The sequence below is a fragment of the Capricornis sumatraensis genome, chromosome 13 (assembly GCF_032405125.1).
Source record: "Capricornis sumatraensis isolate serow.1 chromosome 13, serow.2, whole genome shotgun sequence".
In the NCBI taxonomy this organism is placed as follows: Eukaryota; Metazoa; Chordata; class Mammalia; order Artiodactyla; family Bovidae; genus Capricornis; species Capricornis sumatraensis.
Window position 1 is genome coordinate 48,458,188 of NC_091081.1, and position 71,759 is coordinate 48,529,946.

General features: G+C 45.0%; 1 protein-coding gene and 1 pseudogene across 1 annotated transcript; one reads left to right on the plus strand and one right to left on the minus strand.

Annotated features, from left to right (window-relative positions):
• The first annotated feature begins 5,216 nt into the window (after positions 1 to 5,216).
• Positions 5,217 to 44,406, plus strand: GABRR2 (gamma-aminobutyric acid type A receptor subunit rho2). Its single transcript, XM_068985143.1, has 9 exons — positions 5,217 to 5,401; positions 14,137 to 14,243; positions 32,931 to 32,998; positions 34,659 to 34,882; positions 35,940 to 36,022; positions 36,201 to 36,341; positions 38,463 to 38,615; positions 39,697 to 39,893; positions 44,095 to 44,406. The coding sequence occupies exons 1-9, from the start codon at positions 5,217 to 5,219 to the stop codon at positions 44,404 to 44,406; spliced, it is 1,470 nt and encodes a 489-aa protein (XP_068841244.1).
• A 7,872-nt stretch (positions 44,407 to 52,278) lies between these two features.
• Positions 52,279 to 52,369, minus strand: LOC138090026 (U6 spliceosomal RNA; annotated as a pseudogene).
• Positions 52,370 to 71,759: the final 19,390 nt, after the last annotated feature.

The window sequence follows — 71,759 nt, forward strand, 5'->3', positions numbered from 1 at the left end:
TGCCTAGCTTTATAATCACTATAAATTTAATTATTCCAGGAATATGTATAATACTGAAATATTTCTTGTACCATTTTAATAGAAAAGCTCAGGGCCCTTAAAATAGGCTTGAACCCTTAATGTAGGACACAAGACTGTGTGACCAGAGTCCCACCTAACTCTGGCCTAATTTGGCAGCATATAACTTACTGGGGACTTTCCACACCCCTCATCTTGAGCCACTGGGGACAATCCTTGGTCCTGAGAAATAAAAAAATGTTAAAGTTATACATCCACTGCCTCAAACCACATGCAAAATTAATTCAAAATGAATCTTAAGACCTTAAAGTAAGAGCAAAAACTTAGAAGAAAATGTAAATCTTCGTGACCATGTTTTTTTTTTTTTTCTAAAATGCAAGTTTATTGAATAAAGCTGAGAAGAGTAATAAACAGACAAAAAAGATGCATCCACCTAAATTTTAAAAATTCACGTATTTACAAAGTCCGGTAACTGTTAAGTTTCACATGCAGAAGTTAATGCACAGGGAAATGTTGGTAGTAGTGTCTGGATGTCTTGAAATGCTGGAAGCAATGAAGAGACACACAAACACATTACGGTTTAGCTGTAGGTCAATTAAACGAACCTATGTGGTCCCACATAGGGTCCCACATGTGCAAAGTCACACATTCTAGTTCTGGTTCCTCCTTTTAGGCACAAGCAAGTTGCCACATTCTTTGTAATGGTTCACAGTGACCATTAATGGTGTTGATATACAGTAGCAAGTTTATATATCCCTTTGTTTACAGAACCATCCCTCCCATCAGGGAAGTATGCAACATGCATCAAAGAGTAAGAACAGAATTTAAAAGCTGAGGTTCTACTCATAAAAATGTGAGTGGGGGAAATCAAGTAGTGTCTGTGCAACACGCAATATTTTGTACAGAATATTTTTAAGGCCATGGCAGTCTATAAATTAAAACTGGTATCATTAAAAGAACGGTTGACTTCACTTTGAGTGCTCAACACATTTGTAAATGCACTGTCTACATGAGTGCAGTTTCCTAGCTAGAAGATAAAAGCATAAGCAACCAAAGAAAAAGATAAGTTATATTCCATCAAAATGCAAAACCTTTTGTGTTTGAAAGAACATTAATAAAGTGAAAACACAAAATGGAAGAAAATAAATGTAGATCATATGTCTGATAAGAGACTTTTATCAAGAATATCTAAAGAATTCATAACTCAAAAATAAGCAGGTTAAAAAGTGGCAAAGGATTTGAATAGCCATTTGCACAAAGAAGATACTTGAATCATTAATTAGACATTAGGGACATGCACGTCAAAACTAGAGTGAGACACCACTTCACACCCATTATGATGGCTAGAGGTGCGCTGCTGGTGGGAATGTAAAATGGTGCAGCCACTTTGAAAAACCACTTACCAGTTCCTCAAAATTTAAACATGGAGTTATATGACCCAGCAATACACCCAGGTATATGTCCAAGACAAAATACATACACACAACTTGTACATGAAGGTTCATAGCTTTTGAATGTTCAAAAAATGTTTTTTGAATTGTTTTTGTAGGCCATTTTTAAAGTCTTTGTGAAATTTGTTACAATATTGCTCCTGCTTTATGTTTCGGTTTTTTGGTGACAAGGCATGTGGGATCCTGACTCCTTGACGAGGGATCAAACTCTCATCCCCTGCATTGAAAGGTGAAGTCTTAACCACTCAACTGACAGGGAAGTCCTCATAGTATTATTGTTAATAGCCCCAAACTGGAAACTCAAATGTCCATCAATTGACACATGAATAAACAAGACATGTTGTAGCTATACAATGAAATGTTATTTGGCAATAAAAGGGAGTGAAGTTATACTATCGATACCTGCTTCACTATGGGTGAATGATGAAAACATACTAAGTGAAGCCAGACGCAAAAGACTATATATTGCATGATTCCATTTATATGAAATACCCCAAACAGGCAAATCCATGGATAAAAAAAGTAGATTGGTGATTGCCAGGGGCCGGAGCGAATGGAGAATGAAGAGAGACTGCTACTGTGTATGAAGTTTCTTTTGGATGAGGAGATGAAACTGTTCTAAAATTAGATGGTGGTGACAGTTGCACAAAACTAAAAACCCCATTTGGGGTAAATTTATGGTATGTGAATGATATTTCAAAAAAAATTATAAAAAATGTTACACATCTCCAACTGATTTTTATTACTGTAATCACAGGAATTGAACTACTAAAAGTAAAATTTAAAGAAAAAAAATTGGTAAGTAAGTTGCATCTGAAATGCAACAAAACAGATACTTCAAGACCAATAACATCCATGCACGAGTCAGCCCCTAATTGGCCTGTTCCAAATGACAGAAATGAAAAGAGATCTTTGGAACAAAATTTATGGCAAAGAACTTTTCGTAGGTCACATCTCTTCCTCACTAAATCTTTAGCAGAAATGGGACTTTTAAACAGATTCATCACTTTGCTGACAAAGGTCCATATAGTCAAAGCTACGGTTTTCCCAGTAGTCATGTATGGATTTGAGAGTTGGACCATAAAGAAGGCTGAGTGCCAAAGAATTGATGCTTTAGAACTGTGGTGTTGGAGAAGACTCTTGAGAGTCCCTCCAACTGCAAGGAGATCCAACCAGTTAATCTAAAGGAGATCAACCCTAAATATTCATTGGAAGGACTGGTGCTGAAGCTGAAGCTCCAGTCCCATGCTAAAGTACTCCCACACCCACATTTCTGGTTAATTCGTTGCGATTTCGCTTCCTGCCACATCTCACAGCTGAAACTACAGTGCTCCGGCTGCCAGATCCAGGAGCCTGCTTCGTGCTCTTACTCCTTCCCAGCACTGACTGGTACCTGGCCCACTCCTGAAACTCCTTTGGTTTCCGTAGCCAACCTCTCTGCTGGTTCTTCTGCACCTGTGTTCTGGCTGCCCACCCAGCGTGAGTGTAGACTCTCCAGGATTCTGTGCTGGAGCTCTGACCTCTTCTGTTCCCTGACAAGATCTCCCCTTTCCTGTGGTTAAACTGCCGCCACGACACTGATGGTGCCACACCTATTTCTTCAATCCAGACCCTCTTCCTGAGCGCCAGGCTCCTACTCCAGCTGCCTACTGGGCATCCAGAGGTCCCATGACATCTCATACTCCACAAGGTAAGATTTATCTCCCCCCTCCAAACTTGTCCACCTCTCAGGAACATCAGATAATGTCAAAGCTATGATTTTCCCAGTACTCATATATGGATGTGAGAGTTGGACTGTGAAGAAGGCTGAGCACCAAAGAATTGATGTTTTTGAACTGTGGTGTTGGAAAAGACTCTTGAGAGTCCCTTGGATTACAAGGAGATCCAACCAGTCTATCCTAAAAGAAATCAGTCTTGAATATTCATTGGAAGGACTGATGCGGAAGCTGAAACTCCAATACTTTGGCCACCTGATGTGAAGAACTGACTCACTAGAAAAGACCCTGATGCTAGGAAAGATCGAGGGCAGGAGGAGAAGGGGACGACAGAGGATGAGATGGTTGGATGGCATCACTGACTCGATGGACATGAGTTTGAGTGAGCTCTGGGAGTTGGTGGTGGACAGGGAAGCCTGGCGTGCTACAGTCCATGGGGTCGCAAAGAGTCAGACACGACTGGGTGACTGAACTGAACTGAACTGAACTCACCAGTGCTCAGATGTGTCCGACTCTTTGCGACCTCATTGACTATAACCTGCCAGGCTCCTCTGTCCCTGGGATTCTCCAGGGAAGAATACTGGATGTGGGTTGCCATGCCCTCATCCAGAGGATCTTCCTGACCCAGGGATCGAACCTGTGCCTCTTGCATCTCCTGCATTGGTAGGCAGATTCTTTACCACCTGGGATCCTAGTGCCACCTGGGAAGCCTTATGACCCACCAGACCTGCCTCTACTCTAGAGTCCTGGCTTTCATTGAATTCTTTCACCTCCTACTCTGAACAGTCACCATTGCCCTTTGGTGATGACTTGACTATCTCATTCTTTGTCTTCCCTGTTCCCCTCCCTTAGGGCAGGACCTCATCCTCTTTTATTATGACAATTTCTCTGACCCAACTGATACCAGTTAGAAGTTCCTGAAAAAATAAAGTGGAACATGTCATACCACTTCGCTTAAAGAGATCAAAAGAACTGCTTTTGATTCTTTCCTAAGAAAACCCTATTGCTGTTTCACTTTTAGCTATTGTTCCTTCTGACCTCCATCCCCACCTATAAGGATGTCTCTGCACACTTGTCTACATTCCCAGGATGCAGCAAGCAAGACATAAGTAGTTTTTGGTTGTTTTCTTTTTTTGCTCCATGTGGAATCTTAGTTCCCTGACCAGGGATCCAACTTGCTCCGCTGCAATAGAAAGCTTGGAGTCTTAATCACCTGGGAAGTCCCCAGGAAGTAGTTCTTAAACATTTTCTTTGGTTGAGTAGATGAAACAACCATGTGTATCTTTGCACTTCTAATGTTCGTAATTCCATATTCCGGATAGGGATCAAGCCTCACTGATGGTGACATTATACCTTTTAGGATGAAAGATCAGCATTAGTTTAGTGTTCCTGCTAGGAAGATGAACTTACATAATCACCAATTCTCCTTTGGTTTATGCTTTCTTTAAAAATCAAAATGCATTTTATGCTTTGATAAGAATGAAGAAAAAAAAAAGGATATGTATTTGGGGAAAAAAAACAAGCACCCTTGTCCACAGGCAAAGCCCAGGCTCTTAGCTCAAGGAATAAAGCAAGCCTATGGAAACAGGTCAATCTCGTGTTTGCTCAGCATTTCCTGGGCACAGTCAGGCGCTCATCTCTGTGTCCACAAGTCCTTCCTGCAAATCCACTCAGAATCCAACCTGCTCCCTGGTGCATGTGACAGACTGGTTTTATGTCACCAGCGAGATGGATTAATGATCTCAGCAAAAAGCTGGCATGTTCAAGAGATTTAATTTCTTTTTTTTATGTAACAGTTTTAACCAAAGCTCTACTAGGACACAGCGGAAGCTGAGTTTCACAGGAGAACCAACTTACTAATAGCCAATCACTAAGTAGCAGGGAGGGCAAAGCCTTGCTGTTGGTGTCACGACAGCCCAAAGGGGTGGGAAGTGGGTTGGCACAAGCCTCAGTATCAATATTAGATTGGGAAACTCAGCCAGGCCAGCCATGCCCTCCTCGCAGCACCGGCTCAAGGCAGCAGACCGACTCAATGGTTAAGCCTGGGGGTATCTGCCCTGCTGCAGGTCCCTGGAAGGCAGCTTGCAGCATCACAGACATTCACAGGATGCCTTATTTTCCAAGACTCATTTTGTTCTTGTTTTGCTTGATGGTTCTTGTGGAGAGCAGAAAGCCCAAGAGGAGGAGAGGGACAGGGCCGCTGGAAACCAAGCCAAGGTAAAGCCGTGGGCAGGATGGGGGGAAGGTGGCTGGGGGTGGCAGCTGCACTCTGTGGGACAGCTTCTGGGAGGGCTGGGGGTTAGATCGTCCGTCCTACTGGAATCTCTTCCAGTCAGAGGGAGATGAGCACAGCCTCTCACTGGGCACAAATACACTATCGTGTCACCAGTAGTGAGTGACCAGGCTGGGCCTTTCATTCGGATGTTTGTGTTCCTTCAAAGCCTTCTGATTTAAGGCAGGTAGCTGAAGACTTAGTGGGTAAAGCATCTTTGTACTTCTCAGATTGTGCTGCTTTGATTCTCGGGATTACATCCTGTAGGGACCATAAATGGCTTGCTAAGCAATTACCTCAACAATTTTTTTTGAGGGGAACGGTATATAGGAATTTAGTTTGAATTCTGAAGAAAACATGTAACTGGGAGTTATTTTCTTTAAATTATTTGATTGGTAACAATTTTATAATGGTTTCGAGTATCATTTCACTGTTTTGAATCTTAGGAAAGGGGTTTGAAATTGGCTAGCTTAACAGAAATACTTGTGTGGACAACAGAGAAGGCAATTTTGTGATGTAAGGGAAACATTTCCAAGAAAAACTGGTTAGGCCCAGAATGTGCACTCATTATCACAAATCAAGTTCCTTACTGTGTGTTTTGAACTGATATACCAAGCACAATACTCTAGGTCTGTTCAGCACAAAGGAAAGATCAAGCAGCCAAGATATCCACACCACGTGTGAGATGTTACACACCTGTTTTCCATCCTACTAGGCACTGCGTGAACTAGTGATTATGAATACAAGCTAATAACTTGAGGTACATTTTCTAAGCCAGTGGTCTCCTTTTTAAAAAAATTTTTTTTCGTCACATCAGCTTTCAGGATCTTAGTTTCCCAACCAGGGGTTGAACCTGGGCCCTTGGCAGTGAGATCACAGAGTCCTAAACACTGGACTACTAGGGCACTCCCTAGTTTCCCTTCCTAATCATGTACCACTATCAGTGACAATTTTTTCAAACTGTACCTCCAGTGCGTGTGTGTGTGTGTGTATGTGTGTATGTATGTATATATGTGCACAAATTGCATACATGTACTATTATAAATATGTGTATTAAATTAAAGCTTGATAGGTTTGTTTTTAAATAAAAATTAATTGTAAATAAGAGTTACAGTCTCTACTTCCTGCAACCCAGTGGACTATCTTGAGCCCTCCACGTGTGCCCCTACGTTAGAGACCGCTGCTCTGGGAGACGTGAAGACTCTGTGGAGTCTAATACCACTCAGTCAGAAAGCACCCAGATACAGACTGACCAGGATGATGGCAAAGAAGCAGCACTCTCGAGGGCTCATCCTGGTTACATGTAATCTCAGGATCCTAGGCTGTTGAACTGGCAGGAACCTCAGAGGTCACTGGATCCAGCAGTTCCCCTGAGTTCTAATTCTGTACATGTGAATAGGTGTTGTATGAAAAAGAGGCTCCAGGGTCAAAGAAGCTTGGGAAATCCTGGTTTAGACCATTTTAAACAGGTACTTTTACTATGTAAATAGACATTGTGTATTTGAAGAGGGGGATAAATTACACAGAGGTTATAAAAAAAAACAAACACTTTTTTTGGACTATCTTGGGGGTTTCATATTTCACAGAGAACACATGGGGAAACACTGCCTCATTTTACAGAGGCCAAGACGTCAGCCTGAGTAACTCATGCAGTTGTTAGTGGCTTGTCGGGACCAGATCCTAGGACCCTGACTTACTCAGGTTGGAAGGAAAGTTTTATCTGAACCTGTCTATTCTCTCCAGTGGTGCTGGGTTCAGCATGAGCCCCTCTGGGACCCTCAGGGATTCCACTCTGCAACCTGGGCAATTACAGCATCTCTGTCCCTCCTCAGAAGACCCACAGTCTCATTCCCAGACACCTGCTTGAGCTTGTGGACAGACTGAATTTGTTTAAAAATTTTTTTTAAACTGTAGTATAGTTGATTTTCAGTATTATATTAGTTTCAGGTATAGAGCAAAGTGATTCAAAAGTTTTATAGCTTATACTCCATTTATAGATACTATAAAATATTGGCTATATTCTCTGTGCTGTACAATATATCCTTATTTACTTTATACATAGTAGTTTGTACCTCTTATGCCCCTACCCCTCTCTCACCCCTTCCCCTTCCCTCTCCCCACTCCTAATCACTAATTTGTTCTCTAAATCTGAGTCTATTTTTTTTGTTATATTCACTAGTTTGTTTTATTTTTTAGATTTTGCATATAAGTGATATCATACAGTATTTGTCTTTCTCTTATTAATGTTTCACTTAGCATAATATCCTCCTTTATTCCAACTTCTCCCTGCCCTTTTGCAATTCCTGTTGTTGCAAATGGCAAAATTTCATTCTTCTTTTTATGACTGAGTACTGTTCCATTGTAATATATACCACGTCTTCTTAACTCATTTGTTACGGACACTGAGGTTGCTTCCACATCTTGGCCATTGTAAACAATGCTGCTATGAACATTGGGGTGCATGTATCTTTTCAAATTAGTGTTTTTGGTTTCTTCCACCCAGAGTGGAACTGCTGGATCATATGGTAATTCTAGTTTTAATTTTTTGAGGAAACTTCATACTGTTTATTGATGAATTAAATCTGACCCTTAGGAATGAGAACTTGAAATCTATCCCATAAGGTGGTCATGTGGGTGAAAAGATGAACATACATCATTCAAAGAATATAAAATAATTATTGAGCAGAAACCAGAAGAAACAATAGAGAAAAGTCATATCAGGAAACATGGTTCCAGGCCTTTCTGCAATCCACCAGGGTGTGTGCACACTCAGACAATCACAGAGCTACGTCTGTGTGTGAAAAATTTCAGCCAAATATTTGACAAGAAAGTACTTTCATTATTGACACAAGAGTTAAGCTATACTGATAAATAGGAATGAAATGACCTGACACTTTCTCCTTATAGTCTTAGAGCATTTCATCTCTGTGGAATAGCTCCTCTTAGATGTCCTGTTCACACAGACACACAGACACACACAGATATACCCCACACCACATACCGCACACTTGGTCTCACATACAGTCATACATTCACATGTAACACATATGGTCACACTCACATATACAGCCACACAGGGACCTCTTTTAACCTGTCAGCCTTCCCTGTGTCACTCTAGCCAACATACCCTCACAAAACAATTATTCTGTCCAGCTGCAGCTTTTTCAAAACCTCTTCCAGTTTTCTGACCCTTTGTGTCCCTTTTTACTGACTCACTGCCAAGTGAGCCTGTTTGCTCTTGGCTCTCTGTTTTGTTCTGTTCTTCTGGCCTCTTAGCCTCCCAGCTTTATTCCAACTTCTTCCCATCCTGCTGCCTCAGGTGGCCCCCCAACCACATGACTGCTTCCCTGCCAAGAGAGGCCCTTCTCTCTTGAGATCTGAAAATACAACAAGACCTGGGAGTTTGGGCTGTCCTGATCACACTGTCTGGCCTCTCCTGGTCCCAAAGCACGGGGCCCCTTTCATCTTTCCTCCCCACTTGCTGCCCCCTTGCTTCTGCCTGCACTTGACCACCCTTCTCTCTGCATCATGGCTCCAAGGCTGGACCCAGGAACCCTTCTCTCTCTCTCCCCAGTGACCCTCCCTCTCCCCAGAGGTCTGTGGGGTTGGGAAGTCAGGGAAAACCAGATTGGAGACCTGCTTCTGCTGCTTGCTGTCTGTGTGGCCATGTTTCCTGATCTTTCTGAACCTCATTTCTCCAAATAGAATGATGGGGTGACTGCAGCTTGGGGCCTGTGAAAGGAGGGGTGACTCAAGGGGGTGTGGTCGTTATGATTGCTGTTAGTATTGCAGCAAATAACCCTCAAAACGATGGCACTCGCCCTGCTTCTCAAGGTGCAGTGAACACATTTTTCTGCTCTCCCCCTTTCACTGGATTTGAGGTTCTGTGAAGATTCCCAGCCTCGCAGCTGGGGCCCAACATACTGCCCCTGGAGTCTGAGGTGGGAGGGCTCGGGCATTCGAAATCGGGTGGGCACCCATTGTGAAGGATGGATGCAGGGCATCCTGCTCACACAAACAGCCCAAGCCTCGGGGTATCAGTGGCCCGAGTTATCAAATGACTGGACCTTTAAGAAAAATTCCAGGTCCTCTGAATGGCACTGGGATGTCAATCTCCCTCTCCCCAGCATGTTGGCATGTGAGGACTTCCGCTGCCCTAATCCTCCCCTCCAAACAGAGAAACTGTGCTGACCCGGAGGGATTTGCTCCCTGCAAGGCAGGGAGGGCAGCGAGCCGGCTGCCCTTACAATTTAATGTCCGTGATGGGCTAAGCCCTCAGGCTGAGCTCTGCCTCCCACCATCCTGGGATGTCTTTGCTGAGGCTTCTGAACAGCTCCCCAGGGGCTGCCACGCAGGGAACCATGCCTGGTCCTGCTCAGCTTCTTGGGGAAGAGACCCAAGAGGGCGGCAGGTCCTTGAAATGACCTCTCTGTGACCACACAAGCTTCTAGGGAACTGACTGAGGTCCTACCTTCCAACTAAAGGACAGGAAGAGACCACTGGCCTCTCCTCAGAGCTTGCAGCTGCAGCTGCCTTGTCCAAAAGCAAATCTGATCAAGACTTCTTGCTCCAGCACCCTTCCATGTTTTCCCTCAGCCTTTGGTTAGAGATAAAATTCTTCACAGCATCTTCAAGGCTCTCCCTGGCTGAGCTCTGCAACCTCAGTCTGTCCATTTCATCCTCACCCCTCCTACCCTTTCTCCAGTTTCATACAATGGTCCACCCATCCTTCAGCTGGGTTACCTTGCGCTTAGAAGTTCTCAAACTGTGGACATGTTGAGTTGAAAAGCCTATAGGATACCCAGCTGGGAATAACCAGTTAGTAGGATACAAAGGTCCAGGGCAAGGGACATAGATCTCGGAATCATCAGTAAGTGAATGCCAGTTAAAGCCATTGCCAGAGAGAGTGTTGAAAGGGAGAGAAGGTGGCTGAGACAGGGCCCTGAGGAAACTGGCATGAAACGAAGGGGCTGAGGAGGGAGAAAAACTGCAGTGGAGGTGGGAGGAGGACCAAGCGCCCTGTCCCGGAAGACGAGGTTTCCAGCAGAGGCTGGCCCTCCCCGACCTTCGGCAAGGGCACCTGCAGGGCCTCGGCTCAGGCACGAGTGGGGAAGAAGCACTTGGGACTGAGGAAGTGGCTGCAGCTCTTTGGGAAAGTGATTTACTTATTGGGAGGAGGGAGAGATGATTTTTTAAACAAAGAAATGTTCAAATGAGAGTATAACTACCACCACAGCGCCACCTTCACTTTCCAGTGAATTTTGCATGAGGAGGTTGTGGGGTCTGGACAGATCTTCTTCTTTGTTTTGGTTCAAGGTGAGAGAGACTAGAATTCAGTTTGAATGCTGATGAGAATTAGCAGGGAGAAGGGGAGAAGGGGAGGAAGTTGGGCCAGGGTGTTTGAGGGCAGAGTTCAAAGGGCTCCAGGAGAAGGAGGGTCAGGCACCTCTGCTGAGACCCCAGGGACCTCCAGAACCTACAAGGCCAAAGGAAGTGAAAACACTGCTACTGCTCCTGCTTTCTGAGTTGCCGCCACCCTGTTTGCACTTTCTACCTGGTGTCTCGCAGGCGTTTGGAAATCAAGATGGCTCCTAAGAATCTGATGCACCATCATCTCCACAAACATGCCACTCCCCCAGTTTTTATCTTAGTGAATGTTTGCACCATTCACCCAGGTGCTCGTCATAAACCTGGGCCATCCTTGCCTCTCTGTTTCCCCCATCCCCATCCCCAAGCCATCAGCAAGGTCTTTCTGCCTCCCTGAAATCTGATCACTTCTCTACACCCTCACCACTCCCTGCCCTAACCCAGGTAGCATGTTCTCTCAGCAAAAGCCTTCTGATGGTTTCCTGCTGCTTCTCTGCCCTTCCACCATCTCTTCTACCTGAGTGATCGTCTCAGGTATTAATCCAGACCTTGTGACTCCCCTGCTCAGAATTCCCGTGAGCTTCCCCTCTCAGTGTCATACGTCTGAGGGCCTCAGACCTAGCCCCTGGCCTTGTCTCCCACCTCCTTTCTTACTGCTTTCCTCCTCCTCAGACCCACTGGTCTTCTTACTGTTCCACACACAAGACTCACCTCAGGACATTTGCGCTTGCTGGTCCCTCTCTCAGGATGCACTTCTTCAGCCCCTCTCACAGCTCACCTTCCCTCCAGGGCTCACAAGGCTTCCTTGACCACCCTCTACCCTGACCCATCTCTCTCTTCTTCCTTACTCTGGCTTATTATATCTTTATGGCACTTACTTTCTGAAGTCATATTCTTTCTCTCTCCATTTGTTTACCATCTATTTATCAGCTCTGTAAGGGGAATGAGTGTCTGTCCTCCCATGACTTGAGTGAGGAGTCTTTGGACAGAGTAAATGCTCCATAGGAATGTGCTGAGAAAATAAATTTTAGTCCAGGAATCAAAGAATCGTGCAACGAGAGAGCAGGATGGCTGTCCATATTGTCCAGACAAAGACATTTTCCTCTGCCTTGCTAGGTTCTTCTGGTTGGTGTAGGTAAAATTGACATGAGAGAACTTAACAGGAGAAGATCAAACAAAGGTTCAATAATCTGTATCCATGGGAGAGACACAGGAAAAATGAGTAATTCTCCCAAATGGCCAAGCCCTCACATTAAATACCATCTTTAGCTAAAGACAAAGGAGGATGTTGGAGGTAGTGGTTTAGGACTTCAGTCAGGAGGAAGGTAATTCACATGAAGATGGAAAAAGAAATGTTTGGTAAAGCAATGGTGTGCCAGGCTGTGCAGACAGTGGGACATGGTGGATGCTGATCTCCAGGCCCTGCAGAGTTTCTCCACCACCCCTACCCTCTATTCTTTGCAGACATCTCTGGTGACAGCTCTATTCCAGGAACAGACCCTCTGTGCAAATTCTTTTAGGCATGCTGCATGCTAAGTCACTTCAATTGTGACTTGGCGACCCCATCAACTGCAGCCCGCCAGGCTCTTCTGTCCATGGGATATTCTAGACAAGAATACTGGAGTGGGTTGCCATTTCCTTGATCTCCCATCAAATAATACCATCTGGGCAGAGCTGAGAGAATGAAATTTAAGGATTTCATAGGAAGATGTCTCAAAGAACAGGATCCCGAGACAGGGAATGTGTCACTCTCCTCTTACAGAATTTAAACAGGAAATATGCTTGTTTCTCTAAAAAGTCAATGAAGTGTGATAAGAACACAGAGAGTAAATAGGGGTGTATATAAATGAATAATAGACATTCAAAAAAAAGTCTCTCCCTTGATTTCTAAAATCTTTCAATAATCTAACACATTACAGATAGTATTATAGTAACACTGATTTCTTATAAGATTATTTCCTTCCATCAAGAATTAAATCTCAGGGAGTTTCCTGGTGGCCTAGTGGTGAGGATTCTGGGTTTTCACTGCTGGGGCCCACTTTCCATCCCTATTGGGGAACTTTAAGATCCTATAAGCATCACAGTATGGCCAAAAAAAAAAAAAAAAAGAATTAAAACTCACATTCCATCAGACCCAAATGTTCAAATAACGGGCTTGCTTGCACTCCTTCCTTCCTCTCCATTTTATTCTCCCTCTCTCATCATGCTTCCTGTTTAATGATCATCCTGTAAGTAGAATATTGCTTTGGAATATTTGGAACTTGACTGCTTTAGGGTTATGTGTGGTTGTGGTGGGAAAAAAGATATGGAAAGAATGAGTGTGAGTGAGGAGAGAATCACTCCTTCGTCCTCTGGGTTAAAGGAAGGACAGCAAAGTGGGGTCTGCCATCCTGGGCTCCAGCCCCCCTCCCTCACCACCTGGCTGGATGGTTCGAGCAGTTCTGTGCCCAGCTGTGGCCTCCATGACCGCTGGCTGTGAACGGTCTGTTCTCCCGAGGGTTGAGGCTCTCTCCGCTTTTGTAGACAGCTGCCAACTGGACGGACATGAGGAATATCAGGTCTGGCTAGGATCAAACTAGCCTGTTAAAACTTTATTTGTCTCAGAATTTTACTTATCACAAAACCAATATTATAACAACATTGAAGAAATTTTTGTAAGTTAATTAATTTATTTAATTAATTCTTGGCTGCACTGGGTCTTGGCCGCTGCAAGCATGCTTTCTCTAATTGCAGCAAGCAGGTAGATCTCTCCCTTAAGCCTCATTGCGGTGGCTTCTCTTGTTGTTGAGCACTGCCTCTGGGACGTGGGCTTTCATAGTTGTGGCACATGGGCTTAGTTGCTCTGCAGCATGTGGGATCTTCCCGGATCAGGATATGTTCCTGCATTAGTAGGCAGATTCTTAACCACTGGACCACCAGGGAAATTCCTAAAGAAATATTTCAAAAGAAAAAAAAAAACCCACCATAAACCGTTCAACCGAAGCATTGGTCATCTAATCATGACTTTTGGCGAGACAATTAGGAGCTTGCCAAGGTAGAATGGGGTCCTGTCTGCGGGGGATCTGTTTTAGAAGCCTCTGGAAGGGCCAGGTCCTCAGGTCAGCCTGTTGGTGAGGGCCTGGGGTGCTGGGGGCAAGCAGGGATAGGGGAGCAAGGATCGTTTATCTCTCAACCTCCCTTCAGGGGAGAAAGAGACAGTAAGATGGGGGAAAAGTGTCTTAACAGGTAGGTCCTGCAGAAAGTAATCTCCCCAAATCATTTTACACAATGCCTTGGTGGGAGGATGGAAAAAGTTTCTTGCCTGTCTTTGCAGTCACCTGTATAAGAAGAACCCTGATATGACCAAAATCCGACATGGAAAACCTCAGCCGCTTCTCAGAGTGGATGACCACGATTTCACCATGAGGCCTGCCTTTGGAGGTAAGATGTGACCACGATTTCACCATGAGGCCTGCCTTTGGAGGTAAGATGTGTGCCCCCTACCTTCAGCCCTTTGGGGCCTGATCCCAGGACAGCCCTCTGCTGCTGTTCCATCAGGTTCCCTCAGGCACAGCCCTCCTCCCCGGGGGCCTTGAGTTTCCCAGTCATGGTCAGCAAAGCCCAACTCAGTAATTATCCCCTGGAGCAAAGCGATGGAAGGAAGTGAGTGTTGAGAAGAGGCGTTGGGACGATGAAGCTGTTTACATTCTTAAAGGCCTAGCCCTGCTGCTGCCAACTTGCCTTTCTTAAAAGAATAAGAGCAGGTGGGAAGTTTTGCACAGAAAATGACTCTGTTCTCTGCCGCCCCTTGCCTGGCTGGGGATTTGGGTTTCTGAGGGGGGCCACCTGCTTGACCATGCAGCAACCATTTAACCCCTTGCAGGAACTTCCCTGGTGGTCCAGTGGTTAAGACTCCACACTCCCAGGGCAGAGGGAGTGGGCTCAGTCCCTGGTTGGGAAGCTAAGATCCCGTATGCTGCATAATGTGGCAAAAAAAAAAAAACAAAAAAGATGTTAAAAAAAGAAAACCCAAAAAACAATTTAACCCCTTGCAAAGGCCCCTTGCAGACTTGACCCCAAAAGAGTTTCCCTGCTCTTGGGGGTACAGCAGGGGTGGCATGGATGGTGGCTGCCCTTCTCAGGACCTGGAGAAAAATGCAACAGGGAGAGAGGAGCCTGGACAGGGGCGAGCCATCTGCACCGACAAGGCAGGGGGAAGGATGGGACTCACAGGTTGCATGAGACACAGGCTCAGGCACCCCTTGTGCAGATGGGGAAACTGAGGCCCAGAGCATGGCAGCTGACGCACCCTGGCCAGAGAGACCCTGGCAGGCTTGTCTCTACTCCCCTTTAGCTTGCTCTTGAACTTCTCTCAGGTGCCAGCGTCCTCCTGGACCAGCAGGAAGGAGCAGGAGTGACTTGTGAGCAAGCCACCGACCCTCTGCTTGTGGTTTGTGAAGTGGGGGGAGTAATCCCTCCATCTGTGGGGGCTGTCAGGATTAAACAAGATGATGTATGTAAAGCCCCCGGCACCTACAGGTTCACAGCCCCTTAGAAAAAGCCAGCTGTCAGGCCTCCCTCTTGTGTGACTGTGAGGGGATTAGGATGTTAATCTATCCCAGGGGCCTTTGCATTTTCAAAGCCTCTCACTCAGTTCCCTGAGCTCTGACACCTGCCAAGCAGGAAGATAAAGCAGGCGACAAATGACAGTCCCTGCCTCTTCTTCCTGCTGGGACAGAAAGCTGCTCAGCCAGGCATTCAGCTGCCCTCGACGGCTTTCTCTGGGTAATGCCACCAGAGAATTTCATGAACTTCAGTAACATTTTCCTGAGTAAGTAGCTCTAAAATTAGCTGGATGTGCTCCAGGAGGTCCAAGCGAGATGATATCCTATAAGCAGAAATCTCCTCTTTGTTTTTCTTCTAGAGCAGGGGTCCCCAGCCTCTAGGATCTAATGCCTGATGATCTGAGGTGGAGCTGATGGCATAATAATAGAAATGAAGTGCACAATAAATGTAATGTACTTGAATCATCCAGAAACCTCCCCTGTCCGTGGAAAAATTATCTTCCATGAAACCAGTATCTGATGCCAAGGGGGCTGGGGACCGCTGTTCTGGAGGATGAGCTAAGATGCAGAGGGTCAGCAGGTGACTGGGACAAGGTTGCCAAACAATAGCATTAACGCCAACGAACGATTCTTGGTGACTTCTGTGCCTGGCACCATTCTAATCAGGGCACTTACAGACATCATCTTACTTCAGTCCTTGCAACTCCATGAAGTAGACCATAATTATGAAGTAGATATTGTTATGCCCAGATGAGGAACGTGAGGTATGGAGAGGTGAGCTGACTGGCCCACGTCACACAGCTGCTGACCCACCCTCCTGAGTGGGTCTCTTTCTTGCCTCCTTTGACCTATGTGTCCTCCAGTGCTAGGCAATTAAGCAGAGTAGGTATAGGGTTTAGAGCTCACAAACAATACTCCTAGGGGGCCTCTACAAAGATTTTATTTTAAAATCAGAAGGAAAAAATAAAATTTTAGGTAGAATAAAATATTAATATATAGTACTAATATAGTCATCTTTATACCAATACTTTTTAAAATGTTTTATCTGGTGGAAGGGTCCATGAAGGCAAGAGTCCAGGGTCCTCAAAAGTCATAGTGTAGCCTTTCGGCAGAACACAGTTCTGTGGGGCAGCTGCGTGTGTCTGGGTGTGAGTGACCTTCTGAATAACGCCTTGTAACTTTCTCATGGAGGCTGTCGTTGCTGGCAGGAGCCTGAGCTATCAACTGGTCAGGACCTTCAGTTTGCAGAAGAGCCTGGGCTCCAGAGGGTTAAGTGATGAGCACAGAACAACTAGGGGCAAAACTTGGGTTTCTTCTGTGATGTCAGATGCAAAAGTGAAAGCCTCATAAAACCACCCTCCTCCTCTGGGAGAAAGCCAGGAGCTAGCTCTCAGGACCAGCGAGTGAAATCCTGCCACATTCTCAGAAAACTCAGCTCTGAGGAGAATCATCCAACAGGCTGCAGCCCCAGTCAGGGTGCTCCTTCCTCAAGCCACGTTCGGGCAGCAAATTTGGCTTCCTGTATTCTGGTCCCTGCAAGTGCTGGGCCCATCAGCTGGACTCCCCCAGAGTATGAAGGATCAGGACAGACCCCTGCCCTGCCCAAGTAAGCCTCTGAGGCTGGGAAAGGCCCTGGTTTCACGGAGAGCTGCTGGAGAAAGAGGTGTCACCTCCAGCAGGTGCGATAAGACCCTTACACATCAGCTGTCACCATCTCAGTCACCAAGGCAAAGGGTGGGAGCTGCTCCTCCTTGCTCCCAACCCCCTCCGCCAGGGCAGCTGGTCCTTGGGCCTCCTTTTCTTCCCTGCAGGGCTATCCCGGATGTCTAGACGGTACTTGGATGAAGTAGGACTAGGGGAACTCACGGTGAGGCACACATATATGATCTCAGAAATAGCTTTGCAGCTGGAGGGGTCCTGACCAAGCAGTCTGGGTGGGGTCACCACAGGAGAGGGCTTCCCACTGCCCAAGGTTCCAATGATTGTCACAATCCACGGTCCCTGGAGGCTCTGTGGATGGTTTAGAGCCCAGAAGCTGTCTCTGCCTGTGCTCTGGAGGGACTCCACCCAGCCCCTCACTCCTGGGCAGGAGTGTGGCTGCTGGTGGGTGTTACTCTGAGGAAGGAGGCTGACAGACAGCACATAGGTGACTCTGTGCAAGTAATAGTAAGCCTGCCTTCTTTGGGAGCAGCCCTGTGCCAGGCCCCCAGTCCAAAGCAAAGCCTGGGCCCAAATTGCCCTAATGCAGGTCCAGCCTAACACACCTCCCACTTAGCACTTAGCCCCACTTACTCAGCAGGCCACACCCACAGGGTACCCTTCAACAATTATGGGGTAGGTATTTCCATCCCTGCCTTCTCTTTCTAACTTGTGTCTCGAATAGGGGCTTCCTTGTGGACTGATATTTAAAAATACCTGATAGAGAGGAATTTGCCTAAGGCTAGATACCCCTTGGATGACCTTTTCAGTCTGGAAAAAGAAAAGATTAAAAATCTAGCAGCTTCCTAATAATCCCAGGGATCAGTTGAAACAAAAATATCTTGTCTAAGCTCCCAGCTGCCTGGTTCGGTAGTGTGTCCTGGTTAGGAGAACCCGCAGAAAAAGTGATATGCTCTTTTGTAAATTACATTTTAATTTTTAAAAAATCAAGTGTAAAACACCCAGAACATATAACTTACCATCTCAGCCATCTGAAGCATATAGTTCAGGGGCCAAAGCACATTCACGTTGTTGTCCAGCTATCACCAGCATCCATGTTTAGAGCTTTTTCATCTTCCCAAACCGAAGCTCCATTAAACAATAACTGTCTACTCCCTGCTTCCCCCTGTCCCTGAGGACCACCATTCTACTTTCAGCCTCTGAATCTGACTGCTCTAGGCACCTCGTGTAAGTAGAATTATACAGTGCTTGTCTTTTTGTGACTGGCTGATTCACTCAGTGTTGTCTTCAAGGCTCATCCATGTTGTAATGTGTGACAGGATTCCTTTCTTTTTTAAGGCCAAACATAGTCCATCTTATGAATATATCACATCTTGCTTACCCATGTATCTGTCATCGGACATTTGGATTACTCCTTTCTTTTGGGTATTAGGAAAAAAGCTTCCATGAACATGTGTGTACAACATCTGTTCAAGGCCCTGTTTTCAATTTGGGGGTTAATATACCCAGAAGTGGAATTGCTGAAACCCATGGTAGTTCTATGTTTAATTTTTGGAGGGACTCTCATACTTTTTTCACATCAGCAGCTTCTCACACATCACACATTCTCACACAGCAACTACATCATTTCACCTGTTCACCAGCACAATGCTGATTCTTTAAAAAAATTTTTTTGCCAAGTGGCGTGTGAGAACTCAGTTCTCTGATCAGGGATTAAACACACACGCCTTGCAGTGGATGTGTGGTCTTAAGCACTGGACCAGCACAGAAGTCCCACATGGTGCTGGTTTTCAATTCAAACTGTAGAAGTGGGGGCCTTCCCAGGTGGCGCTAGTGGTAACGAGGTCTGCCTCGCAATGCAGGAGGCTAAAGAGACGTGGGTTTCATCCCTGAGTTAATTCTTTTGAACTAAACCCAAGGAGTTTGTCAGGATGGTGGGCAAGTAGCCACAAAGTAGGTTAGGTCCTCCAACCAAAATACTTTCATTTTCATTCTTAAGACAAATATGGTGTTTTTTGGAGCTGATTTGTATGAAGCAGGGTCGGTGGCACTTGGGGGCCCAGCAGTAAGCAGTGCAGCCGCAGTCCTTGGAGTGTTAATGCTCTGGTCGGGGAGACCAGTGTTAATGAAGTCTTCACATCAAGTCGTGAAATTACAGAGAACTGCTGGAAGGACAGAGAAGCCGTAGGGTGGGTGCAACAGGGCTGGTTTTGGGCACCAGGGGAGGGCTGCCTCCAGGAGTTCGGGAGGAGGAAGGCCAAGGAGCCACCCTTGTTGGACAAGACATGGGTTCAGTCACTTCGCTTGGCATTCCTGGCATGCCAGAATGTCATCCCAAGAAGTGACATCCCAAGAGGCTGTCTACAGGTGAAACAGAAATGACTCATGCAGTCACGTATTACAGAAGCAATGGAGGGCATCTCTGCTGATGGAGGGGGAGTTAAGTGGTCAGTTCTGTCCAGAGAATCAGATGCCTTCATTCAAGAGGTGATGCTCGTAATGAGGAAAAATGCGCGGGGTCTGAGCCCAGTGGGTGGAGAAAGGAAGAAGGGGCCAAGGTGAAGGGTGCTCATGGATAACAGGAGCATGGCAGTGGAATGCAAGCAGCGTGTGTGTGTGTGTGTGTGTGTGTGTGTGTGTGTGTAGGCGGTGCACCTGGGTGTCCATAGGCACGTGCCAGGTGCTGCTGTGGGTGGAAATAGGGCCGTTCAGAGCTGGGCCATTCTCCCTGTCCCATCTTGGGCCAGCCAGAGCTTCCAGAAGCCTGGGTCCAAGGTTGGGGTTGGCCTTCTGGGTTGACATGAAGGTGTATTGGTCAAAGCAGTAGGACAGGATATATAGCATTTAGCAGTTTCTTAGCTTGACTTGTAACCTTTAGGTATTCAAGCATGTGGCATCTGGATCTCTGATAATGCTCCTGCCTAGGGGGTGGTTTTGTACATGTGGATGCTGCCCTTAGTGGTCAGCTGCCCACACGGAGTAGGGTGGAGTCTTGATCTGGAGGGGCCGTGTCTGGGCAGGCTGAGATTGAGTGAGTCTGGAAAGAAGGAGTCAGGGGGCCCAGCCTGTGATCAGGGGCAGGTCGGGGCAATGGCTGGGCCTGTAGTACAACCTACTTCCTCCATATCATTTCTAGAGCACAGGAGAACTCTTTCCTGTGCTATACCCAAACAACAAAGGGCTGAATGTAGCAGACATTGGTTCCCACGCTTCCTTGAGATAATTGCAAATCTCATGCTTCTGGCCTTCATTTAGTGAACCTGCCAATGTTCTGTAGCTCTTTCTCCAGCTCTTCAGGCAGTGGGCTCTGGGGCCCTTGCTGATTTTGTTCCCCTCCCTCCTGCCCTTTCTCCCCCTCCTGATCAATCAAGTTGAATCATGCATCATTACAGTGTCTCTCAGATCTGCCCATCCCTCCCCACTCCACCCCCTCACACCACGTTGCTCAGCCCCTTGTTGCAGAGTGGAAAAATCTTAGACGTTACAATGGTTGTGGCCCTCCAAAGCTCCACCTCCCTGAAAAAATCTTATTCTTTGGCATTTAAGTGTAAATGAATTCATAAACTGAAATCAATTAAATTTTCTCTTTAGTGGATGATAATGATAAGAAGGCTGGACGCCCTGCTGACACCCACACCATGGCCCTCACACTACCCCTTGTCACCAAATTCACCTCCTGGAAACATCTGTTCCTGGCGCTGCTCCCTCGGAAACTTCAGGGAGTGCCATCTTCTACGGGATGAAGTACGGCCCCTGCCTCTCCCCTCTGAGTCCCAAGAACTTCCAGGGTCTGGCCAACTGCCTCCCCGGCTCACCTCCCCTGGTGGAAGTGAGCTACCTCACGAACTACCTCACCTCTCACCTCTCCTGTCTTAGAAGGCTCTCTGTTCCTCACATCCCTGCAGAGTCTGCTACGAGCATCACTCCACGGTGGCCCCCGGGCCATCCTGCTGCATCCGATGGCCCATCCCTGCCCAGAGCCCCAGGTTGATGCCTTTCCTCTAACATGAAAGATCTCTTGGCTATTTGGAACTGTATTGAAACTGCCCAACTCAGATTGGGACCTGAACCCACTGTCTTTAAATTGAAATCACACCCCTGTTCTCAAGGCTGACTGAATCTCAGGTCCTCAATATCTCGTTGCAGAAAGAATTCAGTGAGAGACAAAGTGATGGGTAAGAAGTGGATTTGTTTAGACACACATGCAGAATATGATCCATCTCGAAAGGAGACAGTGATAATGGCAGGAACACAGTTCACAGAGCATAGGCCATCTCAGAAGGTGACAGTCCCCAAAATATGGGGTGAGTAGATTTTATGGGCAGGGTAATTTCATAGGCTAATGAGTGGGAGGACAGGATTATTCCAACTGTTTTGGAAAAGGTGTGGAAATTTCCAGGAATTGGGCCACCACCCACTTTTTGGCCTTTTATGGTCAGCCTTGGAACTATCATAGCGCTGGTGGGAGTGTCATTTAGCTAATGTATTACAGTGAGTATATGGTGCAGCTCAAGGCCCACTAGAAGTCAAATCTTCTGCCACGTTGGACCTAGTTGGTTCTAACCAATTTTTGTCGGGTCTTCAACAGTTATGTCATTCTTTTAAAGATTGTGCCCTGCCCTCTTCCCTCCTGTTTCAATAAGACCTTTTACTTCTTTGAAATCATCACACAGACTCATTCTTTCACTCACTTATTGATTAATTAATTTTTTCACAGCATTGTGGTTAAGAACATGGGCTGTAGAATTCAGGTGTCTGGCTATTCACTCCTATGTAACCAGCTACCCTGGCTGTGACCTTTAGGTCATAGGCTATTCTGCTCACAAATCAGGTTGTGTTCAGCGGGTCAGTTCTCAAGGGAATGCAGTCAGATGGTGGCAGCGGGTGGCACTGTCCAGGAGGAAAGTCTCTTCTACCCTTCTAGGTTCTTCTGGCTGGTCTAAGAATTAAGTTGACGTGAGATTGATTCACCAGAGAAAGTCAAACAAGTTTAGTAAACTCTACTGTGGGAACAGGCCCTCTGTGTAAATTATATAAGGCAGTTTGTGTGTGTGTGTGTGTGTGTTAGTCACTCAGTCATGTCCAGCTCTTTGCAACCCCATGCACTGTAACCTGCCAGGCTCCTCTGTCCATGGAATTCTCCAGGCAAGGATGCTGAAGTGGGTAACCAGTTCCTTCTCCAGGGGATCTTCCCAACCCAGGGATCAAATCTGAGTCTCCTCCATTACAGGTGGATTCTTTACCATCTGAGCCACCAGGAAAGCCAAGGCAGTTAGGTGGAAAGTCAAAATTTCTTCCTGAGTCTTTCCGGCTTCGATTGTTTTCAGCTCAAAATAATGCATATGCCAAAGAGACATTGTGGGCTGGCAAGTTTTGCTCCTCTGCAGGGTCATCTCAAAAGTGTCTTCCTTCTCATGTCTGGTGCCCAGGGTGGAAAGATGTCAAAGCTAGGCCTGGGACAGGACTGTCTGTGGATACCAGTTGCATGTCCTACAATTTAATTTGGTTCTAACACTACCTAGGGCTTCCTTGGTGGCTCAAGAGGTAAAGAAGCTCCCTGCCATGCAGGAGACTTGCAGGAGAAGCAAGTTCACTTCCTGGCTTGGGAAGATCCCCTGGAGAAGGGCATGGTAACCCATCCAGTATTCTTGCTTGGTAAATTTCATGGACGGTGGAGCCTGGTGGGCTGCAGTCCATGGGGTTGCAAAAGAGTCACATACAACTGAATGACTAAACAACAATGACAACAACAAGGGTTAGCACAGACTCCACAGGTTAAGGGCTCTGTCCCACAGACATCAATCATCAGACCCACTTCAGACATCAATCAGAAGAACTCGGTCCCCAGTTATCTATACTTCTCTCCGACGTGGCCGCAAAACTGGAGTTCCCACAACCCCCTGCTAATTTGCCAGAATCGCTTGTAGAGTCAAGGAACACATTATTTATTATCTCCAGTTTATTATAAAGATCGTTATAAAAGATACAGAGGGACAGAGGATGAGGCAGGGCATAGGGTGAGAACTGGAAGGGTCCTGAGCTCAGGAGCCTCTGTCCCGTGCAGTTGGGGTGTACCATCTTCCCTGAAGTGTTCACCAGGAATCTCACTGAATCTGACTGTTTAGGGGTTTTATGGAGGTTCCATTGTGTGTAGACATGATTGATGTTCTTATTGCCCACTGCTGGTTAACTCAAGCTCCAGGCCCTCCCTTCCCCAGAAGTTGGGGAGTTGGGCTGAAAGTTCCAACCATCTAATCACCTGGTTGTTTCCTTAATAACCAGCCCCCATCCTGAAACTGAGAGCTAACCGAGAGTCACCGCTCTAGCTGAAACTCAGGTGTGGTTTGTTATGAACAACAAAAGAACACCCCTTTTACCCCTATCACTTAGGAAGCTACAAGAGTTTCAGGAGCTCTGTGCCAGGAACTGGGGCTGAAAACCAAATAAATATTTCTTAATATATCATAATATCCCAGCTGCTGTCACTTCGCAAGGTTACTTCCTAGTTATATCTCCAGGTGGAGTGTCTCCAATGTGATGCCTTCCTAGGGACTTTCCAGGGTAATTCAGACACATGATCTTCATCTGGTATACTCTCGCTCCACCCCTATTTAAGGAGCCCTCTGTGTGGGTCACCCAGACTGTGAACGGAGACCCTCTTGAATGCTTTACTCTGTGGCCTTCTTCCTAGGAGGGGTTCAAGTCCTGGATTTCCAAGCCACAGGACTCTGGCCACCAAGGCCCCCAAATGTCACTCAGCTGGTCGAGTTGAGGCCCATGGAGCCAGCTCAAAGCAAGGGTCTGCCTCTTTTTGGAGCTGTGGCCTCTTCCCCTGAATGCTTCTTGGACCTCCCCGGCCACTTCCCCAGAGGGTGGTGTGGTCTATGCTTCACTGTTATGGCGAGCAGGTTGGAGAGCCAAAGCTGGGCAGGAAGTCGGCCTTCTGGGGCTCCAGCATCCTTCTTCCCTCAGAGGAGACCCCTCTGACTCCTTGGCAGTGTCCTTGGCCCTCACCTTCTGGAGCACAAACCCTGGCTTACACCCACACCCCGTTCCTGTTACCAAACTGAACTTGAGTCCACTCACAGTGAAGCTAGTTTACTGATGCTGGTTGTTGTGAAAGGCAGCTTGCACTCCAAAGACCTGCCTTCCCCACTTGCTTTGGAAGGGTGTTTAAAGGCAGGCATTTGGAGTAAGGGTTGCAGCTTGTGCAACTTTCTTCTGTTTGGTAGTTAGTGAGGTAACATGAAAATGCTTTGGAAATCTTAAAGTCAGCCTTCTGGTTCCAACCAGTCTGCATGCATCACCATCCTCCACTTGGGTAGAGGCCTTAGTTTCTGTAGAACAACTCAAACATATGGGTCAGATAATTATATATATCCTGTGAAGAGGAACTAGGACTCTCTTTTTTTTAAAAGATCAGTTCAGTTCAATTGCTCAGTCATGTCCGACTCTTTGTGATCCATGGACTGCAGCACGCCGGGCCTCCCTGTGCATCACCAACCCTCGGAGCTTGCTCAAACTCAAGTCCACTGAGTCGGTGATGCCATACAACCATCTCATCCTCTGTCATCCCTTTTTCTTCCTGCCCACAATCTTTGACAGCATCAGAGTCTTTTCAAATGAGTCAGTTCTTCGCATCAGGTGACCAAAGTATTGTAGTTTCAGCTTCAGCATCACTCCTTCCAATGAATAGTCAGGACTGATTTCCTTTAGGATACACTGGTTGGATCTCCTTGCAGTCCAAGGGACTCTCAAGAGTCTTCTCCAACACCACAGTTCAAAAATATCATGCGTCTTTTAATTTCATGGTTGCAGTCACAATCTGCAGTGATTTTGGAGCCCAAAAAGAGAAAGTCTGCCACTGTTTCCACTGTTTCTCCATCTATTTGCCATGAAGTGATGGGACCAGATGCCATGATCTTAGTTTTCTGAATGTTGTGTTTTAAGCCAACTTTTTCACTCTCCTCTTTCACTTTCTCAAGAGGCTCTTTAGTTCTTTGCTTTCTGCCATAAGGGTGGTATCATCTGCATATCTCAGGTTATTGATATTTCTCCCAGCAGTCTTGATTCCAGCTTGTGCTTCATCCAGCCCAGCATTTTGCATGATGTACTCTGCATAGAAGTTAAATAAGCAGGGTGACAATATACAGCCTTGATGTACTCCTTTCCTGATTTGGAACCAGTCTGTTGTTCCATGTCTGGTTCTAAGTGTTGCTTCTTGACCTGCATATAGATTTCTCAGTATGCAGGTAAGGTATTCTGGTATTCCCATCTCTTTAAGAATTTTCCACAGTTTGTTGTGATCCACACAGATATTTAAATATATAAATAAAGGTATAAATAAAGATATTTATCTTTATTTTGGCTGTGCTGCACAGCTCAAGGACACCCAGTTTCCTGACCAGGGGTCAGACCCAGGTCCTAACAATTAAAACGCTGGGGCCTAACCGCTGGACCACCAGGGAAGTCCCAGGGCTCTGCTTTATTGATGAACTATTGTTTAAACTATCATTACTTTTCTTGCTTAACTTCTTTTCCTTCATTTCTGAATTCTTTCATTTCCCTAATTGGTAATTTCTTGAGTCTCCTCTTTAGAACTCTAAGAAGCCCTCGGAGAATAAAGTCTTTTTCTACAAAAATAGAAACTGGGCACATAGTGGGGCTATTATACCCAAGAAGATCCTGTTCAGCTTCAGTTTTTACTTCTCTTTGACATTCTTCTGTACTGAAGGGAACAAAGGCGGAACAAGAAAGGGAACAAAGTTTTGGATAGAGAGGGTAATCATAAATTCAGCAGGGGGACTCAGTTTCATCCTTCCCCTAAAATTAACCTTCTTTTCCTAGCCTCTTCCTCAGAAAGCCTTTTTTCTACAATCCCCTCTGGGCATTCTCACTCCTCTGCTCCCTGACCTCACCTGCGCCCGGTGACCGATGAAGTCACTATGCACCTGAAGGCTGTTAAATTTAAGAACTTGGTTTGATATCCAGTGGAGACTCCTTCCAGACTTTAACAACCAAAGTGTCAGAGTTTGGTCAGAGATCGGAACCAGGATGGACAAAGAGTCGTCAGTTTTTATTTTTTTAAGCTTGGCTACGCTGGGTCATTACTGTGGCACGTGGGCTCTCTGGTTGTAGTGCTTGCGCTCCAGAGGTTATGGGTCTAGTTGCACTGTGGCATATGGGGTCTTAGTTCCCTGACCAGGGATGGAACCTATATCCTCTGCATTGGAAGATGGATTCTTAACCACTGGATGCCAGGAAAGTACCAAGAGTCATCAGCTTTAAGAGGCGAGTTGGCTGTGGGAGGGACTGAGTGTCTACAGAGAAGAGAAGGGGCCAGGCAAGAGCTGTGTCAGAGAGATGGAAAAGGAAGGGGGTTTCTACTAAGCAGAGTGATCATGGGAGAGAGGTCAGGGAGCCAAGCAAGGCTTAGGAAAAAAGACTCCTCAGCTCAGCAAGTGCAATGGGGGAAGGAAGGCATGGTTGAGCAGGAAGTGGAGACAGCTGGTGGAAATAGCACAGTGGAAGAGTGGAAAACAAGAGGAAAATGGTGACCAGGACGTGGGACACTATAAAACCTCACTCCTGGAGTTTCATTAAAGGTCAGTTGTCCAGTGTCCTCAAACGTGACTATGGATCAGCATCATTCCAGGACTTGTGGTGTCTCTGGGGCAGGAGACTCAGGGTGGGAGCCAAGAATTGCATCGCTAAGTGCCTGGTGATGCTGATGCTGGTTTGTGGAAGGGAGAGCCTTGATCTAGTCCAGCCTCCACTCCCCCACCCCACGTGGATGGTTAATGCCTGCCATATGGCACTGCTGTACAGGGGCAGTGCTCACCATGAAAAAAGTCAGGTCTGTTTTCAAACCAAAATGCTTGATTATATTCACCAACATGAGAAAGAGTTTCAACTTAACTCAGTCTTCAAATTAACTCAGACTTTCTAAGAAGCTCTCAAGGAACGGGAAGGGCCATGGAGGAGAAAGTCAAGCCATGCAATCTGCATTGATGAAATTTTCATCAAGTGTATTCATCCATGTTGTTGAATGTTAATGTAATATTTCATTCTAAGAATATACCATAATGTATTTTTCCTATTCTGTAGATAGGTCATGAGGTTTACATAGCTTCCATTTTGCTGGATAATGTCTTCTAAGGTGATTGTACCAATTTGCACCCACCACTGGCAATGTAGGAGGTTCCTCCTGTCACTCTATATCCTTATCAACACTTAGTGTAGTTGCTCTTTCATATGAGCCTGATCTGTTGGGTGACAGTATCATTATTTCATTGTGGTTCTAAGGGAAATATTAACGCAACTGTGTACTTTCTCATATCTATTGGTTGTTCTTTTGTTAAATGCCTATTCAAATCTCTTGCGCCTTTTTGTACCGGATTATATGATTTTTTCTTAATGAACTCTTAGGAGTTATTTTTATATTCTATATATGAGCCCTTTGCCAGTCACATGTACTGTGAATATCTTCCACTCAGTAGCTTATTTTTACTTTCTCCATGGTGTCTTTAATAAATAAGAGTTCTTGATTTTTTTTGATCAGAATTTTTCATTGACCTACAACATGTATACAGAAAAGTACACAAATCATAACTGTTCAGCTTAGTAAATTATCAAAAAGTGAACACATTCTTGCAACCAGCACCTTGACCAAGAAACAGAATTTGCAGAACTCCAGAAGTCTCCTTCTCTCCACCGTAGCCAACCATTGTCCTAGCTTCTAACACCAAAGGATTCGTTTTGCCATGAGTTTTCTTAAGGGTAGTGCTTTTTATGTCTGGATAAAGAAGATCATTACTATCCTGCTATTTGTGGTTTTGCCTCTTATCTTTGAATCCACAGTCCACTTGGAGTTGTTCTGCACATTGCACGATTTTCATATATATGTTGTCTCAGCATTAGTTACCCACTCCAGTGTTCTTGCCTGGAGAATCCCAGAGATGGGGGAGCCTGGTGGGCTGCTGTCTATGGGGTCGCAGAGTCAGACATGACTGAAGCAACTTAGCAGCAGCAGCAGCAGCATTAGTTATTGAAAATACTATTCCCTCTCCAATGATCTGCTGCTGCTGCTAAGTCACTTCAGTCGTGTTTGACTCTGTGTAACCCCATAGACGGCAGCCCACCAGGCTCCCCCGTCCCTGGGATTCTCCAGGCAAGAACACTGGAGTGGGTTGCCATTTCCTTCTCCAGTGCATGAAAGTGAAAAGTGAAAGTGAAGTCGCCCTGTCGTGTCCGACTCTTAGCGACCTCCCGGACTGTAGCCTACCAGGTTCCTCCGTCAATGGGATTTCCCAGGAAAGAGTACTGGAGTGGGGTGTCATTGCCTTCTCCAATGGATGAAAGTGAAAGTGAAGTTGCTCGGTCGTGTCTGACGCCTCGCGACCCATGGACTGCAGCCCACCAGGCTCCTCTATCCATGGGATTTTCCAGGCAAGAGTACTGCAGTGGGGTGCCATTGCCTTCTCTGCCAATGATCTGCAGTGGTATCTAAAGTCAAGTGTCTGTAAGTGTGTGTGTGTTTCTGGAGTCTCCACTCTGTTCCATTTATTCATTTGTCCATTTTTATACTGGTACTTCACCTTTTCTTTTTAAAAAATTTTTGACCGTACCACATGGCACATGGGCTCTTAGTTCCCCCATCAGGGATCAAACCTGAAGGCCCTGCATTGCAAGACCAGAATCCTAACCACCAGAGTCCTAGTACTTCACTTCTGAATTACCGTATTTTTCTAGCAAATCCTGATATCTGGTAGAACAAATCCTCCCACCCTTTTTTCCTTCAAGAAGAACTCTTATTGGAACTTTGAATTTCCTAATAATCTCTTTGTCAAGTTCCACAAGAAAACCAAATGGGATTTTGATTATAATTGCATTGAGTCTATAGTTTAATATGGAGTAATTAATATCTTTGGGCTTCCCTGGTGGCTCAGACAGTAAAGAATCTGCCTGCAGTGTGGGAGATCCAGGTTTTATCTGTGGGTTGGGAAGATTCCCTAGAGAAGGGAATGGCAACCCACTCCAGTATTCTTGCCTAGAAAATTCCATGGACAGAGGAGCTTGCTGGGCTGCTGTCCATGGGATCTCAAAGAGTCAGACATAGCTGAGCAACTAACACACACAGTTCAGTTCAGTTCAGTCGCTCAGTTGTGTCTGACTCTTTGCAAGCCCATGAATCGCAGCACACCAGGCCTCCCTGTCCATCACCAACTCCCAGAGTCTACCCAAACTCATGTCCATTGAGTCGGTGATGCCATCCAACCATCTCATCCTCTGTTGTCCCCTTCTCCTCCTGCCCTCAATCTTTCCCAACATCAGGGACTCATTTCAAATGAGTCAGCTCTTTGCATCAGGTGCCTAAAGTATTGGAGTTTCAGCTTCAGCATCAGTCCTTCCAATGAATATTCAGGGCTGATTTCCTTTAGGATGGACTGGTTGGATCTCCTTGCAGTCCAAGGGACTCTCAAGGGTCTTCTCCAACACCACAGTTCAAAAGCATCAATTCTTTGGCGCTCAGCTTTCTTTATAGTCCAACTCTCACATCCATACATGGCCACTGGAAAAACCATAGCCTTGACTAGATGGACCTTTGTTGGCAAAGTAAACACACAAACACACAATTAATATCTTTATAATATTGAATCTTCCAAATCAGGAAAATTATTTTTCCTTTACTTAGGTCTTCTTTCATTTCTCTCAGTACTTCATAGCTTTCTTTATAGAAGACATTCGGATATTTTGTTAAATTTATTTCTATGTACCTATTCCTAAATATTTTTAAAAAATATTTATTTATTCGGCTGTGCCAGATTTTAGTTGCAGCATGTGCATCTTCAATCTTCTTAAACCTGAAAAACCCACATCAGTGTTCTGGAGCCAAGACATGAATGCCTAGTTGACTTCACTAGACTATTTTCTTTCTAACTCTTATAGGGCTTCAGTTCAGTTCAGTTCAGTCACTCAGTCATGTCCGACTCTTTGCGACCCCATGAATCAAAGCACGCCAGGCCTCCCTGTCCATCACCAACTCCCAGAGTTCACTTAGACTCATGTCTATAGAATCAGTGATGCCATCCAGCCATCTCATCCTCTGTTGTCCCCTTCTCCTCCTGCCCTCAATCCCTCCCAGCATCAGAGTCTTTTCCAATGAGTCAACTCTTCGCATGAGGTGGCCAAAGTACTGGAGTTTCAGCTTCAGCATCATTCCTTCCAAAGAAATCCCAGGGCTGATCTCCTTCAGAATGGACTGGTTGGATTTCCTTGCAGTCCAAGGGACTCTCAAGAGTCTTCTCCAACACCACAGTTCAAAAGCATCAATTCTTCAGTGCTCAGCCTTCTTCACAGTCCAACTCTCACATCCATACATGACCACAGGAAAGAACCATAGCCTTGACTAGACGGACCTTAGTCGGCAAAGTAATGTCTCTGCTTTTTAATATGGTATCTAGGTTGGTCATAACTTTTCTGCCAAGGAGTAAGCGTTTTTTAATTTCATGGCTGCAGTCACCATCTGCAGTGATTTTGGAGCCCCAAAAAATAAAGTCTGACACTGTTTCCACTGTTTCCCCATCTATTTCCCATGAAGTGATGAGCTTAGTCCTACTAAAAACATAAAATTGTTCACGGAAGAAGGAGAAAGGCCAGTAATTTGGAAGATTTTCTCAAAAATCAGGTTGGGAAGGGTGACAAAATGGAGCACTCAGGAGAACTTGGGGATGGAGTGTTAGCCTTGGGCTGCTGGGCCGATCAATGGCCAAGATGACCTTCACTGCCCTGGGACCAAGGGAGGCAGAGTTGTTGGTCCCATTCAAGCTTGGGGGTGCGAGTCCCTGAACACAGCTCTGGAGCCTCCTGAATACACAGATAGTTTCCAACGGCCCAGGATCCTTGACACCTGCCCTGCCCTCCCGTATGGGCAACACCTCATAGCTTTGAATTCACCCTCCCAGGCTTTATCAACTTTCTCTCCAAAGAACGACTGGAGCTACAGAGGGCAAGGCAGGCCCTGGGGACAGAGAGACACAGTAGCAGGCACCAAGCAAGCTGACGTATTTTATCTGGAAATTGTCCAGCCACTGGTCAAACACTGTACTCATTATCTGAAAACCAGGGCACAGGGAAGTGGGTCCAAAGAGGGTGATGGCTCTACTATTTCTGCTGTTTGGCTTTTGGGACGACCGGGCATTACAGGCTATGTGGTGCTCTATAGAAAGGGGACACGGGAAAGGGGATAAGGGCTCAAGGGAGGGTGAAGAGCTCTGGCCCTGGGCTGTTTTAATGTCTCAGGGGTAAAGGAGATCCAGAGGACAAGGAATTAAACAGCCCTGCTTCCCACGGTGATACTGGGAGCACACGGCCCGGTACAGGGGTCTAGGTGCTGGGAGGGGGGACCCTGGGCAGGCTGCCGGCAGACCCTTCCTCATGTTGCAATTCCCTCAGGAGAGAAAGGCCAGCAGTCAGCCCTGAGGAGGGGGCCTCTCCCTCACACTGGCCATTCCACTCTACCTGGAGCCTGGAATAAGAAACGACTGGCTGTCAGAGCAGTGATCTTTCATGGGGCCTGACCTGAGCCATCAGTTGAAAGCACAGGAAAATAAAAAGGTCAGCTTAAGACCCAATTAATCTGGGAGGGGAAAAGCAAAAATAAAAAGTGGGAATTCCCTGGCAGTCCAGTGGTTAGAACTCAGTGCTTTCACTGCTGTGGGCCGGGGTTCAATTCCTGGCTGGGAAACTAGGATTCCACAAGCCATGTGGTATGACAGACCCAAAAAAAGCGGTGTGTATGTGTTCATTGTGCTCATGCTTAAGAGCACAGAAAATAGCCATGAAATCCCACCAGTAATAACTAAAATTCTATCTGCTCATTCTATCTGCTCAGTCAAAACCCCCAAATCTCTTATGGTAAGATTGCAAGTATTAACAAACCTACCGGGAGAGGTTTGGGGACATCGGTGAGCCCATCCAATGTCCTGACCCACCAGATCCTGTTAGGATCTCTGATCCTCCTTCCCTGCTCTCAGCTAAAGTCCCTGGCCCTCCCAGTCCTCATTCCCTGAGACCCAAACTCCCACCGCCACCCTAAGTTTCTCCCAGCTCAGACCACTGTGGGTCGGCATGCCCCAGTCCTGCAACCACTGGTCAGGGCCCAGAGGCCCCAGGGGCATCAGGCTGGCCTCCAGACAATGCCTTCCCTCTCAGAAGGCCCTGTCCAGATGCTACCTGATGCTCTCAAAGACATCTTTTACCTGTGAGCGGAACAGCATTCATTAATATGCCTGACAGATACAGGTGTTTGGTTTTTCCCATTTAAGAGGTTTTTAAAATACTAAATAGTTTAAATATTAAGATTAAATTTAAATAAATATTAAAATCTAAAAAAATCATTTCACAGAAGCATAACATACATAATCCAGCTCATCCACTCATACAAGCATAGATTAAACACCCACCCTGGCCTTCCAGGTGGCGCTAGTGGTAAAGAATCTGCCTGCCAATGCAGGAGACCTAAGAGATGCAGTTTCGATCCCTGGATCAGGAAGATCTCCTGGAGGAGAGCATGGCAACCCACTCCAGTATTCTTGCCTGGAGAATCCCACAGACAGAGAAGCCTGGTCAGCTGCAGTCCATGGAGTCACAAAGAGTCGGACACGACTGAAGAGACTTAGCACACACACATGTGACCCAGGAAAGACAGTTAAGGTAGACACAGTCCCAGCCTTCATGGAGAAAGCTTAGGCACCCAACACATCAGGAGGTAGTAAGAAAACTCTCATGGAATTTGAATCACCACCTCACTGCTGCTCTACTCGGGGTCCCCATGGAAGGCAGCTGGAGCTGTATACCCACCCAGTGGAAGGCGACTTAACCAGCTGTCTTTGCCCCTCTGCAGGCCCTGCCATCCCAGTGGGCGTGGACGTGCAGGTGGAGAGCCTGGACAGCATCTCCGAGGTGGACATGGTACGCGGGGCCCTTGGTGGGCAGCTCTGGTGCGGGATGCCAGGGCTGCTGTCCTGCAGCAGCCTGCGGTGGGTGGGGCCACGCTGGTACTGGCTGTGCCTGGGGGCGGGGCCACAGCTGGAGGGGATAAAACTGGCACTTGGAGGTTGACCCAGGTGCAGGGAAATCTACAGCCGGGGTTCTCTAGCTTCATGGGTCTAAATAACTTGAGAGGGTGCTCTGTCGCTCAGTCGTGTCTGATTCTTTGTGGCCCTCTGGACTGTAGCCCATCAGACTCATGGAATTCTCCAGGCAGGAATACTGGAGTGGGTTGCCATTTCCTTCTCCTGGGGATCTTCCCGACCCAGGGATTGAACCCCAGACTCTTGCCTCTCCTACACTGGCAGGCAGGTTCTTGCCCAACTTGCGCTGTCTGGGAAGCCCCGGCCTGGGAGGGGATGTTGATTAAATGCAGATCCTAGGCCCTGCGCCAGACTTGCAGATTCAGTCTCTGGGAGTGAGAGCCAGCACTTTTTGTTCTGAAGACACCCCTCAAGTAATGTGAGTGGTCAGACGAGCCACACTCGGAGGAGCACAGGAGGTGGGCACGTTCACCTGGAAGTCCTGCAGGTCTCTGATCACCAGTGCCCGCCTCTCACTCTACGGTGCTGTCCAGCAGGATTGGGGGGGTCACCAGAGCCTCTTTGAAGAAGTCTCATTTCAGCTGAGACCTGATAGCTGTGGAGAGGGCACAGCAAGAGCTTATCCGAGGTCTCTGAGGCAGAAGAAACCGGGAGTTTGCAAATAGAAAGACAAAAGAGGGAAGTGAAAGATTAAAGAAATGGGCTGGTTGGTGCTCACCTCTACGGGACCGGCCTGCAGGACAGGCAGGAGGGGTCTGGGTGTAGCTGATAGAGCAGAAATGGGCATCCACTCTGAGCCCAACATCACAGGCATCTTTCCAGCCTTCCTCCACCTACTCCCAGAAGACTCATCTGCGTTTATATCTTAGCTCTGACTGCAGCGTAAGGGCTTCACTCTTAGTTTAAGACACAACCACAGAGACACTTGGTAACAGAATAAGGTTTCAGGCTGAAGTTATACTGCTGCCTATCTCTTCATCCATTCATTCCCTTCATTTTTCCCATCCTGTAAATATTTATTGAGCATCCACTTCTCTGCTCTTCCAGGCACTAAACTAGGGTCTGGAGATTCAGTGGTAGGCAGGACACAATTCTGCCTTCAAAGATCTTACAAGTCTAAGAAATCCTCCTAAATGGGACACTTGACTGTCCAGGTTTCTGGAAGTGTCTACTGAGTTGAGCTGAATGGTTAGCCAATAGGTAAGGAGCCGTGTGTGCACAGATATTGGTGAGTGTGCAGGGCTTTGGGGAAATCCTGCCTTGCTGGCTCCATGCCAGCCAGAGGGCATCACAGCTGCCATTTTTCCTTTGCAAGGCCTGAAGGAGGAGCTGTGCAGTCTCCTGGGCTCCAGTCTCACAAGGCATGAGGAGGAGTCATTCTCTTTCCTGTGGCAGTGGTGGCTGTGGTCTGGTAGGACAGCAGACTGTCACCCAGACCCTGGAGGCTGAGCCTGAGGCATCCATCATGGCGGTGGAAGGGACGGTCAGGAAGGGAGTTTTGTAAGGCATCTCTGTCTGGTCTTACCCCTGCTCCATAGGACTTCACCATGACCTTGTACCTGCGGCATTACTGGAAGGATGAGCGGCTGGCTTTCCCCAGCGCCAGCAACAAGAGCATGACCTTCGACGGCCGGCTGGTGAAGAAGATCTGGGTCCCCGATGTGTTCTTTGTTCACTCCAAAAGGTCATTCATCCATGACACCACCACAGACAACATCATGCTGAGAGTGTTCCCTGATGGGCAGGTGCTGTATAGCATGAGGTAACTGTCCCCGGGGTCATGGTCTCTGTCTAGAGTCATTCTAATATGTGTGGACAACGCCAGGGAAAGTGGTGGCTTTACCACTGTATTGTCAGAGCTAAACTGTGCTTTTCATGATAGGTGAGGAAACGGTATTTGTGGAATGAATTAGCTATTCAATTTCGAGTTAAAAAACCACCACAAAGGAAAAAACAACCCTCTGTTAAAAAAAATGTGTGGTCTGTCCATTTGGCCCTGGAGAGTTTGCCCCGTGGTTGGGTCTATGGAATACATGGGAAGGTCTGAACCTTCTGATAACAGAACTCTCTAAAGATGAAATGGCCACCATAGTAGGTGGTAACTTCCCCATCACTGGGGATCTTAAGCTTGGGTTAGGAAACTAATTGAGCCTGAATGAATTGAAGGAGACAATGACCTTCTTTACACCCTCCACCTCTGACAGCCTATGATTCTATCAAACATATTATCAATGTTTATTAATAATAAACATTAGAAAAATAGCAATAGCTACTGCTTAATAGGTGCTACCGTAGAATGTCTTCTGGGCTGACTTGAGTGATTACAGTCTTATCTCCCACCTTCCTGGCCTGCCTGTACAGTTTGCCAGAATCTGATGCTAATAACCTTGAGTGGGGGCTACGGAGGCATAACCTCCAGGCATCTCTGGGGAAGGTGGCTCTCTGGATAAGAACAATGCCCGGGGGAGGTGCCAGTGTGGGTCATTCACAACCAACACCCTCAGGAGCTGGCATCTGGGCAGAGCAAATACCACCATATACAGAAGACAAAACTCTAAAAGTTAACTTAGAGGGACTCAGTGGTTAAGACTCAGTGCCTCCAAAGCAGGGGACACAGGTTCAATCCCTGGCTGGGGAAATAAGGTCCAGTGTGCCACATGGTGCTCCAGAAAAAAAAAAAAAAGTTAATTTAGAGACCTGGGTTTCCAAGCTTCTGGAAGGAGGCAGCTGCTCCTGGCCACGTCTATGTCCTCCTTACTATGGGTAGACAAGCGAGTCAGTAGGTCACTGAATGAGCCGAATGTTTGTTTGGATTCTAGGATTACGGTCACTGCCATGTGCAACATGGATTTCAGCCACTTTCCCCTGGATTCTCAGACCTGTTCTTTGGAGCTGGAAAGCTGTAAGTATCTGTATTCATAATGACAGACCTTTGCCTTCTTCCCTCCCTGTGCCATTTTAGTAACTCTGAGACTGAGTACCGCCTGCCAGAGATAAGACCTATTTACTCCCAGGCCCTGTTGCTCCACCTTGCCTCAGAAGACAAGGAGTCAAATTAATTTCTTTTCCTCTCCCCAAAGATGCATATACAGATGAAGATCTGATGCTATATTGGAAGAATGGGGATGAATCCCTGAAAACGGACGAAAAGATCTCCCTATCTCAGTTTCTGATTCAGAAATTCCACACCACTTCCAGACTGGCCTTCTACAGCAGCACAGGTAGCTAACTTCCGCCACAGTTGGGCTCACATGTGGAAGAAAATGCACTAGAATTCTTCTTTGGCCCCCTTCCGATGAAAAGGACTTTTAAATTATTTTAATAATGCATAGTGCAACAAAACAAAAATGACACTTAAATGCAGAGGATTTAAAAGTTGCTGTCCTCTGAAATCCCATGGCTGGAGGCACTCACTCTGAACAATTCAGCAAGTATCCTTGCAGACATCCTGATTAATTATGTCATTTTACAAAATTATGTCATTTTACAAAATTGTTGTTGTTGTTTAGTCACTAAGTAATATCTGACTCTTTTGAGACCCCATGGACTGTAGCCTGCCTGCCTTCTCTGCCCTTGGGATTTCCCAGGCAAGGCTACTGGAGTGGGTTGACATTTCCTTCTCCAGACCATCGTTCCAACCCAGGGGTAGAACTGGTGTCTCCTTCTTGGCAGGCGGATTCTCTACCACTGAGCCACCTGGAAAGCCCTTAGAAAAATTACAAAAGTGTAATTTTACAAAAGTCAGGTTTTACACACGATTCTATAAACTGATTCATCTGACTTAACGATATAGATGGATAGCTTTCCAGGGAAATGTATTTACAACCTATATTGAGAGATATAGATTCATTTCTCATGTGTAGTGTGACCTCTTCTTGGACCCTGGGTCCATATTTGAAGTTTTGAGAGTGTCCATTTGTGAGCTCTTCTCTGATCTCACTATCAACCCTTGTAAATAGCTGCCTAACAAAGTACCACAAACTGGATGCTTGAAACAATAGGAATGTGTTCACTCCCAGTGCTGAGGCTGGAAGCTCTGCTGGAGGCTCTGGAGGCTCTGCTCCTCCTGAAGGCTCTGGGAAGGAATCCTTCCCTGCCTCCTATCAGCTCCTGGTGGTTGTAGCATTACTTCAACGGCAGCCTTTATTGTTATGTGGTTCCCTGTGTCTCTGGTGTGTCCGTGGTATGTCTGACTCTTTGCAACCCCGTGGACTGTAGCCCACCAGGCCTCTCTACCCATGGAATTCTCCAGGCAAGAATACTGGCATGGGTAGCCATTCCCTTCTCTAGGAGATCTTCCCAACCTGGGGACTGAACCAGGCCTCCTGCATTGCAGGCAGAGCGTTACCATCTGACTCACCAGGGAAGCCCGTGTTTTTGTGCATCTATGTTCAAACTCCCCTCTTCTCTAAGGACCCCTGCCATTGGGTTATGGGCCACCCTAACTCAAAGAGACCTCACCTGACACTGAAGACCTGATTTCTCAGTAAGGTCACATTCACAGGTGGTGGGAGTTAGGACTTCAATGTACCTTTATACAATATACAGCTCTGCAGTAGCCACAGGTCCATAGAGGACTTCTCACTTCCTTACCCGTCCTGTCCCAGTGCTGAGAAGCTCGGGCACAGGTGTGGGAAGATTTTGTGCTACGGTCTGCTCCTGCATGGCCACTATCTCCCCATTTACCTGCCCCCAGCCCCACCCTTCTGTCCACAACATACAACAGTGGAGAAGAGTGAGCCCCAGCCAAGGGTGTCAGGACAGGCCGTGCCAGCTTCCCTTTATGTCCATGGTGCTCACCTTCATCCCTCTCTTCTCTTCTGCTCTGATGTGTATTTGGCACACAATCTTCTTTTCCCATCTCTTCTTGGCAAGTTTAAATAAACTCTTTTCTAAAACCTTTTTTTTGAAACAAATTATTTATTTTTTGGCTGCACCAAGCAGCATGAGGGATCAACCAGGGGTAGAACTTGTGCCCCTTGCAATGGAAGTGTGCAGTCTTAACCACTGGGCTGCCAGGGAAGCCCCCAAAGCCATTTTAAAGAATTTCTCTTTCATTATGTGCTGCTGTTTTGAGCGTTTTATATGAATTAACTACTGTCTACCCAATGAATCTATGGTGTAGATAATATTGATATTCTCCCCAGTTTATAGACCAGAAAACTGAGCCTCAGAGGGATTAGAGTTTAGAAAGGAAGCTTATTGTACTAAGGCAACCAATCATGAACTTTTAACTTTCTGCTGAAGATGAATATGATGATGGGGAAAGAAGGGCTCCCAGGAAAGGAGTTTGTTTTTGCCTCTGTGATGGGATCTCACTGGCTTCTTCCTGTGTCCCGCAGGCTGGTACAACCGTCTGTACATCAACTTCACGTTGCGTCGCCACATCTTCTTCTTCTTGCTCCAAACCTACTTTCCTGCCACCCTGATGGTCATGCTGTCCTGGGTGTCCTTCTGGATTGACCGCAGAGCCGTGCCCGCCAGAGTCTCACTGGGTAAAAGCACTTGATAAGGTGTGGCAGGGTGGGTTTTTGTTTTTTGTTTTTTTCAACCAGTCACTATGTAGAGAAGTAAAAATCACCATTTAGGGTTCTTAAGTGATGATCTGTCCGAGTCAGAGGAGCGAACTTTCCTCCTACTTCTTGCTTTCCAGTTCCACGCTGCCCTCAGTTTCCCAGACCATGTGGTGAAAACCTGAGGGAGCTCAAACCACACCACCTCTGCTCAAATCATTTCAGAAAGAGAGTACTTTCAGAAAGTCCACTTTCTGGATGTGGACTTCCACCACTGGCAGCGTCAGAGCTCAGTACTTTGATAAATGAGGCAATTCGACAAATGCCCAAACTTACTCTGTAAATACAAAAACTTAGTTTGTTGGCTTTGTTTAGACAGAGTTTGGGAGCAGGGCCCATGTTTCATGATTTCTTGGAAGGAGGAGGGCTGCATTCCCTGGAGTTGTGGCTTAGCCTTGGAAGCCCCTAAGTGTCAGAGTCAACACTTGCACCTCATCATTGTCAGTTAGGACAAAATCAGGTAGGGCCCTGAGACATGAGAGGGTTTGACCAGCAAGGCACAGTGAGGAAGAAACTGGTGTGACAAGCTTTCTGGACTCAGATGAAGGCAGATGTGTTCTTTTCTTGAGGTTTGGGAAGCCTCCTTGAGAGGAGTTCTTTAGCCCTTGCTTTTAAATTTTTATTAAATTAAATTAATTAGTTTTAAATTTAAATTCAATTTGTTACATTTTTATTAAATTTAAAAAAATTATTTTTTATTGACGTATAGTCGATTTTCACAGTGACTGTTTTAAATTCCACATCTGAGCAGATCCTCTGGGATGCACCATGGATCTTGGCAGTCACATCACAGAGACCCCCAGCTGCAAGGGGCTCAGAGTAAAAGGGGACACGCAGTGAGTGGCCCAGGAGGAGAACGGGGTGGCTGCTTTGGAGCAGACCCTCACACCTCTATGAGGTGGAAACCTGCCAGGGGCACTTCTGGTTGGATATAAGAGAGAGAATGTAAAATGGGGCCGCCATGTACGCTTGTCAGAGGCTGAACTAAAGCTGGACATTGCAGGGATCACCACGGTGCTGACCATGTCCACCATCATCACGGGCGTGAACGCCTCCATGCCCCGCGTGTCCTACATCAAGGCCGTGGACATCTACCTCTGGGTCAGCTTCGTGTTCGTGTTCCTCTCGGTGCTGGAGTACGCGGCCGTCAACTACCTGACCACCGTGCAGGAGCGGAAGGAGCGGAAGCTGCAGGAGAAGGCGAGAGAGGTTTCATTCATTTCCTTGTTGGAGTCCATGCTGCTGGTTGGATGAGGACAGTGGGAGGGAGAATGTTTGTGCAAAAGGAGGAGGATCCATTTCAGAATATTCTAGCTTCTATCACAAGGGATCCCAGGAAGTAGCTCGTCTTTGGACTAGACTTGGGTTCTTGGTCTCAGCTCTGCCACTTCTCTTGGGCCTCAGTTTCCTCATCCGTTTTAAAAAAGTAAAAAGGAATCCTCACCCCACCTACCTCCCAGGGTTACTGTTAAGGGTTACAACACCCTTGGAATAATGTATGGGAAAGTTACTTTGAAATTGTGTGGTTCTAGATGCACGTAAAGTCTCACTATCATTCCTGAACATGTCTAGGGAAAATGTCTCCATGGCCTTTGAGCAGACAAGAGGAAAGTTCTAAGATAAAAAACTCATATATTTATCAGTTCTCTGGCCCATTGATCCTGAGACTTTAGCCTTTAGGTTCATTGAAAATACTGTGCTATCTACACAGCACTGCACTACACTAAAGTATACTATGAGATGGAATGCAAATGGGCAAATGGGCAATGCACGTGGGCAGAGAGGGAAAGTCTATTCTATTCACACACAGACTCTTATTAATCATGTTAAGAAATAAAATGCCAACTTGTTACCAAATCCTTACTAATCATTGCACTAATAAAAATGATGTTCATCTGAAAGATGTAGAGATTAGGGGACTGAAAAATCCTACATTGATGCATGTCTAGATGTCTGGGAGCTCCTTTGCATAAGAGAGCTTTAAATTCTAGGCAAAGAGGATGCATTGCATTTTCAAAAATAGTCTTTCAATTCCACAATATATCTGCTAAGTATTTTCAGGGTGTCTTTAAATATGCTAGAATGTTTAAGATACACATTCCAAGTTCTCCTCAGAAATTTTCTGCTTCAGCATTTGGGTATTTGTTCACATTTTCAATAATCTGTATGTTGATCATTATCCAATGCCTTCGATTCTACTTAAGCACTTGATTTATAATCTGTTAGGCTAAAGCTGAAACTCCAGTACTTTGGCCACCCCATGCGAAGAGTTGACTCATTGGAAAAGACTCTGATGCTGGGAGGGATTGGGGGCAGGAGGAGAAGGGGACGACAGAGGATGAGATGGCTGGATGGCATCACGGACTCGATGGATGTGAGTCTGAGTGAACTCCAGGAGTTGGTGATGGACAGGGAGGCCTGGCGTGCTGATTCATGGGGTCGCAAAGAGTCGGACATGACTGAGCGACTGAACTGAACTGAACTGAACTGAGGCTTTCCTTGTGGAGAGCTTTTCAAAAAAAATAGCAAAGGCTCCCTCTAACAAATATGGACTTATGAACTATTAACCTCATATAACATGTTCTCAGGCAGATCATCAACCTATTACCATATGATAAGCCTGGTCTTGGGCAGTGATGATACGCTATCTAAGGAGCAAAGAGGAAGTCATCAGTGGACAGACCATTGGTCCCAAGTCTAGTTCCCTGTCTATGGGAACAGAAATCTGGGCAGTAAGGACTTGCTCTCCACTGTTGTCAAACATGTGACTGAAAGGTTGAGAAGGTGTAGTTAGTTGCTGGAGGCTAGACAGGTGGGGAGACATGAAATCTCTCTCTCACTGCTCCACAGAGAAATCACTATTCACGACTGTTAACATGGCCCCCAGGGGAGCTGAGGTTCCCAAAGAGGCCTGGATTCACCTTCTCAGCCTACTATAGATGAAGATTCCAGGCATACCCCATACCTATGGATTAAGATTCTCTGGAGCTGGCACCCTGGAATTGGCATTGCTGACAATTTCCCGAGCAATTCTGATGCCCACTAAAGTCTGGCTTCTGCTCTGCAGACAGCAAGTCTAACCAGAGCCTGCTAGATTCACCCAGGTTCAAAAGGGGGCTCTATGCTGCTTTGGGTTGAAGCTGGAAGGCAAAGCGTGGAGGCACGGGGTCTGCTCCACTGTATGTGCTCAAATTCTTCGGCTGATTGTCCAGACCTGCCCAATGTGCCAAGAGCCGCTTAATTTTTCTTAGAAATGAGCTGATGTGGGAAATAGAGATTTTCCATAATCTTGAGCATCACCTGATTCTAACTCAAAATCTTAAAAGTCTGTGTTTGTTTTAGCAGACAGAATTTCAGCTTAGAGCATGGAAAAGGAGTAAGGACCTGTGTCTTAAAAAAAGAAGTCCCCAGTGATAAAACAATGTCTCATAATGTTACCAAGTTTGGGTGTGATTATATCTAAATGCAAAGAATTGAATAGATGACCTCTTATTAACCCTTATCCTTAAAATCTGTTAATTAATCTAGGAATGTATTAGTGTGCTACTTAATTATTATTGCTGATGGGACAAGACATAGAAATTATAATGAAACAATCATGCCTGATTAAAAAAATAGCTCTCTAAACTACAGATTTCTTCAAGTGTAAAAATAATTCAAGTAATTTTGATTTTTCTCATCTATTTTTGTATCCTAATGCCTCTTGGTATCCATCTGTATATTCAAAATCCATGACAGTAAGAGACAGGGTGTAAAATGTTATTATTTTACTTTCCCAGATGGAAAAGGCACACTGAGAGCAGAGTTTGAAACATATTACAACCAACAGACTGAGAATAAACCCATGGTCAGGTGGCTAGCATCATACCTTTTTCCAGCATCAATCAAACACAAATCCTTTTTACTAGGGTATGTGAATCCTTGTTTAAATGTTTAATAATCTGTACATAGATTATTATCAAATACCTTTGGATTGTATTTAAATACTTTTGGACTTTATACAGGAAAGTATTCTTTCTTTCCTGTATAGAGTCATTCAAAATACTGCAAAGCCTTCATTCAACAAATATGGGCTCATGAGCCAAACGTTAACTGGTGCCAACTTTGCTGAGGAGGAGTTAAGTAGGAGGAGTTAAGTAAAACCATTTCCCTCCCTCCACCTTATAATTTCTCTGAACATTTTCATACTTGCAGAAGTGGTTGGAAAAATAGGATAATGTACATCCATACACCCTGCCCCTCCATCCAACATTGTTGACATTTTGCCATTTTTGTGTGAACTTTTTCTCATATAAACATATCTTTTGGTCAGTGCAGTTGAACCATTTAAAAGTACAGGGCAAAGGGCTGGTGGGAGAGGGGATAAATTAAGAGTTTGGGATGAACAGATATACACTACTGTATATAAAATAGATAAACAAAGACGTACTGTATAGCACAGGGAACTGTATTCAATAGCTTGTTATAACCTAGAAGGGAAAAGACTCTGAAAAAGGTCTCATATATATCTATTTCTATCTGCATATGCATGCTGCTGCTGATCTGCATATGCATACTTATATATATAAAACTGAATCGCTTTGTTCTATACCTGAAACTATACATTGTAAATTAATTATACTTAGAGGATTATCCAAGAAAAAATAAAATAAAACAATAAAAATACAATACAGGCAGGCACCATGACCCTTGAACCTTAAATGTAACCCTTTAAAATAAGGACAGTCTCCTACCTAATCATCTTTGTATTTATACACAGAGGTGGGGGCCCCTGGCTGGAACCAGAATATGTGGATTTGAAGTCCTAATTCTGATACCAGCTGTCTGATCCCAGGAGAGTTGTATAGCTTCTCTTGTTCTTAGTTTTCGCTTCTGTAACTGAGGGCATTTGGACTAGATAAGTGGTTCTTAGTAGAATAACCTGAGAGCCTTAAATCAATTAGTCTAGAGTGGAGCCTAGATGTGCCCAGTTTAAAGCACTCCCGAGGTGATTCTAATATGCAGCTAGGGTAGAGAGTCATTGGACAAAGTAATCTCTAGAGACGCTTTCTGTGGTTCCGAATAGCTGTGGGCTAGTACTTTGGCCACCTCATGCGAAGAGTTGACTCATTGGAAAAAACTCTGATGCTGCGAGGGATTGGGGGCAGGAGGAGAAGGGGACAACAGAGGATGAGATGGCTGGATGGCATCACTGACTCAATGGACGTGAGTCTGAGTGAACTCCGAGAGTTGGTGATGGACAGGGAGGCCTGGCGTGCTGCAATTCATGGGGTCGCAAAGAGTCGGACATGACTGAGCGACTGAACTGAACTGAACTGATATTCTCAGCCAGGCCCCTTCATCTGGATCTCTTCCAGGTCTAAACGTGCCTGACATCTCCCCTTGTGTTTGTTGCCCACAGTTCCCATGCATGTGTGGAATGCTTCACTCAAGAACCATGATGCTAGATGGAAGTTACAGTGAGTCCGAGGCCAACAGCCTAGCTGGGTACCCGAGAAGCCATATTCTGCCAGAAGAAGAAAGACAAGACAAAATAGTGGTCCACCTGGCCCTAAGCAATGAATCCAGCTCCTCCAGGAAGAAGGGGCTTCTGAAGGGCCAGGTGGGTCTTCGCATCTTCCAGAACACCCACGCCATCGACAAATACTCCCGGTTGATATTCCCAGCTTCCTACATATTTTTCAACTTGATTTATTGGTCAGTGTTTGCCTAGGGACTCCGAGGCTGTGCCTGGCGAAGGTAACTTCTAAACCCTTGGACTGTCCTGCCTGATATGGACATCTGTGGGGTCTGGCCAGCTGTCCACACATGGGCCTGCTGACCATGTCCCCTCACAGACAGAGCAGCAGCTCCTGGACCACCTTGAGCAGAATCCTGGCCCCTGGAGGACCCCAGGAGCCCTCCAGCTGCCCTTCCCCAGACCTCGTGGGCTCGCTCGTCATTCCTGCTGTGCTGTGTCCCACTTCTTGCCTCTCTGGGACTGTCTTCTTCTGTTCTTGTGTGTGAACAGTTTCATGAGGGCCCCCTTCCAATAAAGAAAAGGCTCAAATGCCTTCCAGATAAATATTCGGAGACCCTTATAAGGCCTAGGATTCTGTTATAGAGGAAAGGGGAAAATGAAAGGCAAGCTTAGGGGCTTTCTTGACAGGAGACAGGAAATGAGGATTCAAAATGGAAATGAAAAAATCCGTAAACTCTACACCTGGATTAAGTGCCTATCTAGGAAAGAAGAAAAAGGAAAACTCAGATCCCAGACAGGAAATGATTTGACCTGAGTGAGTCTGGCAACCTCCACGATTTTGCAGTATTAAGAAACATCATTCTTTGATCCATCCATTCAGCCACTCATTAAGTATTGAATACCTAGCCTGTGCCAACACTTATTTTTCTCAGCAATATGTGACAATATACACTGAATATTGCCTACCAGGGAGACACTGCCCAAACTCATCAGGATGCAGAGTTTTTTGAGGGGGCTGGTCATCTGGATACAGCTGACTCCCCATATGGTTGACCTTAGTCTCCCATTCCTCCAGAGGCTGAGTTGATAACCCTTGGCCCAAGACCCTATCACAAATCAAACTGTTAGCCTGGACCATCTGGCATGGCTGTAGGCTCCCAGGTGAACAAAGACCCACCTATCAGGTAGGACAGTTCAGGGGTCTAGAAGTTACCTCCCAAGAGCTGGAGGCCAAGGCCCAAATCTGTCTTTTGGTAATCCTGTGCTACACAATAATCCTTGTCAATTCCTCATTGTTAATGTGAATAACTCTGCTTCCAGTCATTAGAAGATTCATGTAACAGACATTTAAAAACATCCCTACAGTAGATATTGGGCTCTCCTGGTGGCTCAAATGGTAAAGACTCTGCTTGCAATGCAGGAGATCTGGGTTTTATCCCTGGGTTGGAAAGATCCCCTGGAGAAGGGAATGGTAACCCACTCTAGTATTCTTGCCTGGAGAATTCCATGGACAGAGGAGCTTGATGGGCTATAGTCCATGGGGTCGCAAAGAATTGGACACAACAGAGTGTCTAACACTTTCATTTTTTTTCACTACACTAGACATAGTGGGGTTCAAAGTAAGAAGAAGACATAATTATATTCTCACACAGCCCTCAGAGAAAGGACTGGTCAAGGATGTGATATATGATTATGTATACATTAAAAATGTTACACGCAACAAAAATGGTTCAATGCGTAATGGAAATTCTGAGGAAGGAATGATTTCCAGTGGAAGGCTGAATCTCATGGAGATAACAGCTTCTGAGCTGTTCCCTGAAGGTTGGGGATCTGGAGAAGAAATGTTTATGCCAAGTGCACATGTAGAAAGTACATGCTAAACGTGGGCTTTCCAGTATGGTAGCCACTGGCCATGAATTTAAATTTAAGTTGATTAAAGTTAAAAAAACCTGAGTTCTTGCCACACGGCTTTAGCCACATTTCAAGTACTCTACTCAATAGCCATATGTGGCCAGTGGCTGCTGTATTGGATAGTGCAGAGTTATAAAACATTTCCACAGTCACAGAAAGTCTCATTAGTGCTGCTGAGGATGGAAGGATTGGCCTGAGCAAAAAGCTTGAGAGAGGCAGAATAGTTTGGGATCGCAGAGTGTAGAGTTTGTGGGGCAAGTCATCTTTTTTTGCTGGATCCTAGTTTGCGGGAAGAGGTGAGAGACGTGCTATTTCTGCAACACTCGAAGTCATGGCAGGTCCCCCAACCTCTCCCTGCCCGCCCATGCTGATGGAGACAGAGTCCCCTCCATGTAGTTGCTTGGCCCAAGACCAGTGGCTCTCCCAGCCTCGTAAACAAATGAAGAATGAAGGTACATAAAGAAGGGAATTGCATGGTACAGGGCATCTGGAAATGTTTAGAAACCTTTACTCTCTGGAGACTCTCTAGGCCACGCTGCTGCTCAGAGAATGATAATTACATCGTCGCTAAAAATACATCCTGTTGCTCTAGTTGTCGTATTTAATTTCAGCAGTGCTTGACTTCTGACCGCGTTGTCTTCATAAATGGAAGCTCCTTTAGCATGGTGGCCTGTTCACACTTAACAAAAATAAAGATGTATTTTAACTAGCTTATATAGTGAACTGGCATTCATTCTATAGCAAACAATTGTAGACAGCATTTTATCATGAGCCAATAACACCTTCGGATTTAGCAGAGTCTTATTGCAGTGTAATAATGTGACTCTACGTGAGAAAGGTAGAGATTTAAATGAGGTAAAGAGGAGACAACTGTAGGAGTGGAGAACAGGAATTAAAGAAACCTTAAGAAGAGAATGATTCACCGTAGAGAGAGGACAGATGAGTGCACATAATTGTTTTCAGAGATGCTTGAATGATGCTTGACTTCACTGAATCTAAGGCACCATCAAATGTAAGATGCCCCCATAGTTTATGTACCACTGAGAGGAAAAAATGCTGCTAATTAAATTACAGCAGTCAACGATTATAGGATGAATCCAGACTTCACCAATGTTAAATTGTAAAACATGTGAATGCTGGAATAAAAGAAATAGGTATTATACAAAAACTGATGATCAGACACACTTCTTGGACACCAAGGAGACAACATTTATCGTGCACTTGTCTTCAAGGCCTTATGCCCAGGTGGGAGATGGGGTGGTGCCTGGGGTGGTAGCAGATAAAGAAATGAATGGGAAACTCCTTTTAGTCACTAAGAAACTTACACTGGGGAATTCCCTGAAGGTCCATGGGTTAGGACTTAATGCTTTCACTGCTGAGGCCCAGGTTCAATCCCTGGTGAGGGAACTAAGATCCCACAAGGCTGTGCAGAGTGATAAAAAAAAAAGAAAGACAAAAGATGAAAAAGTTCACACTCATAGTAGGCATGGTTCAAAATCGTTCAAAGGAGGGAGAGGTTACAGATTTTGCTGTTTATGGTAAATTTTGAGCAATGGCTAGATATAATTTCAACTAATAGGAAAGGAGGGAAGGGAATATTACCGTGGCAGAAGGAAAGCGTGGGTGTGTTCAGGGAACTGTGAGCAAACACTCCACCAGATGTACAAAAATCTTGGGTTCGCATCCTAGCAGTTCCAGGACCCCAGTGTCAAGGGTCCTTCTAGGTTCATTCCACTTGAAATAAACCTGGGGAAGAAATTGGATGGCTCTTGTCTGGGCCCACGAATGTCAAAGAAAAGCCAGAGCTCTGGGTTGTAATCAAGTTTACACAGTGGAGTATTACTCAGCCATTAAAAAGAATTCATTTGAATCAGTTCTGATGAGATGGATAAAACTGGAGCCGATTATACAGAGTGAAGTAAGCCAGAAAGAAAAACACCAATACAGTATACTAACACATATATATGGAATTTAGAAAGATGGCAATGACGACCCTGTATGCAAGACAGGAAAAAAGACACAGCTGTGTATAACGGACTTTTGGACTCAGAGGGAGAGGGAGAGGGTGGGATGATTTGGGAGAATGGCATTCTATCATGTATACTATCATGTAAGAATTGAATCGCCAGTCTATGTCTGATGCAGGATACAGCATGCTTGGGGCTGGTGCATGGGGATGACCCACAGAGATGTTATGGGGAGGGAGGTGGGAGGGGGGTTCATGTTTGGGAACACATGTAAGAATTAAAGATTTTAAAATTAAATAAATAAATAAATAAATAAATAAAAGAAAGTTAGGACTCTTCAAAACCACTTTGATTTTGTTCTTCCCTCTGCAGAAGGGAGACCATGAATTTAAAAAATGGAAAGCTGCTGAGTTTCAGGGAACCAATGAGGCAGGAAAATAATGATGATAGTGGAGAAAGTTCATGTTAAGCTCAGCGATGTTTAGAAGTGCAGCCTCTTTGTGCAGACATTGACTTAGACCAGGCATCCACAGGAAGACGCTAGTCCAGTGGAAGGTGAGGAGTCTGGGTCTGGCAGGCAAGCAGAGATGTCAAGTAAAAACTTACAAGGCTGGTCTAGGGCTGAAGGGCATAAAGATTTGGGACTATCTTCCCAGATGTGCTTAAGGAAGCTCTATCAAGGGGAAGAAAACTCCTTAGAAGAAAAGCAGAAGAGAGGAGGTCTGGAGATAAAAGCTTGGGAGTACTTATTTAGGTGGGAAGAGGAATGCTGATCAGAGAAATAGAATAAACTGAAGACTGTCACAGATACAGTAAGAAGGAATACTCTCAAGTTGGGGAGAGGAGGGCTGGGGCAAATGAAAACATAAAAATTGAGAAGGGTAAGGGCTGTGAACAAACAAAGCAAGATGGAGGCCAGCGGCTGGATGGGATCAACCATGCACGAAGGGGACTTCCCCGGTTTCCAGTGGTTAAGACTCTGAACTCCCAATGCAGGGTGCACGGGTTCAATCCTTGGTCAGGGAACTAAGATCCCACATGCCACAACTAAAGATCCCATGTGCCTCAGTGAAGACCTGGCACAGCCAAATAAATAAATATTTTTTTAAAACCGTGTAGCTAGATGATGGCCTTCCTTGGCAAAGAAGAGGAACCAGTCTCTCAAGTACAAAAGGTTTATGTGGGTAGAAGGAAAAATGTTCAGAGAACTGCTATTTACAATAGGAGATGGTTTTAGACTCTCGTTTTCTTGGAGGACTTCCAAAGATACTATGGCATAACTGGCCTGGATGAGGTTGTGGTTTTAATGGTGGGTTCTTCAAACTCTTCTATTGGAGTTGGTGGAAGTGGTCCAAGAATGGTGTTTATAACCTGGTTACCGGGTCTGTGGACCCTGCTTGGGAAGCAGCAGTCTTGAGTGGTTAAGACTCTGCACTTCCACTGCAGGCGAGTGTAGGTCCGATCCCTGGTGGGGAAACTAGGATCCCATATGCCTCTGGGCAGGGCAACTGCAGTGCAGAAAGGGAGGAGTGCAGAGTGCATTTTCTGCTCCAAGAGCACCGCGGTGAGAGCTGGATGTGTGGCTCCTAATTCATTTCTCACATGAACCTCACGGGAGTCTCAAGGATTTTCATTCTACATACCGACTGAAATGTGCTATCTTCCATAATTGTGTTCAGCCCATCAGGTAGGTGGATTTGCATGAAAGAATTCATTGCTCATAGTATTTTCAGGCAAAAAGTGATTTATTTCTTTACTTAGAGAAGCGGCTGAAAAATAAAACCCAAACTGGCCTGGGTTGTGCCGAAACATGTCTGCCTGGAGCTATCCTAACAGCCAGTTGGAATTGAGAATTAAACTAGGCCATGGGCTTAGCTCCTTGAGACCAGAAGCTGAGCTGTTGGACCAGCAGCCTTTCAGAGCAGTCTACACATCCCCAACCCTCTACCCCTAACCCCACACCGATCACTAAGCAATGTGATGCAAGTTAAAATGGTACCCACGGGGAAGGCTGTGCTCCAGCATGTGTCTGAGGGCAAGAACACTGGCCTATTTGCACTGAGAGCTAAATCCCATGCCGGAAGGGACCTATGTCCCAGCCTCCCAACCTCCAGAGCTATCTGAGGGCAATCCACACCTATAGTATGGACATACTCTCCATCAGTGGACTCATTAAAATACTCAGTCCTCACTTTCAGACCTGCAGATGTCATCATGAAATGGCATTTGGGTCAACTTTGAGAATATCAGGTTTGGGATTTATTTTAAAAGATAAATTGAAAAATCAACTTCAGGTGTAGTACACTATGTTAAATCTAAACTGACCAGGTTTATGATGGTGAGTGCTGTTTAGTCCATTTAGCCCAAGGTATCTCACATTAAACATGCTTATTAATAACCTGCAGACCTTGTTAAAATGCAGATTCTCATTTAGCAGGTTTGGGAGGGGACCTTGGCTTATGCATTTCTTTCATTCTTTTTAAGAAATTAAAAAAAAAATTTATTTTTACTTTATTTTACTTTAAAATACTGTATTGGTTTTGCCATACATTGACATGAATCCATCATGGGTGTACATGAGTTCCCAAACATGAACCCCCCTCCCTCCTGCCACCCCATATCATCTCTCTGGATCATCCCCGTGCACCAGCCCCAAGCATCCTGTATCCTGCATCGAACATAGACTGGCGATTCGTTTCTTACATGATAGTATACATGTTTCAATGCCATTCTCTCAAATCATCCCACCCTCTCCCTCTCCCTCCGAGTCCAAAAGTCTGCTCTACTTTGGCTGAGCTGCATCTTAGCTGTGGCAGGTGGGATTTTAGTTCTCCAATTAGGAACTGAACCAGGTCCCCTGCATTGGGAGTGCAGACTTTAGCCACTGGACCTCCAGGAAAGTTCCAGGATTATGTGTTTCTAACAAGTGGCCTGGAGACATCAGTGATGCTGGCCTGCAGACCACATCTTAAGTAGGGAGGCCCTAGGGACCCCTCTCTCATAATTTAAAGTTGAGCTCAGATATTGCCTCCCCTTTGTGACTTTCCCTTATATCCTCTCCCATCCTGAAGCACAACTTTTCTTTAACTCACCTATATTTCCAAAGCATGTTATACATTTGTGCACTGAGGCATTTCCTTGATGTTTTGATTATTCTCCTTAATCCCTGCTTCCCAGGCCTGGATTAGTCACCTGGCAAACTGTTGAGAAACTCTCAGTGCCTGAGTCCCACTCCCAGAGTTCATGATTTTCTTATAATTCCAACTCTTTTTTGGTGGTGGTGGTTGTTAATAACAGTAACTCTTTTTAAAAGGCTCATACCAAGTCTGAAATAAATTTTGAGGGGAGAGTTTTGCATAGTTTGCAAACGGTGTTCCCTGGAACCCAAGAGGTTCTCTGGGCGGGTGCTTCAGGTTCTGCTCTGGGAGTGAGAGATGCTGCAGTAGGGTTTAGAGGAGACAAGAGGTGAAAATGGCAAGATACAGGCCAGAAAGAGAACTGGGGCTTCTGGCTCCCAAACCTTTTCACTTTTATGGTTTCCCACAAGAAAGCTGTGTGGTATGAGACACAAAGGGCCCAAAGGGCCCAAAGGGCTCCTATCAACATTCCTTAATCCAGAAGGTACCTGGCCTCCTGGCATGGGTGGAATGAAGGCCAGAGTTGGGAGTGACAGGCAGGCAGGTACTACCATGTAGAACTTTGGTTTTCTGCTCCGACATTGGATTTGCCCAAACTGCTTGAAGGAAGATTTTAGACCCAAGTCCTGGTCCTCTGGTTGCCAGCCTCTTCTGACCTCCTGCCTTTACCCAGTTCCTCCTTCCTGTCACCTTTCCTTTCCCCCAGAGAGCACTCCTCCTCTGCACCCAGTAGGAAGCTGGCAGCTGCGGCCCTGTATTTCCGATTACCCACCATGTCCAGGCTGCCGTGGCCTTGAAGGGCTGCAGAGCGTGGCCATGAACCTCTCTCCTTCCTCCCGTGAGCAGACAGAGTGCATGTGAGTGAAAGCTGCGGCAGAGGATGTAATTACAGGTGTAACAAGCCTAACAATGTCAGCTCCGAGGGGCAGGGCTTTTGTCTAGCTGCTCAGCTGCTGTATTCCAGGGTACATAACAGTGTTGGCACATGCTATTTGCTCAGTAATTTTGATGGAAAGAAGGAGTGAAAGCTATTTTTTAAACTGAAGTATAATTGATTTACAATGTTTTGTTAGTTTCTAGTGTATAGCAAAGTGATTCAGCTATACATAAAAAATATGAATTTTCTTGTCATCTTTGAGCAGGGGCCATACTAATCTCTGTATTGTTCTGATTTTAGTATATATGTGCCAAAGTGAGCACTAAAGCTGCTATTTATAACTGCTCACTATGCACTAGACACTGCGCTATGTAAAGATTATAGAAATTTCTTCTCTCCAAAATCTCAGGCTTTGTATTTTTATTTTAATTTCAGTTACCCTTGACTATCATCTTTTTTACTGAAATGTTGAAGAAGGAGATAGTTGTACTTCATCTATTATTGCAAAGATGTCCCCAAACTAAGATATTTTCCTCATAATTACACCTTTTACATGTAAGGACACATGTACGATTTTTGCCAAAATGATATTTTAACTCTGCTGTTTGTACAGAAATTGCTTCAAAGGTACTGCATCATAGCTTTGTAATTAGAAAAAAGGATGCCTTATCTTTTTATCTAATTTCTTTTCATTTTATCTTTCACTTATTCATGTTCAGTATGGAGGCAGGAAGCTAGATATAAAGTGAACGCATTTTGCCAGCTATGTGACCTTGAGTAATTTAATTAATCTCTGAGTTTTAATCTATCTGAAAAAAAAAAAAAAAGAGGATAATTCTGGCCTCTTAGTGTGGATGGGAGGAATGAGTTAGAGGGTCTGAAGTATTCAGTTTAGAAAATTAAAAAATAGACAAAGGGGAGAAGGAAGAGGATGAGGAGAAAGAAGAAGGATAAGAAAGGGAAGAAGGAGAGGACGAGCCAACTTTTAATTTTGCCAAGTGAAAATATTTGAAGCCACACCTACAAGCCAATCTATAATTGCATCTATAACTGCAATCATTTCTAACGCTCAGTTGTTCAGTCGTATCCGACTCTTTTAGACTCTATGGACTATAGCCTGCCAGGCTCCTCTGTTCATGGGATTCTCTGGGCAAGAATACTGGAGTGAATTGCCATTTCCTCCTGCAAGGGATTTTCCCAACCCAGGGATTGAACCTGTGTCTCCTACATTGGCAAGTGGATTCTTTACCACCTAGAAAGCCCACAGTCATTCCTAAATCAGCAACAAAATTTTTCACACTGAAAATGTAGGAAGACGTGATCTCAGAATATAAAATCCTTCTAGTCTGCTCTTTACCCTGACATGTTCATCGAAAGAACAGATGAAAACTGTCATGGACCAGCTGGAGTGTTGGGGGGCCAACTTTCCAGGGAACTGTCTCACCCTTCATTTTGCAGATAAAAAGACAGACCCAGAGAGGCTGAGTAACAAGCTTTATGTCAGATGGCTAGTTATTAAAGAAAAAGTAGTACTCTAATACGGACAGAAGTATCTTGTCCAGATACCTTAAATTAGTTAGTATCCATCAGACTACGTAAAGCTGGTGGCAGCATGTGACCTGGGTTGAGGCTTGTCCTTTTGGCTCCAGATTTCATCCTCTCAGCCCTCTGACACCCTGGGACACCTATGAATACCCTGATCCTGGTACTACATGGGTTCTCTCTGAAGTTGAAATGAGATGGCCCAGCTCTCAGGATTTTTCACTGAATCTTGCTATTCATTGAGCATCATGGAGTATATTTCTGGCCTCAGGAAAACTTTGAAAAAATTTTCTTCATGTCATGGAATACCTTCCAGGTTGCATTTGTTCTCAGTGACTTGCTTTCAGTGACTTGCTGTTTCCATTAGACTCAGTTACCAGTGAAAGAACAAGGGCTTCAGCAGAAAGAAGTCTGGAAGAGGCAATCCAGACAGTACATCAGCTCTCTCCATGTAGACCTCAGGGACGGAAAACTTGGGCTTTCTAGCTCACCGCATGCAGCCTTAAGAGTGTGGCCCTTGACCTCACGGTTCAAGACAGTGGCAGGAGCTTGAGCCATCATTGTTTTTTCGATTTTTATTTTATTATTTTTTCTAGTCCTGCCACATAACATGTGGGATCCTAGTTTCCCGACCAGGGATCAAACCTGTGCCCCCTGCAGTGGAAGCATGGCATCTTAACCGCTGGACCATCAGCCATCATTTCTGCCACTGGAGAAGCAGGATGCTTAAGGGGATGAAGGGGAAAGGGAACATGCCTGTAATCTTTTAAGGAAAGTTCCAGGAGGCTGTCACACACTTCCCACTGGACAGAACTTGGTCCCTTGGCCACATCTACCTGCAAAGAATGCTGGGAAATGTATTTATTCTGAATAGGCATATACCTAACCTCCAAAGAGGAAATGCTGAAAGAAAGGGAAAACGCAGAGTATAGGATAGAGCAGTTCCTGCCATACCACGGAATAGGGCACTCCCCTGTTTCCATGTGCTGTGCTGTGTCAAGATGCTTCGGCTGTGTCTGACTGTGTGACGCTATGGACTGTAGCCTCCCAGGCTCCTCTGTCCATAGGATTCTTCAGGCAGGAACACTGGAGTGGGTTGCCATGCCCTCCTCCAGGGGATCTTCCTGAAGCACCAGTGAAGAACTATAGGGAAGCTCCTCTCTAAGCACATGTATGGCTGATGCATCTGCTCTCCCTGCCTCTCACGCATACACCTTCCTCACCATCCTGTTATATCTCAAGTGTGAAGCAGACAGTCAGAGAGAAATGGGTCTTTCTAATGCACTGTGCTAATGTCTAGAGCTTCAGCTACAACTAAGCTCAGGGAGACTTGGAATGTTTCTGAGCCTGGAAATAGGAGTGAGTCCCCATCGTTGTTTATTTTGGGAGAGGGAGGAGTTCTCCGTTTCCCACCAACTCTGCCAACTGGGAGAGAAAGCAGTGGGGTCAGGAAACCTAGGACAATTCTCCTTGCGGTAGACTGTGGAGTCCCAAAGATTCCGCTCCCACCAGCTGCCCCACTTGTTTGGCGATTGCTCCCTGAGCTGTTCTCTCCAGAGGGCAAGCTGGCCTGTAATCCCCACCCTCTAGAGGAAGTTTAATTACTACACCCAAGAGGGCAGGACATGGTCTTCTTAGTGACTCATCACCTTAGTTGTTTTCCCAGGCGCATGAAGGATTTGCACCAGTCACCCCCATTCTCACAACAACAGTGCCTTGTTTTGAGATATCTTGCTGGCTGAGGGGATGTAAATGTGACCACAGGGGAGAGGAGAGGTTCTTCTGAGTTTGAATATTTTTAAAAAATCGAGTCGTAGGCTAATATGAGATTATATATATATATATATAAAACAAGAACAATATCACAGTGTGATCAGATACGTGGAGTTTACTGTTCTGGAGCGTCTTTCTTAACTAAAGAAAAAAGACTACATTTAAAAACAACATTGTAAATTAACAATGGGTCCCTAAATGAGTCAGTAATCTGGACTGCTTGATTCAAGATACTGCTCACCTTAATGTTGTAGTGTCCAAGAACAAAGGAATCTTTCATTTTCTGCCACATTATGCTTCTCTTGTCTATTGAATGTTAGTCAATAGTCTGTATGAATTGTTGTTGTTCAGTTCCTCACTTGTGTCTGACTCTTTGCAACCCCATGGACTGCAGCACTCCAGGCTTCCCTGTCCTTCACCATCTCCCAGAGTTTGCTCAGACTCATGTCCATCGAGTCAGTGATGCCACCCAATCATCTTTTCTGCATGAACATGGGCATCTAAATAGTTGGCGTGCTTGTTACTGAGTCCAAGCTCGCGCTGCTTGCCTCAAGATGGGCCAAAGAATCCAAGACAAAGTGTTGGGACGAGGAAGGGACTTTATTCAGGAGTCGGCTGACCAAGAAGATGGCAGGGTAGCGCCTCAAAAGAACCATCTTATTGGGGCCTGGTTGCCAGGTTCTTTTATGGATCAGAGATGGTGGGAGGGGGGAGGTAAGGAATCAAAGTAAAAGGACTATTCAGTCCTTGCAAAGGTACCCTAGAATGGCAAACCTCAGGCAGGGGAATGTGTTAGTTTCACTTCCTTGCCGTCCTTTGAAAGTGGGCAGCTCAGGCCATCTCCCCGAGGCAGGCCATTATGTTTACCTGCAATAACAAAGGGGCTTCCTTCCTGGCTCAGTCATTAAAGAATCTGCCAGCAGTGCAGGAGACTTCCTGCAGTATAGGAGACCAGGGTTCGCTCCCTGGATCGGGAAGTTCCCCTGGAGAAGGAAATGGCAACCCACTCCAGTATTCTTGCCTGGAAAATTCCATGGACAGAGGAGCCTGGTGGGCTACAGTCCATGGAGTCGAAAAGAGACACGACTGAGCAACTGAACCACCACCACAATAACAAAAGCGGCAAAATGAGGTTAAAGTTACAGGAGCAGATCCAGCATAAATTCAAAATTAGCCCTTCCCAATTGTATGCCTAGTCATATCTGTATTTCTGGGAAGGTTGCTATTTTTACCGTAAAGATTTTTATGATGTTGACCATTTTAAAAGTATTTTATTGAATTTATTACAATATTGCTTTTGTTTTCTGTTTTGGTTTTTTTGGCCAGGAGGCGTGTGGGATCTTAGCTCCCCAACCAGGGATCAAACCTGTGCCTCTTGCAGTGGTGTTACGCCCAAGTTGCGAAATCTCCCAATGACCGCCAGGGAGCTGATATCCGATGCAAAAGCAAGAGGGTTTTTATTACCAAGCTTGAGCTGGGGCTCCCACCGATACTGATGCAGCGGCTGTAGGGAGGAGCCCTAAGCTCTGGGTTACATTGCTTATATAGGGTATTCTCGCGCGAAAAATTTGAAAAACGGGAGTCTCCAGGTCTGATTGGTCACCTTCTGGTGAAGGGTTAGGTGTTGAGTTCTGATTGGTTCTCGTTTCCCAGGCTGGCCACGGGTGCTGATTGGTTCCCATTTCCCGGGCTTGATTCGAATTTCCCAGGCTGGCCAAGGGTTCTGATTGGTTCACAGGTGGTGGGGTGAGGTCAGGGGATTTCCAAAGGTCTTGGATTTCCAAAGGCTCTTTTCCCGGAACCTTACAAAATGGAGTAGCTTAGATTCTTCAGTGGAAGGTGAAGTCTTAACCACTGGACCTCCAGGGAAGTCACTTCTCTTTTAATCATAACTGTATAACCACCTACAGCTGACAGCTTTTATTGAGATATGATTTACTTGCAGTAAAATGCACAGACTTTAAGTATCCAGTTCAATGAGTTTTAAAGTATTTCTGCTTAACCTGTTTTCCTATTAAGAGACAGAACATTTCTGAGACCTCATGAAGCCCCTACGTGCCGCATTTCTAATCATTCCTTGTGTTCACCTCCCCCTGACCTGACATCCAATATTCTTAGTTCTATCACATTAAATTTGTTCTGTCATTTCTAAAGATTCGTGTAAGTGGAATTATAAGGTAGGTTCCCTTCTGTGTCTGGCTTTTCTCACTCAATATAGCATTTTTGAGATGAATTCACATCATTACATGTATCTGTAGTTCATTCCTATTTGCTGCTGAGAAGTAGCCTCTTGTTTGAATAAACCATGATTTCTTCTTCCATTCTCATGTGGTAGACGTTTGGATTATTTCTGGTTTGGAAAAATAAAGCTTCTTATAATGATGATGGTAAACAAATAGTGACTTTGTAACTCATAAACAAAGAAACTAGCAAGTGTGTGTGTGTGAGTGTGTGCCTGACATCGCATGGAAACATGTTCATTGAGAAGTTCCTGGATTAGGGACTTCCCTGGCAGTCCAGTGGTTACGACTTCTGTTGCAGTGAGAAGGAAAGAAGAAAAGAGTGAGGATTTTTTTTTCCTTTCCCTTTACTGAGAACAAAGAAGACAAACAGAACAGTGAGCAAGCCTGAACATTCCTAGTTTTTTCCACTTTAACTGCTTCTAATTCTGCATGTCAGTATCTAAGTTTGCTTTCCTGTCCCCATAACTCTGTAGGAGCTACACTTCACATCTATTTTCCTTTGACCGTATGCTAAATACATCCTGTGTCTGGTATTTATCCTTGCAGCACCCTTCCCCTTGTAATTACATATCAGAAAGAAGGCCGAAGAGCCACCAAATGGCCAGAATCAATCACTGGGTTACTGACTCCAGCCTGTGACTGTCTTTGAAACAATGCAAGAGGAAGAACTCAAGTTCTTAACACCTTTGTTCCTCATCACAGACTCCTGACTGCGAGCCCTCTTCTAGTATAAGCCCCTAGACTCCTCATAGAAGGGGACACAGTTCTTGAGGCATGAACCTACTATGTTCCCCTCTCCACCAGCTGGGAATTAAAGTCACTTTTCTATTTCTTCCAGACTTGTATTTCCATATTTTAAAATTCCGCTTCAGTGACAGAGAAAGCCAAGATTTTGGCCAGCAACACTTCACCTTCGAATGCAGGGTGTGAAGGTTCTATCCCTGTTTGGGGAGCTAAGATTCCACATGCCTCTCAGCCAAAAAAAAAAACACATAAAACAAACATTGTAATGAATTCAATAAAGACAAAAAAAGGGGGGTCCACATCAAAAAGTCTTAAAAAAAAAAAAAAGAATTTCCTGGGCTAAAGCTCAGAGGTGGCGAACATACACTTGAAGTTTGCTTTGGTTGGACACAGCGGGTGAGTGAGGAATTTGCAGAAGTTCGTAGGATGAAGCAGAATTCATGCAGTTTAAAAAAGTTGTTATCAGGCTTCCCTGGTGGCTCAGTGGTGAGGATCCTACATGCCGCGGAGCAGCTAAGCTCATTCGCCACAACTATTGAGCCTGTGTTCAAGCTCGTGCTCCTCAACAAGAGAAGCCGCCCGATGAGAAGCCGGAACACCACCACCAGGGAGCAGCCCCTGCTTGCTCTAACTAGAGAAAGCCTGCACAGCAATGAAGGTCCAGCAGAGCCAAAAATAAAAATAAATAAATAAAAGTAGTTTTAAAAGGTTTTTATCTATCAGTTGCAACCAAATGAAATAGGCTTGGTTGGAAAATGCATGTCTACAATTTAGAGAAGAGCCACTCCCTATGGGCTATTAATCGTTCCATTTTACAGCAGAGAAATTTCTTGGCTGTTAATCGTCACATTTTACAGCAGAGAGGCATTAATTCCTACCTAGCCAACCTCCTAGGGCTGTTGTGAGTGGCAAATGGGAGACTGTTAGCTTAAAGCTCTAAGTGCAAGGTGGGTGGTGTCTGTAACGAATTCACAGTTTTCCCTTGAGAGACTAGAGTGGAACATTTTACACGTCATGCACTTTTTGTTTGTTAACTCATTTACCTCCCCAAGAAATAAGCACTGTTGCTATCATTTCCATTTTACAGATGAAGAACTTGAAGCCTGGGCAGGTTTACCATCCAGAAGCCACACAGCTGTAAATAGCATCTCTGGGATTTGAACCCAGGTAGAATTGGCTCTAATCTGAGCTGTTACTATTGTGCCATCTGTCTTTCTAAGAAGTTGTCATTATACCTCCTCCTAGCCACCCACGTTACAGGAACTGTCTTCAGCTTTTATTTCCTCGTGGGAGGGTTGCTATATTCAAATTCTTTGGCATGTTATCTAACAGATGTAACAGAAACTGAAAGCTTGCCTAAAAGCTAATGGTCGTCCTGGAGGCTTGCTGCGACACCGCTGAGCCAGCCATATTCTTGGTGTAAACTTTGTATTTGCACAATAATCAAACCCACCAACCTGCTGAAACAGATCTCAGGAGCTCCCACCTATGGCTGCCTTCCCCAGGACACACAGCATGGTGTCCAACTGATGTGGGAAATGCCCATGGCATTGAATGCTAAGTGAGCATCCCCACGCCCAGGGCCATTTGGTCATTTACTAAATGTCTCTGTCCTCAGCGCCGGCGCAGTTTGGACTTGCTTCTTAACAGACTCCTTCAGCACCTCAGGGGCCACCTCCTTCTGTGTGAGAGGCCATGAATAACTGAGCTGTAGAAGAAGCTTGCAAGACTGGGTGTGGACAGGTGGGGCTGGACAGACCAGCTTTTCATTTGCATTTAAAAATTACTAGTTGGAGGGAAGGGATAAATGAGGAATTTGGAATTAACAGACATACACTACTACATAGAAGATAAATAAACAGCAAGAAGCTACTTGTTCAGCACAGGGAACTACATTCAATAGCTTGTAATAACCTATAATGGCAGAGAATCTGAAAAGTTATACATATATATGTATATAATTGAATGCTTTGCTGTACACTTGAGACATTGTAAACCAACTATACTTCAATTAAAAAAAAAAAATTACTAGGGATCAACAGACTAATGCCTGTAAATTGACCTGAAAGTAAAACATGGTTTTTAAGCTAAAAAAGTTATGTCTAAAAATTACACTTCCCTAACACTGAGGTTTCGGAGTGTGGGCTGTGGACATCCTAAAGTTAGATGAAACTTCACTCAGCAACTTCTGAAACAACTGAATACACAACTCAAGAACCAGCTGAGAAAACCACCTGCAGCTGCTCTCTTTAGCATTTTCTATAAAACAATTGACTGGCTTCCCAGGTGGTGCTAGTAGTAAAGAACTCACCTGCCAATGCAGGAGACGTAAGGGATGCAAGTTCGATCCCTGGGTTGGGAGGATCCCCTGGAGGAGGAAATGGCAACTCACTCCAGTGTTAATGCCTGGAGAATCCCATGGACAGAGGAGTGACTTAGCACGCAACCCACAGAGTAATTAAAAGCAGGGGTGATGGATCCATAGACCACGTCACCAGGGATTGGCCAGCTCTCTCTCCAGCATTAACTAAAAACAGGAAATCACCAGTTGTACCTAAATGGAACTAATAAAACCAGAACCTCCTATGACTTTATAGCCACTTGGAAAAAGCAGCTAAAACCAAATAACCCATCTGGAGCTGTGTTGTGCTGCTAAATGAGGTAAGTTAACCTGGGGAGCCCCAATACGTCTTCCCAGCTGGAATAGTCATAATTCTGTACACTTGAGCCACCACCAGTGTAATGTTCACATCTGAGCTATCCTGGGTGTTTTCTCGGTGGGGAGGCAGGACATGGAAGAGAGAAATTGCAGAGGCCCCCAAAGAAATCCTAACCCCAACTCTCAGAGCGCAGAAGGTGGACACAGGCTACAAACATCCCATGTCACTGACTCAATCTCCAGCACCTTCTCTCTTCCTAAAGCAAAGAACCACGTCATCTGAAAACATGGAGACAAATACAGTCTGAGACTTGCTGTTTAAAAAGATTTTTTTAACAGATTCAAAGAAAAAATGGAATTTGTTAACTTATTTTACTAAATTATATGCAAACAAAGTTAATCTATGAGCCAAGAAAGTGACATGCTGAAAAAAGTTAAACAGTGAAGGGAAGGCGAATAGGTCACCCGCAAATAGGCCACTTTGGCACGTGGATTGTTTTGAACTGAAGGCAGTCAAGACCCAGCAGACTCAGGGAAGACTTTTACTTTCCCTTAACTGCCTAAAAGAACTTAGATAGGGGGTTTGGTCCAGAAAAAGAGATCCTAGTAGAAACAACATTTTATTTGACGACCTGTCTACATGGAAGGATGAACATCTAACCAGCTCTTCTTATCTTCTTGTGAATTACCCTCCTCCCTTTTGTAGATCCAGGCCCCTGGTCCAATTCTTTATTTTGGCTGCACTGCATGTGGGATCCTAGTTCCCCGACCAGGGATCAGACTCCTGCCCCCTGCCTTGAAAATGCAGGGTCTTATCCGCTGTACTGCCAGGGAAGTACCCCTACCCAATGCTTGACCAAGGATAGCATGTAAGTCTCAGTCGCCCAACTTAACTCTGGGTCTCAAATTTTTATGGGAATCCTATATATACAAAATTAAATTTGATTGTTCTTTTATTAATCTGTCTTATGTCAGTTTAATTATTAGACCAGCCAAAGAATCTAGAATGGAAGAAGGAAAAAATTGTCTACCCCTAGAACATTAAATTGCATTGTCACATATTAAATTGCACAACTGTTCTTTTCTGCTGGATGTTGAGTCATGAGTTCAGTTTAAGCCTGTTGTTTATTTAGTCATGCAATTAAATTACATTCTTTCTTTTCTTCAAGAGTTGAATAGGTCCAAATGTGGCTTCTGGCTCAAAGAATTCATTCTAAACCACTGCCAGAAAAACCCTTTATTTCATGCTAATGAATCAGTTTCTCAAATTAGCAGGGAAAAGTCTGGAACTAATTAACTAAAAGATCTGAGTTGTCATCAAACTGCCTTGGGAAACATATTAAGTAAGATAACAAAATCATTTTACCGACCAGCCAGGAAGGGAAAGTAGGATATGGAGTCAATGGAAAAGCATGGGCCCTGGGACTGAAAGCATAAAATTTCCTATTTATTAGCTACATATCCTGGGGAAAACGATGTCTTAAGGCCTTGGGTTCCTCATTGATGAAGCAAAAGTAGTCACCTAAGTCTGCTTCCGAGTTCATTCTTGGGGCCCAATGAATCTTGTAAAAATGTTTTATAAATGCCAAAGGACCATTTGATTGCAAACTACAGTTATTTAGTAGTCCAGTTGCTTTGGAGACAACCCGTGTGTTTTACATTCAGCTTTCGGACCACGTAGGGCTGCTGCTGCTGCTGCTGTTGATCAGTCATGTCCGACTCTCTGTGACCCCATGGACTGGGTCACACCAGGTTTCCCTGTCCTTCACTGTCTCCCCAAGTTTGCTCAAATTCATGTCCACTGAGTTGGTGATGCCATCCAACCATTTCATCCTCTGTGGCCCCTTGTCCTTTTGCCTTCAAATGCTGACCCCCTGAGGGGCTCCATATGATTAATGCGGCTTTAGACCTAGATTGATTTCACAGTATTTCCTTTCTTCTCCACAATGACTCCCCTGTAGCCACAACAAGAATATCAAAGTCCATCAGCAGAAAACAAGGGGACTTTTTGTATACTTGAACCTAGAAACATGTTAAGTAAGATAATAAAATCTTTTTGCATACTCTAACCTAGAAGTATGTGGTTTTTAAAAACAGATTTGGGAAGGAATAAAGTTGCCTTCAACAGTTTTACTATGATTCCAGTAGAGGGCGACAGGGCTGCACTGACTCTCCTATTGGAGTGAAGTCAAGTGAAGTGAAAGTCCATGTCTGGCTCTTTGCGATCCCATGGACTATACAGTCCATGGAATTCTCCAGGCCAGAATACTGGAGTGGGTAGCTGTTACCTTCTCCAGGGGATCTTCCCCACCCAGGGATCGAACCTGGGTCTCTCGCATTGCTGGTGGATTCTTTATCATCTGAGCCACCTGGGAACTGCAATGCAATTCAAAGGTTAACACCACAAACAGCCTGGCTTCTTGCAGGAGATGAGGTTCGATTATTGGATCAGGAAGATCCCCTGCAGGAGGAAATGGCAAGCTACTCCAATATTCTTACCTGGGAAATCCATGGACAGAGGAGTCTGGTGGACTACAGTCCTTGGGGTCGCAGAGTCAGACTTGACTTAGCAACTGAACAACAGCCATAGTTTTAATATTTTTGTGGAGAAAATACATTACTGAAGGCCATCATTATGCTTTCAGTTGCACTTCCAAACCCTTACAAATTGGGTTTGAACTTTTTTTTTCTTTTTTTAATTGCAGGAGCCACTTGGGCTTTTGCAAGCTGAATGCTTTCGCCTTTGGTGAGCAATGGGCACCACTGGTGGCTGAGCTAGCAGTCACCCTGTTTTCCTTCTTCCTGAATCAGAACTTCGGTTTTGCTCAAGTATCTCCCCATTCCTAGTCCAGAAGAGATCCTGACTAGTCTGAGCCAATCAGAGCATGTTTTAGCCTGGTAAAAGCAGCTGGTCCAGGAGTGGACTTAGAACCTTTCTTGGTCCAGTCAGACTGAAGTATAGGGCTTATTATCTATTATGATCTGGGAGAAAGCTTTTCCTCCTTCTTTCCCACTGGATTCGAATATGGAATGAAAGTGGAAACTTGTTGCTTTTGGCAGTCATATTGTAACCATGAGTAAGACAGCCTAAGGAGAAAGGAGAAAAGAACCAGGTTTTTGGTAACATCACCAAATCCAACAACCCTGTCACCTGAACTTCTTGTCTTGTGAGATGACACATTTCTGTTTAAACCTGCTTGTGTCAATCTTTTATTCTTTGCAGATATCATGCTTATATGGATTAATGAACTCCCTTCAGTTTCCCCAAGGCCACCCACTAGCTGGGCTGACATAGGGGCCAAGAGTGACTAATTTGGACTACTCTTCATTTTAAACTATCTATTGGTTTTCCCTGGGTCACTTGTTGAGGATGTTGTTGTGTATTATTATTTTCATTGACCCAGTACTTTAAAGATATTTGTTATTTATTCTTAGTCCTAGATGGATCTGTAACTTGGAAGGGTTATCGCTCCAAGTGAGAGATTGCAGTACAGCAAATCAAAACATGTCCAAAGTCACCCAATATGTCCACGACTGCACTGAAAATACCATGTACTTCATAAGTGTTCCACTCATTTCTAGTTCTACCTTGATCGAGGGAAAAATTCAAGTTAACTAACAGCAAATTATGGTCATTTTTAAAATTTTTATTCATTTATTTTTGGTTGCACTGGGTCTTCGTTGCTGTGCTCAGGCTTTCTCTTGTGGTGGTGAATGGGGCTACTCTCTTGTTGGGGAGTGTGGGCTTCTCATTGCGATGGCTTCTCTTGTTGCAGAACATGGCCTCTAGGGCGTGTGATCTACAGTAGTTGTGGCTCACAGACTCAGTAGTTGTGGCTCATGGGCTCAGTAGTTGTGGCTCACGGGCTCAGCAGTTCTGGCTCACGGGCTGAGTTGCCCCGCAGCACGTGAAATCTTCCTGGACCAAAGACTGAACCCGAGTCCCCTGCATCAGCAGGCAAATTCTTAACCACTGGACCATCAGGGAAGTCTTATGGTGATTTTTAAATAGAAATCTTTAGTGCTGCCTTCCTTTGCTCTCTTTTTCAAAGGGTGAGAGATCATATATGTGTTTTTATTTATCGATTTTTCATTGCTAGTTAATCTTTATAGCTTCTAAAAACCGTATTATAAAAGTCTTTCATGGCTTGTGGTAGAAAGAACTTGCCAAAGCAGGAGGTAGTGGTTGCCTTACAGGAAGGAGACTAGTTACTCAGCATCCAAAGGACTTTGGCCAAGTGTTTGACGGCTTGTTCAGAGAATCACCGGATAAATGATCTAAGCATTCATGTAACAGTTATTATTCGGCTATAATTATGAGAAATAAGAGAAGGGCATGGCAACCCACTCCAGTATTCTTGCCTGGAGAATCCCATGGACAGAGGAGCCTGGCAGGCTGTAGTCCATAGCTTTGCACAGAGTTGGACATGACTGAAGCAACTTAGCATGCATGCAGGCATGAGAGATAAACAACCAAAAAGGAGGGGAGTTCCCTCCTGGTCCAGTGTTTAGGACTTAGTGCTTTCACTGCCATGGACTGGGTTCAATCTCTGTTGGAGAACTAAGATCCTGTGGGCTGTGCAGGACAGCCAAAAGATAAAATAAAAAAGGGGTGTAATTTTTCAGCTAACAGTATACAAAATCTTGTGCTCAGTGCTGATGTGATTAAAAGATGACTAAATTATAGTAATGACGTTTATATAGTCTTCCTTAGAGAAAGAAGACTAATACCATATGTGGGAAAGCAAGTAGTCAACCATTTTAGGCAGCAGATAATTAAATGCCTGCTGGGAGAGATAGAAGGCAGAAGGAGAAGAGGGCGGCAGAGGGCCAAATGGTTGGATGGCATCACTGATGCAATGAACATGAACTTGGGCAAACTTCAGGAGCTGGTGAGGGACAGGAAGGCCTGGCATGCTGCAGTCTGTGGGGTCACGAGGAGCAGGACATGACTTGGTGACTGAACAACAACAGCAATTAAATGCCAAAGTTAAGAGGTATAGAAGTGCTATCAGTATACGGAAAAAAAAGGGCTTAGGGTGAGCTACTATGATCAGGGGAGGTTTTTACAGAGAAGCACTAAATAGGGTGGTTTGGATTTGAATGAACTTGCAAAGTGAGAGAAATCGGGCAGTTACAGTATTGGATTTTAAAAATGGTATCAATACTAGTCAGGAATAATTTTTGTGTCAAACACTGTTGTTGAAAAATTTCTCCCAAATGTATTAATACATGAGCATCTGAAATAGTTAACAGTATTTTAGAATGTTTCAAAATTAAACTTAGAAAAATTGTAAATATACATTATCTTCCTTAAGAAATAAAAGCATTGGGCATTTAATAGATTCATTTATTCATTTACTAAATATTTATGGAGCACCCACAGTGAACTAGCTAAGGTTCCAAGTGATGAGCAAAACAAATAGGCCTCACTGATGATTAAAATCTTAGGGATATCAATAAGATATGTTCAGATCACAAGACTTATACTGTAAAAAAAAAAAAAGGTAACTCCAAGTAACTGAAGCTTCTTATTAATTTAGATTTCCCATCAGAGATGAAAATTTCTGTAGAGATGGTGGGTAGTCTCCGAATGGGCTGCCCAGGTGTCACTACTGGTAAAGAACCTGTCTGCCAATGTGGGAGACGCAGGTTTGATCCCTCACTCGGGAAGACCCCCTGGAGGAGGGAATGGTAACCCACTCCAGTATTCTTGCCTGGAGAATCCCAGGGACAGAGGAGCCTGGTGGGCTACAGTCCATAGGGCTGCAAAGAGTTGGACATGATTGAAGCAACTTAGCACGCACAGTCTCCAGACAGCCTATTGTCATTGCCATATTAAATAATTTGAATTAAGTAATTTAAGTGTTTTTGGTGGGATTGGTGATTCAACAGGGAAGGGGCAACAGGGAAATGAGCAAGAGAGCACACCTTACAGATGGGCTTTAAAGGACCTAGGGATCAAGGACTTTGACCTGAATTAGAATAGCAACGCAGAACTGGGGTGGTAACTGAGCTGCTCATCAAAAATACCAGCCTTTCGACAAGCCTCAGATGAATGGTCTGACTGACGTTTTGTCCCCTCTCTTTAGTCTGGATGCTCTGACTGACCTGAAAAGTTTAGCTCTATATTATAAAGCAGGCCAGGAGGAAAGGGACCCATTAAGCCCTAACAAAAGGGGTTTATTGGAATAGAAGCTGCAATTCAAGTCACTGCTACCTGATTCCTAAGATGGAAAGCAAAGTTGAAGAGTTTGGCAGATGGCTGAGTGTTCCTCCAAATTTACTCTCCTTTTTTCCTATCAGTTCAGTTCAGTCTCTCAGTCGTGTCCGATTCTTTGCGACCCCATGAATCACAGGATGCCAGGCCTCCCTGTCCATCACCAACTCCTGGAGTTCACTAAAACTCACATCCATCGGGTCGGTCATGCCATCCAGCCACCTCATCCTCTGTCGTCCCCTTCTCCTCCTGCCCCCAATCCCTCCCAGCATCAGAGTCTTTTCCAATGAGTCAACTCTTTGCATGAGGTGGCCAAAGTACTGGAGTTTCAGCTTCAGCATCATTCCTTCCAAAGGACACCCAAGGCTGATCTCCTTCAGAATGGACTGGTTGGATCTCCTTGCAGTCCAAGGGACTCTCAAGAGTCTTCTCCAACACCACAGTTCAAAAGCATCAATTCTTCAGTGCTCAGCCTTCTTCACAGTCCAACTCTCACATCCATACATGACCACAGGAAAAACCATAGCCTTGACTAGACAGACCTTAGTCGGAAAAGTAATGTCTCTGCTTTTGAATATGGTATCTAGGTTGGTCGTAACTTTTCTTCCAAGGAGTAAGTGTCTTTCCCATAGTGATGGAATTTTAGCTGGACATAATGTGAAATCACTGCAGATGGTGACTGCAGCCATGAAATTAAAAGATGCTTACTCCTTGGAAGAAAAGTTATGACCAACCTAGATAGCATATTCAAAAGCAGAGATATTACTTTGCCAACAAAGTTCCGTTTAGTCAAGGCTATGGTTTTTCCAGTGGTCATGTATGGATGTGAGAGTTGGACTGTGAAGAAAACTCAGCACCGAAGGATTGATGCTTTTGAACTGTGGTGTTGGAGAAGACTCTTGAGAGTCCCTTGGACTGCAAGGAGATCCAACCAGTCCATCCTAAAGGAGATCAGCCCTGGGTGTTCTTTGGAAGGAATGATGCTAAAGCTGAAACTCCAGTACTTTGGCCACCTCATGCAAAGAGCTGACTCATTGGAAAAGACTCTGATGCTGGGAGGGATTGGGGGCAGGAGGAGAAGGGGACGACAGAGGATGAGATGGCTGGATGGCATCACTGACTCGATGGATGTGAGTCTGAGTGAACTCCAGGAGATGGTGATGGACAGGGAGGCCTGGCGTGCTACGATTCATGGGGTCACAAAGAATTGGACACGACTGAATGACTGAAATGAACTGAACTGAACTGAACTGAAGGTGACTCAGCTAGAGACTACATTTCTCAGACTCCTCACAGCTAGGAGTGGCTATGTGGCCAAGTTTTTGCCAGTGGAATGTGAATAAAAGTGATGACTACAGTTTTTGTGTCACTTGTGAAATTGCTTGCCTTTCATTTCTTCTCCTTGCCTCTCTCAGTGACCTGGACCACAGTCTTAGCAGCCACCCAACTTTGTGCATCTAAGGACCACACACTAAGAAAGGGCAGCAAGACAAAAAAGACCATCATATGCAGCAGACACTCCCACCAGTCTAGGTTATTTGCCTCTGAATTTTTACTTTTCTATCTTATTTGTTTATCTTCAGATGTCTTGTCAACTCCTTCCCATGTCCATGTCCTGCAGAGGGGCACAGATACTCTGCAATGGAGTCATGTGGTGTTAATGAAAAAAAAAAAAAAAAAAAACAGAACAACAGTCATCAAGAGCACTTACAAGCAGGAAAGTAGCAAAGATCACACAGTTTTCTGAGCTCTCCTGATCCCCCTGAGTTGTGTTGGGCATGGTCGACTGGGGCTAAATGGCTCCAGGATGGGCTCCTGCCATCCAGCTCTGCCATGGGAGCTTCCTGGTGAAAGAAGAAGTGGCTCTGTTGGGAAAGCTCAGCACCTGGTATCAGCCTGTGCTTCCACTGAGCTAACTCAGATCTGCTGAGCCAGCTCTCTACAAAGCTACTGAGAAAGGTAGGAATTGCCCCTGTGAGGCCATCCAGGTTTGTTCTCTGTGGTTATGTCCAGGCTTCTGGCTGCTGGAGCTAGTCCAGGGTTTTCCAAACAAGAAAGAAAGAGATTTTCTAATCTGGGCATCAAAAAGCCATTTAATGTCCCTCTCAATGCCTTCTTGGCCTGGAGACATTTTTAATATACTCAACCCCAGAATCATCCCGCTTTGCTACTTTGGTTCTTCAACAAGTCACTATTGGCTTCCTAGGTGGCTCAGTGGTAAAGAATTCACCTGCCAATGTCAGAGACAGGAGACTCGGGTTTAATCCCTGGGTCGAGAAGATCCCCTGGATCAGGAAATGCAACCCACTTCAGTATTCTTGCCTGGGAAATCCCATGGACAGAGGAGCCTGGCGGGCTACAGTCCATGGGGTCAGAAAGAGTCCGAAATAACTGAGCACAGATGCACACACACACACACACACACACATCAACTAAGTATCTAATGATGCTTGGCTTATATTGACTTCTGGAGACATCAAATATTCTGCCTTTCTTTCTGTGCGTTGAACTGTTTCCAACATGCATTTATTGAAAGTGCTCTATTCTGATTTACACAAGAGGATTTAATTATGACTCACATAACCATAAAATGAACACATGTGAAACAATTTGCTTGATTCATTAATTAGTGAGGGAACATGCTATAACTGGTTCAAATGAGGATTTGCTTTTCAGAGATTTATATTCTCTAGTGGACAAGAGGAATAATTTGCATAGCTATGGACAGGAAAGATATGTATTACTATTAGTTTTCTACATGTTAATATCTACCTTTCATAGGGTTGTAAAATAGCGTAAAGAAAATCAACACTCTTCCACTGTTGGTGGGAATGTAAATTGTTACAGCCATTACAGAGAACAGTTTGGAAGTTCCTTAAAAAAATGAAAATAGAGCTACCATATGATCCAGCAATCCCATTCCTAGGTGCATATATCTAGAGCAAACCATACTTCAAAAAGATACATGCATCCAAATGTTCATTGCAGCATTTACAATAGCCAAGACATGGAAGCAATCTATATGTCCAATGACAGATGAATGGATAAAGATGTGGTACATATAGACAATGGAATACCACTCAGCCATAAAAAAGAATGGATGATGCCATTGGCGGCAACACAAATGGGCCTAGAGATGATCATACTACATGAAGTCAGAGAAAGATAAATATCATGTGACATCACATAAAAGTGATAACTGTAAAAAATGATCCAAATGAACTTATATACAAAGCAAAAATTGACTAAAAACTTAGCAAGCAAACTTAGTTACCAAGAGTGAAAGGCAAGGTTCAGTTCAGTTCAGTTCAGTCACTCAGTCGTGTCCGATTCTTTGCAACCCCATGGATTGCAGCATGCCAGGCCTCCCTGTCCATCACCAACTCCCGGAGTTTACTCAAACTCATGTCCATTGAGTCGGTGATGCTATCCAACCATCTCATTCTCTGTTGTCCCCTTCTCCTGCCTTTGATCTTTCCCAGCATCAGGGTCTTTTCAAATGAGTCAGCTCTTCGCATCAGGTGGCCAAAGTACTGGAGTTTCAGCTTCAGCGTCAGTCCTTTCAATGAATACCCAGGACTGATCTCCTTTAGGATGGACTGGTTGGATCTCCTTGCAGTCCAAGGGACTCTCAAGAGTCTTTTCCAACACCACAGTTCAAAAGCATCAATTCTTCAGCACTCAGCTTTCTTCACAGTCCAACTCTCACATCCACAGATGACTACTGGAAAAACCAAAGCCTCGTCTAGACGGACCTTTGTTGAGAAAGTGATGTCTCTGCTTTTTAACATGCTGTCTATGTTGTTCATAACTTTCCTTCCAAGGAGCAACTGTCTTTTAATTTCATGGCTGCAATCACCATCCACAGTGATTTTGGAGCCCAGAAAAATAAAGTCTGCCACTGTTTCCACTATTTCTCCATCTATTTGCCATGAAGTGATGGGACCAGATGCCATGATCTTAGTTTTCTGAATGTTGAGCTTTAAGCCAACTTTTTCACTCTCCTCTTTCACTTTCATCAAGAGGCTCTTTAGTTCTTCTTCACTTTCTGCCATAACGGTGGTGTCATCTGCATATCTGAGGTTATTGATATTTCTCCCAGCAATCTTGATTCCAGCTTGTGCTTCCTCCAGCCCAGTGTTTTTCATGATGTCCTCTGCATGTAAGTTAAATAAGCCAGGTGACAATATACAGCCTTGATGTACTCCTCTTCCTATTTGGAACCAGTCTGTTGTTCCATGTCCGGTTCTAACTGTTGCTTCCTCACCTGCATACAGGTTTCTCAAGAGGCAGGTCAGGTGATGTGGTGTTCTCTTCTCTTTCAGACTTTTCCACAGTTTATTGTGATCCACACAGTCAAAGGATTTGGCATAGTTAATAAAGCAGAAATAGATTTTTCTGGAACTCTCTTGCTTTTTTCATGATCCAGTGGATGGTGACAATTTGATCTCTGGTTCCTCTGTCTTTTCTAAAACCAGCTTTAACATCTGGAATTTCATGGTTCACATATTGCTGAAGCCTGGCTTGGAGAA

Coding starts and splice junctions, on each gene's coding strand:
- GABRR2 (XM_068985143.1), top strand. CDS start 5,217: ATGGTTAAGCCTGGGGGTATCTGCCCTGCTGCAGGTCCCTGGAAGGCA. Junction 14,244..32,930: donor CATGAGGCCTGCCTTTGGAG/GTAAGATGTGAC, acceptor GCCCCTCTGCAG/GCCCTGCCATCCCAGTGGGC. Junction 36,023..36,200: donor TTCTTTGGAGCTGGAAAGCT/GTAAGTATCTGT, acceptor CTCTCCCCAAAG/ATGCATATACAGATGAAGAT.